The sequence below is a fragment of the Hibiscus syriacus genome, unplaced genomic scaffold (genome assembly GCF_006381635.1).
Source record: "Hibiscus syriacus cultivar Baekdansim isolate YM2019G1 unplaced genomic scaffold, ASM638163v2 tig00110694_pilon, whole genome shotgun sequence".
NCBI classification, from domain to species: domain Eukaryota; kingdom Viridiplantae; phylum Streptophyta; class Magnoliopsida; order Malvales; family Malvaceae; genus Hibiscus; species Hibiscus syriacus.
In genome coordinates this window covers 2,353,531-2,425,619 of record NW_024062828.1, presented here as the reverse complement: position 1 = coordinate 2,425,619, position 72,089 = coordinate 2,353,531, and the positions used below count along the sequence as shown (strand labels likewise).

The 72,089-nt window shown below is 35.3% G+C and overlaps 2 pseudogenes; one reads left to right on the top strand and one right to left on the bottom strand.

Annotated features, from left to right (window-relative positions):
• Nucleotides 1-32,491: 32,491 nt before the first annotated feature.
• On the top strand, nucleotides 32,492-37,997 carry LOC120138493 (annotated as a pseudogene).
• Nucleotides 37,998-46,952: 8,955 nt separating this feature from the next.
• On the bottom strand, nucleotides 46,953-59,939 carry LOC120138494 (annotated as a pseudogene).
• Nucleotides 59,940-72,089: the final 12,150 nt, after the last annotated feature.

The following is a 72,089-nucleotide window of genomic DNA, read 5'->3' as shown; positions in this document are numbered from 1 at the left end:
ATTTGATTTCCCCAATTCCCTGTGGAGACGATACTCTACTTATCATTTTATTACTTGTTCGATTGTGTATACTTGCACACATATCCGCATCATATTTTAGTACTCATAAATAGCGGACAAGTTTTTGGCGCCGTTGCCGGGGATTTACAACTGGAAGTTAAATTGATTTGTCATAGCATTCTTATATTACTTGTGTAAATTTTTCTCTTTTAGTTATCTTTACTTTATATTTTCTTTAATTTTTCAGATTTTTTTTTTCGAGTTTATGACCAGAAGCAACCCTGAAGAGTCATTGAACCTATTGATCCTGAAATTGAAAGTCTCTTTAGACAAAGAAGACGAGCACAACGTGTCAATATGTACCAACTCGGAAATCAGGGCATTGGCCATGAGGGTGATCAACATGCCGAGGCAAATCCAAATGCTGGGAATGCAGCTAGGCTTCGGGCTATTCGTGATCATTTAAATCTAATCTTAGAGGATCTCAACCCTGGAATTGTGGCACCCGATATTCAGGCAGCCCATTTCGAGCTGAAACCTGTCATGTTCAACATGTTAAACTCTATAGGGAAGTTTGGGGGCATGCCAAATGAAGATGCCAGGCAGCATATTCGTAACTTCTTGGAAGTGTGCGATTCTTTTCGCCAACAAGGGGTGCACGAAGATGTTCTGAAATTAAAGCTCTTCCTATATTCCCTACGAGACAGAGCAAGGGCATGGTTGAGTGGAGTTCCAGCGGGTTCTATGGAGTCGTGGACAGATATGTGCAAATATTTTTTGATGCGGTATAATCCTTCGAACATGAACACCCAACTTAGGAACGACATTGCTTCATTCCGTCAAGCTGATGACGAGTCGATGCATGAGTGCTGGGATAGATACAAAGTATTTCTTTGCAAGTGTTCAAACCATGGTTTTCAAGATTGGACACAAGTAGTGATGTTCTATAATGGAGTAAACGCACCCACGAGGATGATGCTTGATGCCTCGGCAAATGGGACGTTACTGGATAAATCACCAGCAGAGGCATTTGACATCTTGGATAGGATTGCTATCAATGATTATCAGTTTCCCTCAACTAAGCATGGGTTTGGGCGTAAGACACATGGAGCTCTCGAGCTAGATTCTAATGATGCCATGTCAGCCCAACTTGCTACCATTACCAACATGCTAAAGAATTTACAAAGGCCAAGTGAGGTAAGGGAAGCAAAGGCAGCCTGTTCAGTTTGTTTATTATGCCAAGGCAATCACAATGAGAGTAATTGCCCAACCAATCAAGAATCCATCAACTTTGTTGGCAATTTTAATCGAGGTAATAACAACCTCTATTCAAACACCTATAATCCTGGATGGCGTCAGCATCCAAATTTTTCTTGGGGAAATCAAGGAAACATCACTGCTCAACAGCCAGCTCGTCAGCAGAATTTTAATGATTCCCAGGGCTATCAGTCGAATATGCCATGGCATAATCAAAACAAGGGAGGGCCATCTTCATCAAATACAAGTTCTTTGGAGGCCACAATGCAAGAATTCATTGTAACAACAAAAACAATGCTGCAAGACCACTCGACCTCTATAAAAAATCAAGGAGCTCTACTCCAGAGCCATAGTTCATCGTTAAGGGCACTAGAGAGTCAAGTAGGTCAGATTGCCGCGGCATTACAAGAACGCAAACCCGGACATTTGCCAAGTGACACTGAAGTCACCAAACCTCATAGAAAAGAACAATGCAATGTGCTAACTCTCCGAAGCGGTACACAAATTAATATAGAAGATAAGTCTGGGGGAAAACCGAAGGAAGATTCACCCCCACAACCAGTCAAGCTGATAAAGAACTATAGGAGGAAGCACCGAAGGAAAAAGATAAATCTGAGGGTTCATCAAGTAACAAAGATGAGGGGGCAAATAGAAATACCACGGCAACTTCTGTTCGTACCCCATCATTACAAGAAGCCAGACCCCCGCCACCTTTTCCGCAAAGACTGAAGAAACATAACGAGGACATTCAATTAAAAAAATTTGTTGACATTCTGGGTCAACTACAGATCAATGTTCCTTTTCTTGAAGCAATGGAACAAATGCCCACATATGCTAAATTTCTAAAAGAAATCGTCACCAAGAAGAGAAAGGTTGAGCAGTACGAAACAATTGCCACGGCAAAAGAATTTTTCTATTCCTTAAGCAAGCTACCACCAAAAAGACGTGATCCGAGCAGCTTTATCATTCCATGTTCGATTAGAAACAAATTTGTTGGAAAAGCACTGTGTGACCTTGGCTCAAGTGTAAACTTGATGCCTAAGTCGATTTTCGTAAAACTAGGGATAGGAAATGCGAGCCCTACTTAAGTCATTTTGTAACTTGCCGATCGTTCACATGTGCGTCCAGAAGGGCGAATTGAAGATGTCATCGTGCGGGTTGACAAGTTCGTTTTCCCTGTCGATTTTCTGATTCTGGACTGTGAGGTCGACGCCACAACGCTCATTATATTGGGGAGACCCTTCCTAGCCACATGTCGTATTCTCATCGATTGCGAAAGGGGTGAGCTAACCATGCGAGTGGCCGATCAACAGATCACTGTTAATGTTTTCCGATCTCTCAAACACATGGATGATTATGAAGAATGTCAGAGCATTTTTGAGGTAGACACGGAAATTACAAAAGAAGCAGATCAATTTTGCCACGACAATTTCATTCAGCTGGATATTGATGAGAGGCTCCTTGAAGAGCCGAATGACTTTTCATCCGAGGAACAGCAGGCTAGCTTCCTTAAAGCTAGCCCAGGTACGCATTTTGAACCTTTGAAATTCGAAGAGTTTGTTCCTCCTAGGCCCTTATTACAGCATGCACCTACCCTTGAACTTAAAAATTTGCCACAACATCTTAAATATGCTTATCTGGTTAGTAATGACACTTTACCTGTGATTATTTCCTCTGCCCTTACTCCTAGCCAAGAATCTAGTTTGCTAAGTGTTTTGTCACAGCATAAGAAAACGTTAGGGTGGACGATGGCAGATCTCAAGGGAATAAGTCCAACAATCTGCATGCACAAAATTTTGCTGGAAGAATGCCACGGCAAGTCCATAGAGCCACAACGAAGATTAAACCCAATCATGAAACAAGTTGTGATGAAAGAGATTCTCAAATGGCTTGATGATGGAGTAATATACCTTATTTCGGATAGTTCGTGGGTAAGTCCTGTTCAATGCGTGCCAAAGAAGGGAGGCATGACTGTGGTGACGAGTGAAGACAACGAGTTGATACCTACTCGCACGGTCACCAGGTGGCGAATCTGCATGGACTACCGCAAGCTTAACAAGGCCACTAAGAAGGATCACTTCCCATTGCCGTTCATCGATCAAATGCTGGATCGACTTGCTGGCAAGGCATATTATTGTTTCTTGGATGGTTACTCGGGGTATAACCAGATTGCCATCGCACCAGAGGACCAAGAGAAGACCATATTCACGTGCCCGTATGGCACATACGCTTTTCGAAGAATGCCTTTTGGACTCTGTAATGCCCCGACAACTTTTCAGCGTTGCATGTAAGCCATCTTTTCTGACATGGTGGAGGATTTTTTGGAAATTTTTATGGACGATTTTTCTGTTTCCGGAGACGATTTTCAAAAATGCCTCGGCAATTTGGCAAAGGTACTTAAGCGATGCGAGGAGGATGATCTCGTACTAATCTTGGAAAAATGCCACTTCATGGTGACTGAAGGCATTATTCTAGGACATAAAATTTCTGCAAAGGGCATTGAGGTCGACAAGGCTAAGATCGAGGTGATCGAGAAGCTTCCCCCACCAAATTCTGTCAAGAGCATTCGGAGTTTCCTTGGCCATACTGGTTTTTACAGACGATTCATCAAGGATTTTTCCACACTATCCAAGCCTTTGTGCACCTTGCTGCAACAGAACCAACCCTTTGTGTTCGATCAGAAATGCCATGGCACATTCAAAGAGCTGAAGCAGAAACTCATCTCTGCACCAATTATAGTTTCCCCAGATTGGACGGCCCCATTTGAATTAATGTGTGATGCAAGTGATTTTTCCGTGGGAGCTGTACTTGGGCAGCGTAAAGGTAAAATCTTTCATGTCATATATTATGCTAGCCGTACCTTAAATGATGCACAATTAAATTACACAACCACTGAGAAAGAATTACTTGCCGTGGCATTTGCATTTGACAAATTTAGGCCATACTTGATAGGCACCAAGGCTATAGTTCACACTGATCATTCAGCTATAAAATATTTAGTGAACAAGAAAGATGCCAAGCCTAGACTGATCAGGTGGATATTACTTTTGCAAGAATTCGACTTAGAGGTAATCGATAGGAAAGGTACTGAAAATCAGGTTGCAGACCACTTATCTAGGCTAGAAAATATTTCAGAATGCCATGACATTTTTGATATTAAAAAAGAATTCCCTGACGAGAAAATTTTATATGCCACGGCAATTCTGTGGTACGCTGACCTGGTTAACTTTCTTGTTAGTGGTGTTTTTCCTTATGAACTCAACAGCCAGGGTAAAAAGAGGTTTCTGCATGATGCCAAGTTCTACTTTTGGGACGAGAAAATTTTATATGCCACGGTAATTCCGTACTTATGAACAAAACGATATCTTGCACCATTGCCACACATCAACTTGTGGAGGACATTTTGGAGGTTCGAGGACTGCTGCAAAGGTCCTCTAGTCAGGTTTTTATTGGCCATCGTTATTTAAAGATGCCCACGCATTTTGCAAGGCATGTGACAGATGCCAGCGCACTGGAAATATTTCCAGGCGACACGAAATTCCGCTGCAAAATATTCTGGAGATTGAGCTCTTCGATGTTTGGGGCATTGATTTCATGGGACCATTTCCATCTTCCTTTGGAGATTTATACATCTTGCTAGCGGTGGCTTATGTTTCAAAGTGGGTTGAAGCAATTGCTACACCGAGAAACGACTCAAAGACTGTGCTCAAGTTCCTTCATAAGAACATCTTCACTCGTTTTGGAGTCCCAAGAGCTATTATCAGCGATGAGGGCACTCACTTTGACAACAGGCTGATTGCCAAGGCATTACAAAAATATGGAGTACGACATAAGATTGCCACGGCATATCACCCGCAGACGAATGGACAGGCTGAAGTATCCAATCGAGAAGTCAAGCAAATCCTTGAGAAGGTGGTTAACCCCCGAAGGAAAGGCTGGTCCCCAAAGCTTGACGAAGCATTATGGGCATATAGGACATCATTCAAAACACCTTTAGAAATGTCGCCCTTTAAGATGGTATATGGAAAAGCCTGCCACCTCCCTGTTGAACTAGAACACAAGGCATACTGGGCAATCAAAAAGCTAAACTTCGATGAGCAACTAGCTGGGGAGAAAAGATTGCTTGATTTAAATGAGATGGAAGAGTTTCGAGTGCAAGCATATGAAAATTCCAAGCTCTACAAGGAAAAAACCAAAAAGTGGCACGACAGAATGCTTTTGCCACGGCATTTTCATGTGGGTCAGAAAGTATTATTGTTCAATTCTAGGCTCAAACTCTTCCCAGGAAAATTAAAGTCACGCTGGTCGGGACCATTCGAAGTCTATCATGTTTACCCTTATGGCGCGGTTGATATTAAGAACATGGACGACGGATCTATCTTTAAAGTCAATGGCCAGCACCTAAAGGTTTATCAAGGAATCCCTCCTACGCGTGACAAGTCGGCGTTGCTCTTGCATGACGTCGACACCGGTTCGACATCTTAAAGATGTCGTGGCAATTTAATTTTGCTTCTGTATATAAAATTTTTATTATTTTGCCTCTATCTTAATATCTATCTTTAACAAATTAATTTTTATTTTCGTGTGATTAGTAATTTTCCACGCACAAAACACGTGAGGAGTATGGAAGATGATTGTGCAAAGTTTGGGCGGCAAACGAAAACGAAAAAGGAGGGAAAATTTTTACCTTTTGACTTTTAACTTAGAAGATAAAATTTTTTCACTTCCCTTTTGTTTCTTTCCCGCCTTGACCCCACCTATTTATAACTTTTCCCACTAAAACTTCTCATTTTGTTTTTATTCTCTTTCCATTTTTCACTTTCACTTTCACTTTAACCTCTTTTCATCTTTTTCTCCCACCACTTTGACAAAACCGCCATTACCACTATAGCTGCAAGCTTCGGCCGTGTTCTTTTATTTTATTATCATAATGGTTCGCTCACGACCAGCCCCACCACCCTCACCACCACGATTTTTCGATGAGGCTGGCAAGGAACGCTATCAAACCATAAAGAACCGGCGAGTCTTTTTCGAGTTCGGCTTTGTCTTCTCCGAGGAGGAGAACACCGATTTGGGCAGCGAAGTGCTGGACGTGGTCACTAAGCATAAGTGGTTGAAGTTTGCCAAACATCATGCCCCTGTCAACACCACATTAGTGAAGGAGTTTTATTCTAACATTATCGAGCCAAATCAGCATGCCGTGATGGTTCGCAGCATTTCTATTCGTTTTACTCCTACCGCTATTAACCGTTATTTTAAACTGCAGGTTGCTGATGACCACCATACGAGCTTTGCCCAAGAGGCCGACCATGAAACTTACCAAGGCATCCTGGAAGACTTGTGTCTTCCCGGTACTCAGTGGAACGGTCAGTAACTGAAAAGAAAGACCGTGGATAGGGATCGACTGCTCCCCCATGTTAAATTGTGGAACCATTTCATGAAGCACAAGCTTATGCCAACCTCCCACAATACAACTGTATCATGCCAGCGAATGCTTTTGCTGCACTCTATCATCACCGGACAAACCATCGATATAGGGAAGATTATCGTGGAACAGGCTCATCTATGCTTAAAGCGACAGGCAAGTGCCTTGGTATTCCCAAATCTCATCACTGTTTTATGCCGAAAAAAGAAAGTTCGAGAAGAAATGTTTGATGAGATTTTACCGGGCATTGCTGGACTCAACAAAGCGAAAATACCTATGTTGCTGGGCTACAAGGAAGCCAAAGGAAAGGAACACGAGGCAACCACATCTGGCGTTGCATCATCACCACATGTCAGGGCATCCTCAAACGCCCTAGAGCAAGCCATCCAGCGCACTCACCAGCATGTTGGGCAGCTGTCCGAAAAACTAATGGTCTATTTTTCTTATGCCAAACGACGTGATGCCTTTCTTACCAGCGCATTGATGGAGTTCCTCACGCACACTAACTTTACCATTCCCCCTTTTCCTGATGAGCTTGTCCCATCGCATGGAGATGCCGAGGCATCTGCAGAAGTACCTCCACCCGCCCCAGCTGCTGCTCAACATTCATCGAGTAAAGACAGTTCCCAGCGAGCTGAAGCAGAGGAGCCAGTGGACCCTGATCCAATCCACGCAGTTTCGCCTGATGTAGACAAAGAAGCCAACCTCCAACTTGCTAATTTCCCGGAACCTGCCCAATTTGTTGAACCAGTTGCAGAAGAACATCCAGCAATGCCACCACCTGCTGTACCGATGGAAACAGATAACCCCAAAGTATCACAACCTACTGAGTCGGCCGAGGAGTCACAATCGGAGATGCCACGGCAAGCTCCTTTGCGTAGGAGCAGACGTCGCCGACGAAAGGCATCTCAACATCAGGAGCCCCTGCTCCCAACTGTTCAAGAAGGCCCTCGCACTTCTCCAGCTGCACCAGCTTCTGACTCCGAGCATTCCAGCCCCGCTAAGCTCCGCAAGCGCACTCGCCGTGCAACTACTGCACCACCACCATGAAGCCAAGGTACCTTGCATTGCATTGCATTCATAGCATGTAGTTTTCATTTTTCATAGATTTAGTAAGCATTGGGGACAATGCTTCTCTCAAGTTTGGGGGAAGTAGGGTTCTCGCATCATTGTATGATAGTATTAGTAAAATGAATATGCCATGACATTAGTAAATATAGAATTAGTGAATGAAACTTATAAATAAGAAAAATAGAAGTTATAAATAAATGCCTTGGCATATCTGTAGAGGAACACTCCGCTATGTCTTGGCATATGAGTGAATGAAAGTAGTCACAGGATGACTCTACCTGACTAGCTCGGGGGTGAAAGGTATGCTCCCTTTCATCTAGAGTGTGGGATGGTAGAGTGATGGGCTGACTCTCCTCGTAGCAGAAGTAATAACAGAAAACAAAGGGGAATAGTAATATGAAAATGTCATGGTAAGTTAAGAAAGTTTGCATAGAAAATTTTTAGGTTTGTTAAGCATGGACTGGATACAAACACGCACACACCCACACAAAGAATCTTGTTCTAGGGGGCATTACTTGAACTCTAAAACCTAGTCTAGCATGTTGAAGTCATATGTGCTGAGGGCTGAAATTTTATCCCATAAAACTATTCTATTTCTGAACTTGCCATGTTATTTTTGTTTTGCTTAATACTATCCATTGCTTGAGAACAAGCAATAGCTTAAGTTTGGGGGTGTGATAACTCTGTAAAAGGTCACATTTTTGTACCTTTTTACTTAAGTTATTGAATGTCTAAAAGACCATTTAGATGCATTTAGGAGCATATAGTTGCATGTGGTGGATTTCAGTTTGCCGTGGTATTTTATTTTTACAGCAGTGCTGCTTTATGGGAAAGGTACTTGTCTGATGATGTACAGGTGTTGAAAGCAAGGAAAAAAGGATTTAAAATGCCGTGGCATAAGGATATTGCTGAGCTAAATTAAAATGCCAAGTTCAAATGGCATTTCAGGAGCGTACAAGGAGAGAGAATATATTTTCTAGCCAGCTGTCCCAGATTTTACGCATGCTCTGCCCGAGATACCCACCGCAGCATGGCGCTTTAACCACCGGTTCTGTTGATGACGTTTCCTAGTCTGACCCTGTAGATCCTGTCAGTCCTAGGGCGCCTGTAGCGGGATTATGCCAGTCTGCTCGACTCCCAAGCAACTCAATCATGGTTTTGGGGTTTTCTAGGATGGTTATCACCAAAACTTAGGATTTCTTTTCCCCTATAAATAGAGGAGGAATCCATATTGATGGAGACTTTAGTTTCAGCCACATTTGATCTTAAAAAGTTAGAGAGAGAAAGTCTCATCTTTCTCCGTCAATCCCACTTGCAGTGGCATTTCTCCTTGACTAGCAGAAGGGAGTGGCGTTCTGAGCATCCGAGAGGAGCTAGTCCGCTGGGAGCAGTCCTTGGTGGTCGAGGAAGTCATTTGGCAGTGCACGTTGAAGGCTTTTTCTCCTCCCCTTAGTACTTGCTTTTATATTTTGTTGTTGGGTTGTAAGGAACGAATGAATCTTACTTTGTGCTTGTTGATTTCAAACCCCACCATGAACTAATCCTATTTGGTGGGAGTTCGCATGGTTATTTAAGTTGTTATTTTAATGAATGGTTGTTGTTTCATGCTCTATTCTGTTTTGTTTATGATGCTTAAAGCCTTGAGGTTGTAGGAGCTATGAGAGTAGCCTTTCCTTTGGAGGGTTCATGAGGTTCGAGAGAATGCCTTGGCAATTTATCTTTAGTCTTCGAGAGAAGCTAGGGAGGAACTACATAAACAACGGGTTCTAGATAATAACTAGGCCTAATCCACCTTAGAGATAAGGATATGATTTCATTCGACTAAAAGGAGTTGTGTATAAATGATAGGTTAGATGTTACTGCTGTCGCAAAAAGGTATTGCCGAGACATATTCTATTAGCTGAGTCAATAGGATCACTGCTTGGGCTTACGCCAATCGGTTTTGCCAGGGCATCTTTAGTCTGTCGAGTCCCTTACTAGAGATAGCATAGGGCACATCAGTAGACTCTGTCGGGCAGGGTAAGCAGAGAAGAAGCACAATTCAGAGAAATAGACTTAAGTTTTCCTTGTGTCTCCCATCACTCATTTCCATTACTGCTTGTCTTGTGAGAAAGCTAAAGTCCTACATATATTAAATCTAGTATTTGCATTTTTATTTTGCCTTGACATTTCCATTTGTTTTCACGTATCACAATTTAATTTGCCACGACATATCCATCTGCTACCACACTATCACCATTCCATTTCCACTACGTTCATTCCATTTTGCCACTGCATTCTCATCTGTATATACCATAACTAACTTTACTTAGGTGACAAAGTAAAGTGCCTTGACAAACCTATTTGATTTCCCCAATTCCCTGTGGAGACGATACTCTACTTATCACTTTATTACTTGTTCGATTGTGTATACTTGCACACATATCCGCATCATATTTTAGTACTCACAAATAGCGGACACTTACAATTCGGACATGAGCGTTGGACACGGATATTTCAACAACTTGATCAAGTTGATGGCCCGGTTGTCCCAACTTAAATCATATTCTCATTTTCTTTCTTGCTATTTTCTGATAATGTTAGACAAGCCTAAAATGTCTTGAACAAATTGTGTAGGGACAGAGTTGCTAGTATTACAGGATATTATTAAACCCTAAAATGGTAGACTTATTGGTTTATTGTAATATTTTTATTTTACACATCTTGTTGGTTTATTGTGTTGTTAATGTTCACTACTTTACGTTATTTAACATTTAAGGGACTATTTTATTGTACCATATTATTTAAAATTTTAATTGTAGTGTGGCATGTAATTACATAAACAAATTGTTAGAAAACAAGCAAATATGAATATTTTAATTTATGTTAATTTTTTGCAAAAAAAATCGGATTTGGATCCGAATATTCGAATATCTGATTTTTTCGGATCGGATACGGATCATTATTTTAGGTATCCGAAATTTTTGGATATCCGAAAATTCGGCTCGAATAATATCCGATATCCTATAATGCACATCCTTACTATGTGCCAGGCATAAATCTCTTTTCATAAAATGTGTTAGAATGCCAACATGTAACACTCCAAAAAAATTTGATACGATTATTAATAGATTTTTATACTAATTTTTAATTTATCTTGATATGTAAATATTATTTTAATTTAAATATCGATCCCATTATTAATTTAGTGAATAATATTAGGTTAAATAAGGGTCAATCTGTTTGTCCTTAGTGAAGAGTTGTCAAATTTAAGATTTGGACTAAATTATAAAGATTTTAAAGTATTAAGAATAAATTAATTTTTTTCCAAAAAGTCAAATGGATCATTGAAATTTTTAATGGAAAAGAAGGAAAAGTAGCGTTAACTAACTAATAACAAATATGGTATACAACGGATTCGAGATGTCTCGTTCCAAAAGTTGAGAGATCGAAGCAAGAGCATCTAAAAAGGTAGAAATCTGGAAGTTTAGAGTTATTATGATCTTAACCGCAGGGTTGAGATAGCACCAGTTTCGAATGTACGCTTTGGATATGTGTTCACTATGAGATTTAATTTTTTTATATTAGTAGTTTCTTTTATTGAATATGTACACCCTGAAATTTTATTTGTATTTATCTATACAAAAAATTCATGTTATTAATATACATGTTCTCACCCTAAAAAATATTACTAGAACCGCCATCCACACCAACCCTTTGATGATTGAAAATTTTGATCATACTTAACTATTATTTATTATTTATGATTATATTTAGTTGTTGTTCCTTCTAATTATAGAGTATTATAGAATTCTATTAGAATTGAATGGTATTATGAGGTGGGAACATGAATATTAATTGTATTTTCCTTGTATACAAAAGATTAAAAGTAAAAAGGTATCATAGCCTCTTGTATTTTTGAAGTAAAAAAATCAATGTGGTATTTGAATTATTTTTAACTCAACATCACCTTCCAACTCATAAAACATATCTAATGTGGTCCTTTGACCAACGTTTTCCGTCGTTAACCGTTACAGTATTGACGTGGTGGTTCACAGTACTAACATTGTGGTCCACAGTGGCTGATGACATGACAGATGACATTGCAGATGGGCTAAATTGATTTTTTTAGTTTGTTTGAGGGTCAAATTGATTTTCTTAAAAAAGTTTAGGGAATGTTGGGATTTGCGGAAGCACAGATTGACAACTGAAAGAATTACAAAGGGGTGAATTGGCAATAATTTTGTTTAGGGAGTAAGGGAAGTAAAAGATAGAGAAATTGACACAAGGATTTATAGTGGTTCGACTTATCAACCGAGTCTACATCCATTACGTAAGCTCCCCACTTAGGATTTTCTAACAAATTCACTAATTTGTTCTTTCTTTTTAAAGAATCAAGAGATAACATTCACACTCCCTAGTTTTTCACTTGGCTAAACTAGAACCAAACCCCTTTTACAAAAGGAAAGAAAGTGTAAACAAGAAAGCCCTTACAAGGTAGGTGTTTACAAATTGAAGCTCACTAAAACACTAATATTTACAAGAGAATAGAAAAATAAGAATTTAAAATTCTTCTATTGTGTTTGAATGCTTGGATAGGTGTTCTAACCCTTCTTCAAGTGTCTTGAACTTGTATTTACATGTTGAAATGTTGTTGTAGCCGTTTTTAGCCGTTGGGGATCAATTTTCGTGCAAAATAAAACTGCCCAAAATAGAGGGTATTGGTACTCCTAAAGGGAGTATTGGTACTACCTTTGTTTATATTTAAATCAACTAGTTGTTACTAGCCGTTGGGGCCTGATGGTATCGATACTATACCTATGGTATCGATACTACTATACAAAGTAGTATCGGTACCATTTTTACATTTTGGAATTTGAGCAATGCTTGTAGTATCGATACTACCTAGTGAGTATCGATACTTCTCTTACCTTGGGTATCAATATCATATGAACAGTTTCAGTAATGCTCATGAGGTATCGATACTGTAAGAATATTATCGATACTGCTTATCTAGAAAATTGTTTTGTGCTCAATTCCAAGTTAAATGGACTTTGAATTATTTTTGAAAACTTTGAAAAACTTTGAATAAATTCAATTTATGTCCAAAAACATTTTGCCTTAATTGTTATATCAAAATATAGTTCAACAATCTCCTCCTTTTTGATATAACAATATATTTGAAAAATTGTTTTTGGCAAAACTCCCCCTTAATAAAATATTTAATGAAAAATATATCAATTGTTGGAAAATGTATGAAAATATTCAGCTCCCCCTTTTTCATTAAGAAATTGAATTTTTCAAACCATGCTTCTCCCCCTTTTTGTTATATAAAAATTCAACTTTAAAGTTCTAAAATAACTTTGGAGAGTAAGTGGTAAATTTGACATAAAAAGCATTTGAAAAATCAAAGCTCCCCTCAAAAAGTGCATTCCAAACAAAAATTTTACTTTTAAAACTTGACACTTAAACAAAATTGAATTTCAACAAGGGGTAACAAGTATGTTAGTAACACATGAAATTCAATATATCCAAGTCTAAAATACTTTATGCAATACCAATCGTTGAAATTAAGTGCATATGCATAAAGCTTTCCAAAAATGTTATGCATTTGAAGAATTTGATATCAATTGTTAGAGATATATCTTTTGTATTTAAAACACATGCATAAACATTTAAAATTTAGGTCAAAAATTAAAATTTATAAAATTAAAGAATTTGAAAAAATTGATATCAATTGTTAGAGATATATCATTTTCACTGAAAACCAATTTTGACCAAACTTCATTATGATAAACTAAAAATTATGAAGAATCTTTAAAAATTTAAAATGTTCATCATAAAGTATATTTCAACATACATGAGATTAAAAACAATGAATAATCATTAAAAATCAAAACTCATGCATGCTTAAAGAAAATGAGCAACTAAATAACCAAACTAAAAGTATTAAGCATAGAGGTTACATATTCCTTTTCATGTGTGACCAGAGCATCTCGATTTCTTCATCTTCATCACCATTGCTCCCACACACCTACAAGAGACATTTATTTGGATTTTGGTATCCAAATTGCTTTGGATCCTTGGACGTTAGTCTTAATGCCCCTTGTTCCCTTAGGAACCTATATTTGTCTAATTTAAAAAGATTTTGTTTTCTTTATGAGACAAACATGTTCCAAATGACCATGAAGATCACAATGTGAGCATTTTGCCATTTTCAAACACAATGAGTTGTTTTTAGAAATTGATTCTTTTTTTTTTGTTAAGCTCTCAAGTTTAACTTTCAAATCAAAATTTTTTTTTTCTAAATCATTGATTTTGACTTTTGAAAGCTCTAAATCATTTTTCAAAATTTCATGTTGATTCTCAAAATCAACTTTTGCTTTCAAAACCAAATCATTTTCAAATTTAAGTTTTGAACTCAATTTCTTATATTTGGAATTCATGGTTTCAAATTCCAAATACAACTCATTATAAGCTTCTTGTAAATAATCAAAAGAATGTGAATTTAAATCATTTGAGTTAGAAGATTTCATTGAATATTCTTCGATGGCCATGAGGCATAGGTTGGCTACTTCATCATCATCGTTGGAGTCATCTTCATCACTCCAAGATGCCACAAATGCCTTTTTCTTGGATGATCCATTCTTCTTTAGGAGTGGACATTCATACTTGACATGCCCCGTTCTTTGATAATTGAAGCACATCGAGGACTCTTCTTCTTGCTCAATTCATGCTTCACTTCCTTGGAAGACATGAATCTCTTGAACTTTTTAAAGATCTTGTCCATCTCTTCTTCATCATCATCATCATCTTCATCCACCTCTTCATTTGAATCTTGATAGCTCTCATTGGTGGACTTGAAGGCAACACTTACCTCATTCTTCTTTTCTTCATTATTCTTGTCATTGTTTTCTTCATCATCTTCCTCTTCTTTCACCATCAACTCATGAGTGAAAAGAGAACCAATTAACTCATCGAGAGTGAGAAACTTTAGGTATTTGGCTTCGATAATCGTCATCTTTTTCAATTACCAAGACTTTGGAAGAGAGTAGATCATTTTCCTCACAAGTTTCTCATTAGGGATTACTTTTCCAAATCTCTTGAGACCGATAACAATCACAGAAAATCTATTCGTCATAGCTTTGATGTCTTCATCAGGTTTCATCTTGAAAATTTTGTAGCTATGGTTGAGAAGACTTATCTTGGTTTCCCTCACTTCATCGGTTCCTTCATGAGTGACTTGGAGCTTAACCCATATCTCCTTGGCATTGAAATAAGATGAGACTCTTCTATATTCATATGAGCTTAGTGCACAAAAGAGGATGTGCATAGCCTTAGCATTGAGTTATAACTTCTTCTTCTCTCCATCACTCCAATCGTCCATCTCACCAGTTGGAATGGTGTTGTAACATCCTCAATACCGAGTTAGTGACTAAATTGTAAAGTCTTATAATTTGGTGATTAAAATAGAATGATTAAATAGTATAAAGATTTATTTGTAAATTATTGTATAGAATTGAATTGAAAGGAAAAAAGAATAGAAGGGCAAAGAGGTCATTTACAAGGAAATAAGAAAGAAAGGGTTAATGAAGGGTTATATATTAATCCATGTGGGTTGAAGAGGGGAGAACACAAAGGCTTCCAGAGATCTTTTCTTCTTCTTTTTTCCTTGTACGAGTAAAGCAAAACAAAGGTGAGTTTTCTGATTATTGAGTTTCTTGTTAAATTTAAGATTGGGTTTTGATTATTAGATGATAACTAAGCTTAAGGAAAGCTTAAGTTATCTTAAAATCAAATGATGATAAAGTTAGAAGAGATTAAAGATTAGAGGTTCTTGAATGAAATCTTGGAATATAGTTCATATCTAGAATTGGAAGTTAAATTTGACTTGTCATCAATCTAGTTAAGACATATTAAGTGTTAGAAGTGGAATTAAATCATGTTGCAAAGTTGGTATAATTCTTGAATTTCATGAGGAGGACATGATTTTGAAGTTTAAGATGAAATAAATGAGTACAGATTGGTTTAAGTATGTGTACTGGAGTTAAGAGTATAAAAGAGAATGAAAGATGAAGGATTTAAGCTAAAATGGATAAGTTTTCAGGTTCAAGAAGTGAATTCTGGGCAGAGTGCATCGATACACATCCATTGTGTACCGATGCATCAAGGATAAAATTCCAGAAATTGTTGAAGGTGCATCGATGCATATGAAGTGTATCGATGCACTCCTTTAAAATAAAAACATCGAATGCCATCAGTGTATCGATGCACCCCTTAATATTCAAACATCGAATGTGATTTGTGTATCGATGCACAGGTAGTGCATCAATGCATACATTCATTAAAAGATGAAAATAACTTCCTTTTTAGCCTAAGGAGTAATAGTTTAGAATATATCAATTAATATTCTGATATGTATCAATGTATTACTATATAGATTTAGAACATAATCTTGTTCCGGAACAATCAAAGGACTAGAATCGAATCAAAACAAGGCTAAGGTGAGTGTATTTTATAGTTAAAGTGTATAGAGATAAGACTTGTGATAAGTCTATCTCTGATAGTTGAGTTCATGATTTTATACTCATGTACATGCATACATATATTATTGTTATAGTGAAATCATGCATAATTTATTATGCTTTAATATGATATTATGTGAACGAACGCCATTACAAGAGAAACAATCCAGGTATATGGAATAATGGAAATGATTATATGTGTTTATATGAAAAGTGATGAAAGAGATATGAAATGAGAAATGTAGTCATATTTAAGCCCATGTTATATGATATGAGAGCTATAGGTATAGTTGGCATGCCAAGAGTCGAGGGTTTATAGTGGTCCTTCAGGACATATCCAGTGGTTTTTCGGGACGTATCCAGTGGTCCTTTGGGACGTAGTGGTCAGTCGGGACATATCTAGTGGTCCTTAGGGACGTAATGGTCATTCGGGACGAATATTCACTGCCCCTAGTGGGAATTTATCAAGCTGTGGTGACAGCGTTAGTGCACAACCTCAATGTACTCACGTACCTTTGTTCTCAATAATGTACACGGGCAATTGAAAGATAAATTAAAGTGAAAGTGATACAAGTGGTAAGTTTCATATGTGCATGACATGATTGTATATGTTATAGTGAAATATATACATGCATATTGAAATGTCATGATCAAATGGTAAGAATGCATATTCATGAATATATTGTTACATGTTCATTTATTGTCTCACTAAGTCTATGACTTAGCGTGTAAGTGATTTACACGTAGGTACCAAGAAACAAGAAGAGTAGTACTAGTAGTGACAAGAACAACATCACTACTAAAAGATCATATCAGAAGTAATTGACAAAGTAGGTATTTTGGGTTATGCATAGAGTGTTGGCATGTAATAAGTTGTTAATTACGAATTCTCTGATCGATTTTGTATTTCGTGATCTTTCTTATATAAATTAACATATTTTGTTTTAATGAAAGTTTAAAATTTCCTTGTTTTTCTTTAAGTGTCAAAGTTTGAAAAGTCAATGTGACACCTCAGACTCATATTTGGGTCAGATACGGTTTAGGGGTGTTACATTTAATGGTATCAGAGCTACGGTTTAGCCGATTCTCGGCATAAACTGAAGTCTAGAGTGTCTTATAATGTATACATGACAACAAAATAGTGAAAACTTCTGATCTGATAGAATAGTAAGTATGTTGTTTTGCTAATAGAATGATATTATTGTGTCTTAATAGATGTACGGACATGATAGTTATAGAAATGAAGTGGGAGATGATAGACCCACTGAAAGTAACAAATCACCTGCCCTGGCCAGGCAGAGTGAAGAACAGACACCCTTTGGAGTGCCTGTGAATGATCAAGATGTATTCTTTAGAACGTTAGACGCGGTATTGACGCGTTTCCAACCTCCTACTACTTCAACTCTGAAAATGAATGTTGTGAAAGAGTTGAAGGGTTTAGGATCTCCCGAGTTTAGAGTGGAAGCTGAGGAAGGTCCTGTTACTGCGGACCTTTGGCTTAATGACGTGAAAGTTATGCTTGAGGGATTTCATTGTTCCGATGCTGAGAAGTTAGATTGAGTAATTTCCTTGTTAAGAGGGCAATCAAGGATTTGGTGGACCAATGTTACATTGAGGATGTCTAGTAATCAAGTAACTTGGTCATTGTTTTTAGAAGAATTCAAGCATAAGTACATCAGAGATCAATTTGTTCAATAGATGAAACAAGAGTTCATGAATTTGAAGCAATGAAATCACACTGTATATGAGTACGAGTGTGAATTCAATAAGTTGAGCCGCTTTGCTGCCGAGCTTGTCCCTACAGAGAAAAATGCTTGTGAGTGGTTCGTAGAAGGATTGCGTCATCGGTTGAAGGAAATACTGATTGTATTGAATCTATCCTCGTTTCAAGAGGTAGTCAATCATGCTAAAGCTTTGGAAAGAGCTCAGAATGAGAGAATTGAATATTCAGTTAGAAACTACTAGCAATGAGGTGATAGTGACGAATCCTTTAGGGCACAGTGCTCGGGTAAATATGATGAGTCGAGAGTGTCCCATACGAATCCAGGGAATTTAATTCCCTGTTAATCTGATGGAATTACCCTTCGACGAATTTGAAGTGATAATGGGAATGGATTGGTTATATCATTATTATACTAATGTCGATTGTAGACTGAAAATAGTAACATTAAGAAGTTCAGAAGGAGTAGAAGTCGTTGTATTTAGTGAAAGATGGAATCCGTTGGCGAATGTGATATCAGTAATGACTACAAAGAAGTTACTGCTGCAAGGATGTCAAGGATTCATTGCTAATGTGCTGGATGTAAGAGCCAAAGACAAAGAGATTGAAAAAATTCCTATAGTGAGAGAGTTCTTCTATGTTTTTCCTACAAAGTTGCCAGGTTTACCTCAGGACAGAGAGGTAGAATTCCAGATTGAGATAATGTCGGGAACAACACCCATTGCAATGGCACCATACAGAATGGCTCCAAAAGAGTTGCAAGAATTAAAGATTCAATTACAATAGCTACTGGACAAAGGGTTTGTTAGACCAAGTGTATCACCTTGGGGAGCTCCAGTTCTATTTGTTAAGAAGAAAGATGGTTCAATGCGTCTCTGCATCGACTACAGACAGCTCAATAAATTGACCATCAAGAACAAGTATCCTCTCCCCCGAATTGTCGATTTATTTGATCAATTAAGGGGAGCTTCAGTTTTCTCGAAGATTGATTTGTGTTCGGGTTACCATCAATTGAAGATTCAAGAGAAAGACATTCCAAAGACGGCGTTTAAAACGAGGTATAGTCACTATAAATTTATCGTGATGCCATTTGGAGTTATGAATACACCAGCAGCTTTCATGGATTTAATGAACAGAATATTCCAATCATATTTGGATCAGTTCGTGGTGGTGTTCATTGATGATATTTTAGTGTATTCAAAGTCAGAAGAAGAGCATAGTTCACACTTAAATATCTTTTTGTAAATTTTATGAGACAAAAGGCTTTATGCTAAATTCTCTAAATGTGAATTTTGGTTGAATGAAGTGGCATTCCTTGGACATATAATTTATGTAGAAGGAATTCGAGTGGATCTTCAAAAGATTAAAGCTATTATGGAGTGGGAAATTCCAAAGAATGTGTCAGAAGTTCGAAGTTTCAAAGAATGTGTCAGAAGTTCCAAAGCTATTATGTAGAAGGTTCATTAAAAACTTTTCGATAATAGCTTTACCTCTAACTAAGTTATTGAGAAAAGAAGTAAAATTTGCTTGGACTCAGGAATGCCAAGAGAGTTTAGAAAAATTAAATAAGATTTTGACAGAAGCTCCAGTGTTAGTCCAACCTGAGTCTAGCAAGAATTTTGTAGTGTACAGTGATGCATCTCATAACGGTTTAGGATGTGTGTTAATGCAAGAGGGCAAAGTAGTGGCCTATGCTTCGAGGTAACTAAAACCACACGAAAAGAATTATCCTACACAATATTTGGAGATGGCGGCCGTAGTGTTTGCTCTTAAAATTTGGCGTCACTATTTGTATGGTGAAAAGTGCTACTTGTATACGGATCATAAGAGTTTAAAGTACTTGATGACTTAGAAAGAGTTGAATTTAAGACAGAGAAGATGGGTGGAATTTCTCAAGGATTATGATGTTGTGATTGATTTCCATCCCGGAAAAGAAAATATAGTAGCAGATGCCTTAAGTAGAAAGACTTTTGCAGCCTTACGAGCTTTGGATGCCAAACTATCATCTGGCGGAGACGGTGTAATTTGTGCGGAATTGACTATCAAGCCATCATGGCTGGATCAAATTAAGGAATTGCAAAGAAAAGATGAAATGTGTTTGAAGAAATTGCAATAATTTAAGAATGAAGAGCTAAATGATTATGAAATCAAGTTGGATGGGAACTTGTATTATCAAGGGAGATTGGTGATTCCAAATGATGATGAGTTAAAGAATGATTTATTAATAGAAGTTCATTGTAGTCCATTACGGTATTTATATCAAAGTGTTTGACTTGTCAACAAGTCAAAGCTGAGCATCAGGTTCCGTCGGGATTGTTACAATCAGTATCAATTCCTCAGTGGAAATGGGAGAATGTAACAATTGATTTTGTGACTGGGTTGCCTTTAACTCCTAACAAAAGAGATTCAATCTGGGTGATTGTAGATAGATTGACTAAATCAACCCATTTTATCCCGGTACGAACTAATTTCTCCATGGATAAGTATGCCGAGCTATATGTTAGAGAAATTATACGCTTGCATGGTATAACTATTTCTATCATTTCTGATCGGGATCCTAGATTCACATCGCGATTTTGGAAATCATTACATGGAGCATTGGGAACTCGGTTGAACTTTAGTACAACATTTCATCCTCAGACCGATGGACAATTCGAGCGAACTATCCAAATTCTGGAGGATATGCTTAGAGCTTGTGTAATTGAATTCAGATGATCGTGGGAAAGGTATTTGCCTCTTGTTGAATTTGCATATAACAATAGTTATCAGTCAAGCATCAAAATGGCTCCCTATGAAGCTTTATACGGGAGAAGATGTCGTACGCCCTTGAATTGGTTTGAGCTTAATGATAGAGAAGTTATTGGTCCCGAGTTGATTCAGGAAATGGAAGAAAAGGTTCAAGTGATTCAGAGTAACATCAAAACAGCAGCTGATAGACAGAAATCGTATCCAGATTTAAAGAGAAAGGAATACAATATCAAGTTGGAGACAAAGTGTTTCTTAAAGTTTCTCATTGGAAGAAGGTTCTAAGGTTTAGAGGTAAAGGAAAATTGAGTCCTCGGTTCATTGAACCCTATGAGATTATTAATAGAGTAGGACCAGTAGCATATCAGTTAGCTTTTCCATATGAAATGGAGAAAATTCACAATGTCTTTCATTTTTCAATGCTTCGGAAGTATCGATCTGATCCTTCCCACATTGTGACTCCTGAAGAGATAGATATTCAACCAGATCTGACTTATGAAGAGGAACTAGTTAAAATCCTAGCTCATGAGGTTAAACAACTAAGGAACAAGACGATTCCATTGGTTAAAGTCTTGTGGAGGAATCACAAAGTAGATGAAGCAACATGGGAGCGTGAAGAGGACGTGAGGATTAAGTACCCCCACCACTTTGCATAATGAAAATTCGAGGACGAATTTTCATAAGGGGAAAGATTTGTAACATCCTCAATATCGGGTTAGTGACTAAATTATGAAGTCTTATAATTTGGTGATTAAAATAGAATGATTGAATAGTATAAAGATTTATTTGTAAATTATTGTATAGAATTGAATTGAAAGGAAGAAGGAATGGAAGGGCAAAGAGGTCATTTACAAGGAAATAAGAAAGGAAGGGTTATATATTAATCCACGTGGGTTGAAGAGGGGAGAACACAAAGGCTTCCAGAGTTCTTTTCTTCTTCTTTCTTCCTTGTACGAGTAAAGCAAAACAAAGGTGAGTTTTCTGATTATTAAGTTTCTTGTTAAATTTAAGATTGGGTTTTGATTATTAGATGATAACTAAGCTTAAGGAAAGCTTAAGTTATTTTAAAATTAAAGGATGATAAAGTTAGAAGAGATTAAAGATTAGAGGTTCTTGAATGAAATCTTGGAATATAGTTCATATCTAGAATTGGAAGTTAAATTTGATTTGTCATCAATCTAGTTAAGACATATTAAGTGTTAGAAGTGGAATTAAATCATGTTACAAAGTTGGAATTGGAAGTTAAATTTGATTTGTCATCAATCTAGTTAAGACATATTAAGTGTTAGAAGTGGAATTAAATCATGTTGCAAAGTTGGTATAATTCTTGAATTTCATGAGGAGGACATGATTTTAAAGTTTATGATGAAATAAATGAGTATAGATTGGTTTAAGTATGTGTACTGGAGTTAAGAACATAAAAGGGAATGAAAGATTAAGGATTTAAGCTAAAATGGATAAGTTTTTAGGTTCAAGAAGTGAATTCTGGGCAGAGTGCATCGATACACATCCATTGTGTACCGATGCATCAAGGATAAAATTCTAGAAATTGTTGAAGGTGCATCGATGCACATGAAGTGTATCGATGCACTCCTTTAAAATAAAAAAAATCAAATGCCATCAGTGTATCGATGCACCCCTTAATATTCAAACATCGAATGGGATTTGTGTACCGATGCACAGGTAGTGCATCGATGCATACATTCATTAAAAGATGAAAATAACTTCATTTTTAGCCTAAGAAGTAATAGTTTAGAATATATCAATTAATATTCTGATATGTATCAATGTATTACTATGTAGATATAGAACATAATCTTGTTCCGAAACAATCAAAGGACTAGAATCGAATCAAAACAATGCTAAAGTAAGTGTATTTTATAGTTAAAGTGTATAGAGACAAGACTTGTGATAAGTCTATCTATGATAGTTGAGTTCATGATTTTATATTCATGTACATGCATACATATATTATTGTTATAGTTATATCATGTATAATTTATTATGCTTTAATATGATATTATGTGAACGAACGCCATTACAAGATAAACAATCCAGGTATATGGAATAATGAAAATGATTATATGTGTTTATATGAAAAGTGATGAAAGAGACATGAAATGAGAAATATATTCATCTTTAAGCCCATGTTATATGATATGAGAGCTATAGGTATAGTTGGCATGCCAAGAGTCGAGAGTTTATAGTGGTCATTCGGGACATATCCAGTGGCCCTTCAGGACGTATCCAATGGTCCTTCGGGACATATCCAGTGGTCCTTCGGGATGTATCCAGTGGTCCTTCGGGACGTAGTGGTTCTTCGGGACATATCCAGTGGTTCTTAGGGACATATCCAGTGTTCCTTAGGGACATATCCAGTGGTCCTTAGGGACGTAATGGTCCTTTGGGACAAATATTCACTATCCCTAGTGGGAATTTATCCAGCTGTGGTGACAGCGTTAGTGCACAACCTCAATGTACTCACATACCTTTGTTCTCAATAATGTACATGGGCAATTGAAAGATAAATTAAAGTGAAAGTGATACAAGAGGTAAGTTTGATATGTGCATGACATGATTGTATATGTTATAGTGAAATATATACATGCATATTGAAATGTCATGATCAAATGGTAAGAATGTATATTCATGAATATATTGTTACATGTTCATTTATTGTCTCACTAAGACTATAACTTAGCGTGTAAGTGATTTACACGTAGGTACCAAGAAACAAGAAAAACAGTACTAGAAGTGACAAGAACAACATCACTACTAAAAGATCATATCAGAAGTAATTGACAAAGTAGGTATTTTGGGTTATGCATAGAGTGTTGGCATGTAATAAGTTGTTAATTACAAATGCTCTGATCGATTTTGTATTTCGTGGTCTCTTTTATGTAAATTAACATATTTTATTTTAATCAAAGTTTAAAATTTCCCTGTTTTTCTTTAAGTGTCAAAGTTTGAAAAGTCAATGTGACACTTCGGACTCATATCCGGGTCGGATATGGGCTAGGGGTGTTACAGATGTATCCTTTAATGATTGAGTTCCAAGCTTCTAGATCGTTGGCTTGAATGAATAGCATCATCCTATTCTTCCAATAGGCATAATTTGCTCAATTGAAGTAGGGTGGCTTCTTAACCGATTGTGAATTTTCAATGAAATAGGCACTGGATAATGAAACCATTTCTTTGTCGATTGCGTTGGAAATTGATAGAGCTTCTTCTAAGAATGTCTCAAGGTGGTTAAACCTTCTAACGAGTTATGCTATGATACCAATTGTTGGGATTTATGGAAGCACGAATTGACAACCGAAAGAATTATAAAGGGGATGAATATGCAATAATTTGTTTAGGGAGTAAGGAAAGTAAAAGATAGATAAATTGGCACAAGGATTTATAGTGGTTCGACTTATCAATTGAGTCTACATCCACTATCTAGGATTAGGATTTTCTAACAAATTTACTAATTTGTTCTTTCTTTTTAAAAGATCAATAGATAACCTTTACACTCCCTAGTTTTTCACTTGACTAAACTAGAACCAAACCCCTTTTTCAAAAGGAAAGAGAGTGTAAACAAGAAAACCCTTACAAGGTAGGTGTTTAAAAATTGAAGCTTACTAAAACACTAATATTTACAAGAGAATCGAAACATAAGAATTGAAAATTCTTATCTTGTGTTTAAATGCTTGAATAGGTGTTTTAACTCTTCTTCAAGTGTCTCGAACTTGTATTTATATGTTGGAATGTTGTTATGGTCGTTGCTAGCCGTTGGAGGTATTTGAAGCTGTTGGGGGATCAATTTTCGTACAAAATAAAATTGCTCAGAATAGAGGGTATCGATACTCCTAAAGGGAGTATCGGTACTACCTTTGTTTATATTTAAATCAACTAGCTGTTACTAGCCGTTGGGGCATGATGGTATCGATACTATACCTATGGTATTGATACTACTATCAAAGTAGTATCGGTACCCCTTTGGGTATCGGTACCATTTTTGCATTATGGAATTTGAGCAATGCTGGTAGTATCAGTACTACCTAGTGAGTATCAATACTTCCCTTACCTTGGGTATCGGTACCATATGAACAATATCAGTAATGTTCATGAGGTATCGATACTGTACGAACAATATCGGTACTGCTTATCTGGAAAAAAAATTTCTGCTCAATTCCAAGTTAAATGGACTTTGAATTATTTTTGAAAACTTTGAATAAATTCAATTTATGTCCAAAAACATTTTTCCTTAATTGTTATATCAAAATATGATAAGAAGAGTGAAACAACAGAGAGATATTCTCAGTAAAGAATTGCTTGCTTTATATCAGGTGGGTACACTGCTTTTATATAGAGATTCATCTAATCATTAACCGCTTAACAAACTAACTAACTTGGCTAACCATCCTAACAACCTAACCACCCTTACATACACGTGATGAATCTACAGCATTCTAACATTCCCCCTACTTTTCCTTTTCTCCTTTCAACAGCTTGACATTCCCTCTACTTTTCTTATCTTAATCAACTTCAAACAGTACACTACACACACACTCTTTCGAAATTCTGCAAAGGCTGATTTTGAGAATTCCTTGGTGAAACCATCTGCAATCTGGTGCTCAGCTGGTATGTAGTTTACTAAAAATTGCCCAGCTGCGACCTTCTCCCAGATAAAATATACATCCATGTCAATGTGCTTAGACTGAGAGTGATAGATGGGATTGGCACTCATCGTAATAGCCCCCGTATTGTCACACCAGATCACTGGTTCCTGTCGTTGCTGTAACCCGAGATCATTAAACAAACCACCAACCCATGTCACCTCAGCAGCAGTGTCTGCTACACACCTATACTCGACTTCCATTGTCGATCTGGACATTTTTTGCTTCTTCGAGCTCTAGGCTACAAGACATTTACCAGCAAAAATGCCATAGCCTGAGATCGAACGTCGATCATCGACATTTGCTCCCCAGTCTGCATCGGCGAATGCTGCAACAGACAGAGAGTCATCTCCCGGTTGGAACATCAACCCATAATGAACCGATCCAGCTAGATATCTTAATATTATTTTGACAGCTACCATATGTGCTTCTCTCGGAGCATGCATGAATTGGGCAACCTTGCCAACACTGTATGCTAGATCTGGACGAGTATGGTACAGATACAGTAGATAGCCAACTATACTACGGTATTCAGTGGCATTAGGAAGCAACTTTCCTTCACTTGCTGAAAGTTTAGAAGATAAAATCATCGGTGTTTCACAGCTGGTTGCTCCTGTCATACCAAATTTTTTCAGTAGTTCGAGGATGAACTTATTTTGTCTCAGTACAATGGACTCCCGTGATCGATGCACCTCAATGCCTAAAAAGTAACTGAGTGGACCTAAGTCCTTGAGCGAGAACCGTTGTCTAAGCGCCTGTACCACCTCTTGTATTCTATCAGTAGACTGCCCGGTGATGACAATGTCATCAACATAAACCAGCACATAAATATCATTTCCATGTTTCCTACTGACAAACAAGGAAGAATCCGCACGAGATGAGCTAAATCCCATTTCCACCAAACTATCTTTAAGTTTGGTGTGCCAATTTTGAGGCACTTGTCGGAGGCCATAGATGGCCTTTTGTAACTTACAAATGAGCTTAGTTTCATCTGCTGCCATCATCTCAAAGCCCGGTGGTTGTTCCATAAAAACGTCTTCACCTAGGTCCCCGTTGAGGAACGCGTTATTGATGTCCACATGCCTGAGCTCCCACCCGTTTGTCACTGCCAGAGTCAACATAACATAGAAGGTGGAGAACTTGATCACGGGGCTGAAGGTGGCAGTGAAGTCATGTCCTGGTACCTGAGAATAGCCTTTCGTAACTAATCTGACTTTATACCGATGAATGGTACCATCTGGATTCCGTTTGAGTTTGAACAACCATTTGTAGCCAATGGGAGTGCGTACTGCAGGTAGTTTTACTAACGCCACGTGTTCTTTCGGCGAAACGCATCTATCTCGGCTTGGACTGCTTCACTCTAGTTCTCAGACTGCAGTGCCTCATGTATAAAAGTAGGTATATTATGCTCAAAATAAACAGTGTATAACTTGGGTTTAAATATCCCGCACTTGCTGCGAGTCAGCATTGGATGACAACATTGTCTCACCGAGTTATAGCACCAGGTTCATTTGAAACATTATCGCATGCATTTGTCTGTGCATTAGAATGCTCATCCGTGTTAACTACATCAGGGTTTGTATCATCATTGGAGTTCGAGATTGCATCTAAGACAGGAGGAACCTCATCAGCGAACTCTAGCAGAGTTATAGTTTCAGGCACACTCTGGATTTTTTGCACTTGACTTGGAAGAACATCTTCTACCAAACCATCCTCAATAGGGTTAAACCCAAGCATCTCGCGCCACCTTTGTGTATCAGCAACAACTGGAATATTTTGTGAGCGAAAGACATTGGCTTTGTATTGCATATTGTCTGCCTCTTTACCTGTAAATGGAAACATCATTTCGTTAAACACCACGTGACGCAAAATATAAACCCTTCCATCATCTACAAGGCATTGGTACCCCTTATGCCTAGGGCTAAACCCTAAATACATGTAAGGTTGCGAGCAAAAGGACAATTTATGAGTTTGAAAGGGTCTTAGGTAGGGAAAACACTGGCACCCGAAGACCTTTAGATCAACATAAGTAGATTCCTTGCTATACAACTTCTCAAATGGTGATAACCCTTCAAGCACCTTGGTTGGTAATCGATTGATGAGGTGAACAGCTGCTGTCATCGCATAGGACCAGTACTGAATAGGTAAGGACGCCTGAGCCAGCAAAACCAGGCCAAGCTCGACTATGTGACGGTGTTTGCGTTCAACAACATCGTTCTGCTCCGATGTATGAGGACAGGACAGACGATGCACAACACCAGCTTGAGCTAGTAGCTTAGAGAAAGGGTGATATTCTCCTCCCTAGTCAAATTAAACTGCCTTAACCGACACACCAAACTGAGTTAGTATAAGCTTATGAACATCTAGAAAGCAGATAAGGCTTGAGCCTTGTCTTTAAGGAAATAGACCCATGTAAACCTGGTATATGCATCAACAAACGATACATAGTATCGAAAGTCGTTAGATAGAACGTGTGGGGGTCTCCATAAGTATGAAAAAATAAGCTCAAATGGATCCTTATACACAGTTTTAGATGATTCAAAAGGAAGTTTGTTACTCTTGCCCATAAGGTAGGCCATGTAGGTTTTATTAATCTCAGAATCAATCTTTACATTGACTTGATTAGCTATTCTATCGAGAGCATATCGAGCTGGATGTCCTAAATGACGGTGCCACAGTTCAGACTGATCTCGAGTTACATCTGTAGCAGCTACATGTGCAGCAGCACCAGATTCTACTCCGAGGGCAAAGGTGTACAGACCATCATTTTCTTCACCTTGTAGCAGGACATTTCTGGTTGATTCATCCCGAACAAGATATTTTTCAGCATGAAACTCAACATAAATTGCATTATCCCTAGCAAGCTTGGAGACAAGAATCAAATTTTTTGTTATACGGGGCACATGCAATAGATCATTCAAAAATAGAGCTCTCGAAGACTCAACAACCGTATTACTAATGTTATGAATGTCAAGTGACACTCCATTCCCCATAGTTAGTTTACCTGGGCCTCTAAAGTCAGCAGAATTTGAGATGTTACTAACGTCGGGGGTAACGTGGTGAGTTGCACCCAAATCCACTACCCAGAGGTCAGCTGGTTTAGAAGCCACATTGGCCTGTGGTGATCGCGCAACTGTTTGGAACCTACCATTGCAGTAATCACACCCTGAATTGGGTGTTTCAACAGTCGAGTGATGAGCACTAGCAGATTGACCTTTGTGAGATCGAGGCTCAGCCGTAACACACATGAAATCCTCATTGAATCGATGCCAACAACGGTCAACTAGATGACCGATCTTGCCACATAATTGACATTGAATTCTGGTTCTTCCTCGACCACGACCAGTAGAATGATTGCTTGAGAAGGGACGAGATGCCTTGGAACCACGGTTGTCATCGGAGTATTTTGCCTCATGTTGAACAATATTTGCACTCATAGGCAACGAATCCAAGGATTCATCAAATCCGGCTAACTGAGCTTCAGTATCTAGAAGCATTGTATGTAATTCTTCGAGTGATAGAGTTTCTTTCATTGTAGTGATAACCGCCATGAATGGCTGGTACTCCCTGGGTAATCCTTTAAGTATGCTGGCTATATGACCAACATGTGGTACCACACTTCAACAGGAGGCGAGTGCATCGCATACCTCCTTAACTCAGGAAAGATAAGTCCTTATAGTGTCATTCCCTTTTCTTAGCGATTGCAGCTTGCAGTGCAGTCCCATAGCAGCAGTGGTTGATCTGCTGGAAAATAATTGTTGCACCGTGCTCCATACTACGGCAGCCGAGTCTGCTCCAACAAACTGCGGTAGAAGGTGCGGGCTGATGGTGGAAAGGAGCCACGACGCTAGTGCACTGTCCTGTACCACGAACTCTTCAAAGGCATCATTGACTGTCATCTCGCCATTGTTATCAAGAACCGTCTCCGGTGGTGGCTTCAAGACACCGGTTAATAGTCGTTCGAGACGATGGCTTCGGACTGTGAGTAACATCTGTTGCTTCCACTACAGAAAGTTCATCTCATCAAGGAGAACACTCACTTTCTTGTGTGCAAAGTTCTTGGACGACTCCATGATTGTTACCAAGAGAGAGCAGCAGCGAAGGCTTACAAGAAATCCCCAGAACGTTCGGCGAAAGATACCATGTTAAGAAGAGTGAAACAACATAGAGATATTCTCAGTAAAGAATTGCTTGCTTCATATCAGGTGGGTACACTGCTTTTATACAGAGATTCAGCTAATCATTAACCGCTTAACAAACTAACTAACTTGGCTAACCATCCTAACAACCTAACCACCCTTACATACACGTGATGAATCTACAACATTCTAACAAAATATAGTTCAACATGGACTTATTTAATTTATTTAAAAAATAAAAATTATTTCAAATTTCAAACTTTAAATATATAAATATTCCAAAAAAATAAATATTAAAATATTAAAAATAAAAAAATTACTAAAAAATTAATATATATTAAAAATACTGCAATACTATTAAAAATTAAATATATATCATAGGCAATAAAATGATAAAATATAAATTTTTAAAAAATAAAAAATATGTTTAAAAACATATATTATACATAATATATACATCTAACATATAGTCGTATCATCAACATTTGTACAAAGTACTCTAACTGGATTAGTCGAGACTTACAAATTTTCTATCTAAATATAACTAGAAAACATCGTAAGTTACTTGCATCAATATATAAATCTAATCATATTTCAGACAAATTTTAAGCGTCAGCTTATATACTAGCTTTTAAGACGATATGCAAGGATTTACGAATAATCCTTAAAATTATTCCAAGTATGAATAAATGTGTGTATTGATACAAAAAATTATTATTTTTCGTAATTAAATTTAAATTCAAAATTTGTAAGTCTCAACTAATCCAACAACACTTTGTATAAGTGTTGATGATATGACTATATGTTATATATATTATGGAATATATATATATATTTTTTAAAAAATAATTTTTTATTAATTTATTAGTTATGATTTTATAGTTTGTGATGCATATTTAATTATTTTAATCTTTAATAATTTTATAGTATTTTAAATTATATATTTAATTTTTAGTAATTTAATTTTTATTTTTAGTATTTTTATATTTAATATATTGAACATTTGAATATTTTTTATATTTAAAATTTTAAATTTGAAATAATTTTTATTTTTTAAAAATTAAATAAACCCTACTCTTTTTAAAAAAAAAAAATCAATTTAGCCCTCGAACAAAAATTTTTTTTTTTTGGCTAATCTAACTCGTCATCAACCACCGTGGACCACCACACCAACACTGTGAACCGCCATATCAACACCGTAACGGTCAGCGACCACAAACGTTGGTTAAAGGACCACATTAGATATGTTTTGTGAGTTGGAGGGCCATATTCGGTGAAAATAATAATTCAACGACCATATTTATTGTTTTTAAAAGTACAAGAACCTCTTATACAGTTTTGCCAAGATTAAAATATTGGATAATTATTCATTTATGCAAGACATGAAAGCTAGGAAAATGATATTATCTTTTCTTCCGGGATACTAAGATGAAGGGAAAAATATCAGTTCATTTTCTTCCTTAGTTGGTGTCGGAACGATCCTTAAGCTTTTTAGGGCTATGGCGGGATCAATCCAACTTAATCTTAGAAAAGATTGGATTTTAAAATAAATAGATAAATAAACAAATTTGGAGTCACCATCAACCTTTGGGTTAGGTAGGTCGAATACCTAAAAATTATCTTTTAAAATAATTTGAAGAAAAAATAATTTTAAAAGATAAAAAGTTATATGTGTTTAACCAAAAACTCGTTTTGAAAAGGGTTCGAGAGTCGATTACGCATGGGGAATGATTAGCACCCCACAACGCCCAAAATTAATACCTAAGCGATTTTACGTCATTTGAATATTGAAATTGACAATTTTGAATATACATTTAAATTATGACCCTATTAAACAAAATTTCAAAAAGAGAATTATTTCATACAGACAATCCTAAAAAACACACTTCTTGTTAATTAAGGTGTGTTTTTTTATGGATTCTCCATTCTAAAGATCATTACCATGTTTTTATCAAATGATATATATTTAATATATAAAAAAAAGTAAATAAAATAAAATAAAGAAATCACTTAAGTACGTAAAAAAGGGTGTTATGCGAAACGACATATTCATGCAAGGATTGTATATGCTTATTATGTAATATGATTTATAATTTATATTTACATTGTAACATAGAATATATAGAAACAGTATATGGTATAATAATTAGAACATGTTTAATACCAATATATTCATGATATTTACAAACTGTCGTGTAGTATGAAAAATGATGAACATAAATTATACATTGCACTGACATATATCATAATGTACCCACATGGTAAAGAAAATTCTTAATATATAATATGGAAACACATGTGCATAAGTTTAATAAAAATAGTAACCTGATATACTTAAAGCAACTACGTTTAAATATAAAATAAAAAGTGTATATATGTACTAAAAATATTTAATACATGCGAAGAGAATATGCGTGTAAACCCTACATAACAAACGAACCATGTTTAGTAATATCTACACACATATGGTAAAGTCATACAGTGTACATAATATTTAGCAAATGTGAATGATAATATTATATAGATATACAGGGGACCACTGATCGGAAAGGGAGGATACGACAAATTGACGGGGACCTAGGAAGAGATTAGTCCAAAATTTAATATAAATCCTAAAACTGAGTTATTTCTAACCTAAACTCAACTAAACAAAATAATACCTGCAATATATTCTCTCCAACTCTATGCGAGCAATAATAAAAACGGGTACGGGCGAAAACGGGTGTCCACAGTTGGAAAAGGAAAGAAATAAAGGAACTTGATGATCAAGCTGTAAATTAAATGCAGAGGCAGATAAAGCAGAGGCAAATTAAATGTGAGTAGGTTTGTCGATCAAAAATCTTAAATCGTCATAAAGAAAGGACCAGAGAAACGTGCCAGTCTGTCAGTGTGCGAATGTTTCACTACAACTGCTATATATGTTATAACATCTCCTTCCCAACCTACTTGCACACAAGCAGAAAGTAACCATGGCTTCAAAACCAGGAATTCTTACTGACTGGCCATGGAAGCCCCTTGGAAGCTTTAAGGTCTTGTTACTTATTCTCCTCAGTTACATAGAATCCGCTCATCTTTGCTATCCTTTCTAATTGTATTTTTGTTTTTGTGGTTTAACTGGTATGGTTTTTACAGTACATGATCCTAGCTCCCATGATTACCGAGACAATATACTCGTTTGTAGTCAACGATGAAAAGGAGAGAGACGTGTCGTTACTTGCCTTATTCCCCTTCATGCTATGGAGAATGCTTCACAACCAGGCGTGAATCAGCCTGTCTCGTCATCGAACTGCCAAAGGCAGCAACAGGATCGTGGACAAGGGCATTGAATTCGATCAAGTGGACCGGGAAAGGAACTGGTGAGTGAATGATCGTTCATTACCTGATGTAATAATGATGACAATTCAGTGATTTAATGCATGCAGGGATGATCAAATAATGTTCAACTCGATCCTGTTTTACTTTGGGTACAAATACGTCCCGGGAGGTTCACACTTACCCTTTTGGAGACTTGATGGGGTGATTATAACCATGTTGGTCCATGCAGGTCCTGTGGAGTTTCTTTACTACTGGCTTCATAGGGCACTGCATCACCATTACCTTTACTCTCGCTACCATTCTCACCATCATTCCTCCATTGTCACTGAACCTATTACTTGTACGCAAACTGATCACCTCTCATCATTTCCATGTATTAAAAGAAGAATGATTGGTACTGAGTGACTGACGTGTGGGTGTGGGCAGCTGTGATTCATCCATTTGCAGAGCACATAGCGTACTTCATCCTGTTTGCCATACCCATATTGACGACAGTGCTGAGTGGTACAGTCTCCGTCTTTTCCCTAGCGGCCTACATAACATACCTGGACTTTATGAACAATATGGGACACTGCAATTTCGAGCTTATTCCCAACTGGCTCTTCACCTTCTTCCCTCCTCTCAAGTACATCATGTACACTCCATCGTAAGTCCTTCTTCCCAGTGGTTTGTTCTTCCATTTATTTCTCCCCAATCAATTGGCTTTACATCATTTCTTTGTGTTGTCGTCATTTCCCTGGATTCGGATGGATGTTTGAAATCCGATTATTCCACGTATCATGAACCTCGTCTGATTCTAACATTCGATCTGTTTTTTACTTTTTAATAATTTAAATCAAATATCTAAATAATAATAATAATAATCAGATTAGATACGGATGGACTAAATTTCTATTTTGGATTATCCGAAAAAATTAAGCCTTTAGTTTTTAGCCCAATAAATGAGTAACCACTAAACCATTAAAACTTTAGTCAATAAAAAAATAAGATATTCAATTGCTTATTCTGTGTGAATAATTAAATACATATATATATATATATATATATATATAATATAAATATAGTATATGTATAAAAATATTCCATAAATTCACAAAATCTAAAATTTAAATCTAGTTTTTTTAAAATAAATTTTATGATAAGATTAGGATATCCGATTAGAAAAATAGGACAATCAATTTTTTTGAATCGGATACAGAAAATTATTTTAGTAATCTAAATTTTTAAAAATATTCAAAATTTTAGATCGAATAATAGTTGATATCCGAAAATGCATACCATGATATCACCTACGGGTAAAACGATTAATCACTTTTACAATTTTATAGTTTAATATATGTATATATATATATATTAGATTATATTACATCTATAATATGATTGAAATATATATATATTTTATGTCAAAAATATATTTTTAAATCTCATTTAATATTAACTATAAATAGAATGATAATATATATAAGTTAATTAAATATGAATTCAGCTTCAATAAGAGTGATTTTTAATTATTTTATTTATAAATTATAAAAAGTATGATTGAATTTATATTTAATTAATTTAAGATATAAACTCAATTATATGTTTAATAATAATGAATATAGACAATATTATTTATTATTTATAACAAATAACATTTTAATATTTTTTAACTGAATTAATATTTAATTAGCAGTGACATCATAACCCAATAATAGTATGATAATTTATTTATAAATCCAAAATTAATTGCGAATAACTTGAGGAAATAAGCGTTTAAAGTTTGATTAATGATTATACAAAAATATAATTTTAAAAAACTATTTTTTTTTATTTTTGACTTTTAACCAAAGTATTTTTCTAGTAAAATTATTCATTTATATCATCAAAATTTTAATATTTTAAAAAATAATATATAAAATATACTTTTATCTATTCATTTTTTTGAACACTATAAATTTTAAACCAAACCATTCAAAAAAACTATTTTTCAAAAGTACACTAATCCTAAATTTAATACTAATTGTCGTTAAATGGAATTGATATAATGATAGTGAATATATAATATTAGTTTTAGAATAAAATGTATATATAAAATACCTCTAACATTTCAATTTCACCTTGTAAAATAATTTAGGATAAATTATATGTTTAGTATCTAAATTATCAGTTTTAATCTATTTTAGTACCTAAACTTTTAATTTTTTTTAAAATCATACCTAAAATTTAGTTTTTATTTCATTTTAATATACGTCAAAAACTTAATGCTAAGTTTTCAAAAGGCTTGAAAGTTTAAGTATTAAAATAGACCAAAATTAATAGTTTATGTACTAAATTTAGTTCCACCTATAATTTAAACCGGAGTTTATATATTGGATACTGTGCAGCTTTCACTCATTGCACCATTTAAATTTTAGAACCAACTAGTCGCTGTTCATGCCATTCTATGACTACATCTATGACACGACGGACAAAACCAGTGATACCTTGTACGAAAGCTCACTGAAAAGGAAGGAGGAAACAGCCGATGTGGTGCATCTGACGCACCTCACCACGCCGGAATCCATTTATCATCTCCGGCATGGGTTTGCCTCCTTCGCCTCCAAACCCTACACATCATCAGCTCTGTACTCATGCCTGCTATGGCCTCTCACACTGTGTTCCATCATACTAACCTGGACTTATGGTTCCACTTTTGTTGTCGAAAGAAACCGGTTTCATAAAACCAGACTGCAGACATGGGCCATACACAAGTATAATATACAGGTTGGTGTTTGTTAAATGTTTGGATAAATTACAATAAATTTTTTTGTTTTGTTTCTTTGTGTCATCAATAATCATAACATTGCTGCATGTTGTGTTGATTTGCAGTACCGGTTGAACTGGCAAAAAGAAGCCATTAATAGCTTGATTGAGGAAGCAATATCGGAGGCTGAGGAGAAAGGTGCTAGAGTGTTGAGTCTGGGACTCAATAACCAGGCAAGTTTTTTTGGGTAAACTATGCATTTAGTACCTAAACTATCAGTTTTGATCCTTTTTAATACCTAAACTTTCAATTTTTCAAAATCATACCTAAAGTTTAATTTTTATTTCATTTTTAGTACCAAAACTTAAGTGTTGAAAAAGTTAAAAGTTTAGCTACCAAAACGCATTTAGTACCCAAACTATCAATTTTGATCCTTTTTAGTACCTAAACTTTCAATTTTTTCAAAATCATTCCTAAAGTTTAATTTTTATTTCATTTTTAGTACCAAAACTTAAGTGTTGAAAAAGTTAAAAGTTTAGCTACCAAAACACATTTAGTACCTAAATCATACTTCATTTTTAAAAAAAATGAAAGTTTAGGTACTAAAACGGATAGTTTAGATACTAAATGTGTTAAGTTTTTAACGACGGGATACTAAATTGAAACAAAAACTAAATGTTATGTATGATTTTGAAAAAATTAAAAGTTTAGATATTAAAACGGACTAAAACTGATAGTTTATGTACTAAACGTGTAATTAACCTATTTTCTTTTTGTCTATAGTTCCCATTTTTTTTAATATACAAGACAATAGAAGAAAGGTGATGAAATTGATGAGCAGGGTGAAGAGCTGAATGGGTATGGTGGGGTGTATGTGCAAAAACATCCCAAGCTTAAAGTGAAGTTGGTAGATGGGAGTAGCTTGACAGTGGCAGTGGTGCTAAATAGCATACTAAAGGGAACAACCCAAGTAGTCCTTAGAGGCAACCTAACTAAAGTTGCTTATGCCCTTGCCTTTGTACTATGCCAGAAAGGCATCCAGGTGAGTACATACATACATTATTCATTAGGTAGCTCCAATTCACAATTTTCATTTTACTGTGTGTAGGTATTTGTATTCCATGAGGATGAATGTGAGAAGGTTGATAAATCATTAGGCAGCAAGTGTGAGGGTAAATTGGTTCTCTCAACAAGTTACTCTTGTAAGGTAATTAAGTTGGTTCTCAATTATCTTTTATGTAACTCCTTAGGTCACTCCTCGGTTGTTATTTATCGGCCTATCGAAATCTAAAACTTCCGAAATTTCACATCCGTCAGAAAACTATAGTCCCTTGACCTAATCGTTGCTAATTCCATCACCGGTTAAATCTATTATTAGACAATTAAGTATATTCACTAGTCAGAATTGTTTGTCCAACTCAGTTGGTAGAGCGCAAGGCTCTTAATCTTGTGGTCGTGGGATCAAGTCTCCCACGGTAGGCAATTCATAATTATGACTGTCGGAGGTCTTCCACGGAAGTTGTTCTCAACTTGGAGTTGGGCAGTCTACTATCCTACCTCTCCCTCACCTCACTACATATGGGAATAAGGTCATCTAATTTTTTTTAAGTATATTCACTAGTCAATCTACAAATAGTTATCATTATCGTAGGTCTGACACTAACACTAAGGTTTTATATATAAACCATCATGCAAGGCAGGAGAAAGGTCTCTCCCTCTCCTTTTTTTCTCTCATGCTCCGACTATTATTCATCATTTTCTATAACTCGTCCATCCCTTTCTCCCTTCCACCAATCACCGTACACTGTTTTTCACCTAAATCGTACCGTCATAAATTACCACAATCCTTTTTCTCCTACCAACAAATACCAAAGTCGCTCATAATATTCCTGATTAAAACTGATGAAAATAAATATGTTGCAGACATGGTTAGTTGGAGAAGGATTGAGTGAAGCAGAACAAAGGAAGGCCACGAAAGGGACGCTATTTATTCCGTTTTCACAATTCCCACCGAAGAAACTGCGCAAGGACTGCTTCTACAACACCACACCAGCAATGCACACTCCAACGACACTTGAGAACGTGGATCCTGTGAGGTTTGACCATCGACATTAACTCACATTCTTCATTTCCCACATTAACTAATTACTCGTACTGACGCTCATCAGTTGTACATTGGTGATACATAAAATGGTACCAGAACTGGCTGCCGAGGAGGGCGATGAGCACATGCAGAGCAGCTGGGATAGTGCATGCACTTGAAGGATGGGAGCAACATGAATGTGGTTACTCCATGTCAAATATCGACAAAGTTTGGGAAGCAAGTCTCAAGCATGGATTTGAGCCTCTAAGTGTCCCAACTCAATCAAAATCCTAGACATTTTATTTGTCAAACGAGTTATTAGACTAAGTCCGTACGTATTCTAGTTCTCTAATAAGTAAAATAAAGGAGAAGACATTAGATTCCTGTTAAAAGTTTCAAAGTTTGGCAACCAACTTTGGAAAATGTTTTTTCAAAGTTTGGTAAATGTTTCTTTGAAAAATGTTTTTCAAAGTTTGGTAAAATTTTGGTAGATGTTTGTTGAAAATAGGAATGGGTAAATTCACTTTAGTCATTGCACTTTAGGGTATTTTCAAAGATTAGTCTCTAAGTTTCTACTATAAATACCCTTACCCATTTAGCTTCAAAATCATCCCAAAACATTTCTTTCTTCCTATACTAGAGAGCTTTCTTGTGAGTAGTGAGTGTTTTGTAAACACCTGTAAATTTTCTCTCTTAGTAAAAGATCTGCAGCAGCCCGGAGACGTAAGCACAATTGGCTGAACTCCGTTATCAATTTTCGGGTATTATTTTTCCGCTTTTATTTCGCATTCTCACTAATCTGGTTATAGGGAAATTACTTGTACTCGGTTTATTTTCCTAACAACTGGTAATCAGAGCTTTTGGTTGTGAATTTTGTCAAATTTTCTGCGAGGTTACTATTCATTACTATTCACATGAATAGTGAATTTCGTGAATAGTGAAATTCGGTCGGCGATACGAGTTTGTCGACGGTGGTGTTCTAATACACGGTGATTCGCAAGAATTGTCAGAAACGATCCAAACGAAGCCAGATTCGAGTGGGAGCGATGGCTGCAGACGAAGGGAAGGTGAAAATTGAAAAGTTCGATGGTGCGGACTTTGGCTTTTGGAAGATGCAGATTGAAGATTTTTTGTACCAGAAAAATCTATATCAACCTCTCTCAGGAAAGCAACCAGAGGGCATTAAGGATGAAGATTGGGCTCTTCTCGACAGACAAGCCCTCGGAGTTATCCGACTGACGTTATCCTGCAATGTTGCTTTTAACATAGCAAAGGAAAAGACCACGGCGGGTCTTATGGCGGCTCTCTCCAGTATGTACGAGAAGCCATCGGCCTCAAACAAAGTTCATTTGATGAGGCGATTAATCAATTTGCGGATGGCGGAAGGGGCATCGGTGGCACAACACCTAAATGAACTCAATACAATCACAACCCAGTTGAGTTCAGTGGAAATTGAGTTCGATGATGAAGTTCGAGCTTTAATTCTCTTATCATCTCTACCAGACAGTTGGAATGCTACTGTTACAGCAGTCAGCAGTTCGTCGGGAAACAGCAAATTAAAATTCGACGATGTTCGGGATCTGGTATTGAGTGAAGAAATTCGACGAAGAGAATCGGGTGAAGCATCAACCTCCTCAGCCTTACACACGGAGTCTAGAGGGAGAACTTCAGAAAGAAATTCAAATCGTGGCAGATCAAAATCTAGAAGGGGCAAATCAAGAACAGGAAATAAAGATTTTACCTGTTATAATTGCGGCAAAAAGGGTCACTTCAAAAGAGATTGCCGAGCACCGAAGAAAAATACCGGCGCACAGGAATCTGCCAACATGACGGAGGAGACAGGTGATGCCATGATTTTAAGCGTCAACAGTCCGATTGAATCATGGATCTTGGATTCAGGGGCATCTTTCCACTCCACCCCATGCCGAGAAATCATGGAGAACTATGTCAGTGGTGATTTTGGGAAGGTTCATCTAGCTGATGATGAAACCTTGAAGATCGTCGGAAAAGGAGACATCCGACTAAAGCTGCCAAACCAGACCACCTGGAAGCTGACAGAAGTGAGACATATTCCTGGCCTCAAAAGAAATCTGATTTCTGTTGGGCAGCTTGATGGAGAAGGATATAGTACAACTTTTTCAGGCTGTGAATGGAAGATTACCAAAGGAGCACTCGTCATTGCTCGTGGTAAGAAGACCGGTACTCTCTATGTAACCTCAAATTTAGAGAATATTATTGCAGTAGCAGATGCTGATGGAAAATCAAACCTATGGCACCAAAGGCTCGGCCATATGAGCGAGAAAGGAATGAAGATACTTTTGTCAAAAGGGAAGCTGCCGGATCTAAAGAATGTAGATGTCGGACTATGCGAGGATTGCATCTTTGGAAAACAAAAGAAAGTCAGTTTTACAAAGATTGGCAAGACTCCCAAGGCAGAAAGGTTAGAATTGGTTCATACTGATGTATGGGGACTATCCCCTGTTTCATCTCTTGCAGGCTCACTATATTATGTCACCTTCATCGATGATTCAACAAGGAAGGTGTGGGTTTATTTTCTGAAGAAGAAATCAGAAGTCTTTTATACCTTCAGAAAATGGAAGGCCATGGTGGAAAATGAGACTGGTTTGAAAGTCAAGCGGTTGAGGTCTGACAATGGAGGAGAGTACAGAGACAGTAGTTTCAGAGATTTCTGCGCAAACAATGGGATCAAGATGGAGACAACAGTTCCCATAACACCGCAGCAGAATGGCGTAGCAGAGCGCATGAACAGAACTCTGAATGAACGTGCCAGAAGCATGAGGATACATGCCGGATTGCCCAAATTTCTATGGGCTGAAGCTATCAACACTGCAGCTTACCTGATCAACCGTGGGCCCTCAGTTCCTTTGGATGGCGGAATACCAGAGGAAGCTTGGAGCAAGAAAGAAATAAACCTTTCACACTTAAGAGTGTTTGGTTGTATTTCTTATGTACACATAAACTTTGCTGAAAGAAGTAAACTTGATGCCAAGTCCAACAAATGCGTCTTTGTTGGTTACGGTGGTGATGAGTTCGGTTACCGATTTTGGGACTACGAAAATCGAAAGATCATCAGAAGCAAAGACGTCATTTTCAATGAAAATGTGATGTACAAAGATAGGTCAACCGCAGAATCAAGTAATACCGAAGCTGAAACAAAGGAATTTGCTGAGTTCGAGGATATTTCTGGAAATGATGTTCAGATCAATCCTGAAGCAGTTCAAGAAGAACCACACACACCAGAACTGAGACGCTCCTCCAGAATTCCTAAACCAACCCAACGGTATTCGCCTTCTTTGCACTATTTGTTGCTGACTGACAATGGTGAACCAGAGTGCTATGATGAAGCAATGCAGGTGGAGGATTCAGTCAAGTGGGAGTCTTCTATGAAAGATGAGATGGACTCGCTTATGTCAAATCAGACGTGGGAATTAGCTGAATTACCACCAGGCAAGAAAGCGCTCCATAACAAGTGGATTTACAGGATCAAAGAAGAACATGATGGGAGAAAACGCTACAAAGCAAGATTGGTTGTCAAAGGTTTTCAGCAAAAAGAAGGTATTGACTACAATGAAATTTTCTCTCCAGTCGTAAAACTGTCTACAATCAGACTGGTGTTGAAAATTGTAGCTGCGGAGAATTTACATCTCGAGCAGTTAGATGTAAAGACAGCTTTCCTTCATTGTGATTTGGAGGAAGAGATCTATATGAGGCAGCCAGAAGGCTTCATAGAGGCAGACAAGAAAAACCTGGTATGCAGGTTGAAGAAGAGCTTGTATGGTTTAAAACAAGCTCCTAGACAGTGGTACAAGAAGTTCGATAGTTTCATGAGTAGCAGTGGTTTTACCAGATGCCAAGCAGATCATTGTTGCTACATCAAGAGGTTCGACAATAGTTTCATTATTTTATTGTTGTACGTTGATGACATGCTCATTGCAGGCTCAAACATGCAAGAGATCATAAACTTGAAGCAAAAATTGTCGAAGCAGTTTGCTATGAAGGATCTGGGCGCTGCAAAGCAGATTCTTGGGATGAGGATCAAGAGAGACACAAAGTCAGGGACTTTGATGTTATCGCAGGCTGAGTACATCAACAAAGTACTCTCCAGGTTCAACATGCAAGATGCTAAACCAGTAAGTACACCTTTAGGTGTTCATTTCAGACTCTCCAAAGACCAATCACCAAAGACAGAGGAAGAACGTGCACACATGGTGAAGGTGCCGTATGCCTAGCAATTGGAAGTCTGATGTATGCCATGGTTTGTACCAGACCAGATATTGCTCATGCAGTGGGAGCTGTTAGCAGGTACATGAATAATCCGGGCAAGGTACACTGGGAAGCAGTCAAATGGATCCTCAGATATCTTCGGGGTACCACAAACAAAGCACTTTGTTTCAAAGGTGGAGATATGATACTGACAGGCTATGTAGATGCTGACTTAGCCGGAAATGTCGACATCAGAAGGAGCACTACAGGGTATGTCTATACTCTAGGAGGAACTGCAGTGAGTTGGGTTTCTCAACTACAGAAGATAGTTGCTCTCTCCACAACTGAAGCAGAATATGTCGCTGTTACGGAAGCCAGCAAGGAGATGGTTTGGCTCCAAAGTTTCTTGGAAGAGTTAGGCAAGAAACAAGAAAACAATATCTTGTATTGCGACAGTCAAAGTGCTATCCATCTAGCAAAGAATCCGTCTTTTCATTCCAGGACAAAGCACATACAATTGAGATATCATTTTATCCGGTCTCTTCTGGAAGATGGGATTTTGAAACTTGAAAAGATTAGTGGAGCTCAAAATCCGGCAGACATGTTGACAAAGACGGTGACTACGGACAAACTGAAGTTGTGTTCAGCTTCAGTTGGCATGCTAGAATAACAAGACCAGACATGCTGCTGCATTGATCGAGGTGTGAAGACATATTAAAATCAGTCTTCAAGTGGGAGATTGTTAAAAGTTTCAAAGTTTGGCAACCAACTTTGGAAAATGTTTTTTCAAAGTTTGGTAAATGTTTCTTTGAAAAATGTTTTTCAAAGTTTGGTAAAATTTTGGTAGATGTTTGTTGAAAATAGGAATGGGTAAATTCACTTTAGTCATTGCACTTTAGGGTATTTTCAAAGATTAGTCCCTAAGTTTCTACTATAAAATACCCTTACCCATTTAGCTTCAAAATCATCCAAAAACATTTCTTTCTTCCTATACTAGAGAGCTTTCTTGTGAGTAGTGAGTGTTTTGTAAACACCTGTAAATTTTCTCTCTTAGTAAAAGATCTGCAGCAGCCCGGAGACGTAAGCACAATTGGCTGAACTCCGTTATCAATTTTCGGGTATTATTTTTCCGCTTTTATTTCGCATTCTCACTAATCTGGTTATAGGGAAATTACTTGTACTCGGTTTATTTTCCTAACAATTCCCTGTAACTTTCAGGCGGTGATTGCTTTATGGTTGGTTGTTATAATCTCCGGTACTGTTGGTCTGTCAAAATCGTTCCTAGTAGTTTGAAATATAATGAATATGAATATAAGAAAGCATCCTATAAACACCAATTAAGCCAGCAAATTAACACTTGAGATGTGCATAATTTAAGGGGTGAGGGCACCACTAATTGTGTGGATCCAATGCATAATTCAAATGTGGGGGTGGGTGAGGTTGAAGCAGTGTATGACAATTCAACCAAAAGAACAGTTGTTGGTTGCCTACCGCAGCATTAACTCTGGCTTAATTGATTATATATTACCGATCGAAGACAAATATGCATATTCAGGAAGCAACCATGTGTTAGTGGTTAACAGTCGTGCTCAATGTGTAGATTCTCTTTGAAATTGTGGCTCTAGTTGCCTCCACTTCCCACTCAAACCATAGTGGGTTGGTTGGAATATACCCTGTAGAATCACACATTAAAACTACGTGCACTAAGCAATGCCTCTTTTACTTTCTTAAACCCCACCCTTCCATTGAATTTGTTTAGGACGGACACGTAATTTTATGTTAGAAAAGTGAATAATAAAATTTTATTGGAAAAAAATAAATTATCAATAGAAAATAAATAGAAAATACAAGAATTTAGAATCTCCAATCCATCCTGATTACCATTTGTCTATCAAATCTCAGTTACTGTTTGACTCCTCATAAATATGGCTATTTTTTTCATCAAGATAAATCTCTTATACCTTTTTTTTTTTGTTACCCTTTCGATTCCTCATGATTTTGTCTTGATTAATCTCAATCAATCTGTATTGCATACATGACTTTAGTGGATGAATCTCCCGGAAAAGATTTTTATTAATTCACTCATTTGATAAATATTAATAAAATAAATGGATGTCCCTTGTTCCCATATGTAAGGGGTAAGGGGAGGTAAGATAATAGACTGTCCCCAACACCATGTTGAGAACAACTTCCGTAAAAGATCTCCGAATTATGAAATACCCTCCGTGAAACTCGATCCCACGACCTCAAGGTTAAGAACCTTGTACTCTACCAACTGAGTTGGATAGTCATCTCTTGATTAATATTAATAGTTAAGTGTAATTAATATTTTTGTAAATCATTTGGCGTTACATGTTATATCACGTATAGTCAGGGGTCATTTCCAAGAATATATTAATTTCAATTAAAAATTTTAATTTTTTATAATTGTTTTAAAATCTTAATAATATTTTGAAATTTTCTTTAAAAGAAATTGTAAATTCCACGCTGTAGACATATCTTAGAAAAACTGTTAAGAATTAACAATGAAAATAGATCAAATGACTTAATTAATTTAATTTTTTAGTTGAAAGATTTAGTTAATTTAATTTATCTATTGGAGAACCAAATTGGATAAATAAAGTGAAAGTATAATTGATTTTGTTTTTTAAAAAAAAGATAAAGTTGAATGCTTCATGCACCCCTATTTTTTTTTTTTGGGTATAATCATCTATATTTGGTCTATTGATTGATTAATCTCGATCGGGATGCTTATCACCTAGAGTTGGGGGCGCGAGTATTGCAGAGGCGAGGGTGACCTTCCCAGCCCAATTTACTCAATTCACAAACGTTAAGATTTAAACCTGACCTTTGTTAAGGGATCTAGTGTCTCATCCTATTAGATCAACTGATTGCTGGTACCCTTTGTTTTATGATAAAACTTTCTACGGCAAAGAATTCAAAGATGTATACTCTGTTCTATTTGTATTGCATAGAAAATGTTCCACACTGCAATTTCCAGCAACATATGATCAGCAGAAAGAAAAATGAATACTAAACTGATCATTTTATTAAAGATAAATGAATGTACCACTGAAGAATCGTGTGTTAGGACTTGGGAGACATTGAGAAAATTAAATTAAACCAAGCTGGAAGAGGCTTCTCAAAATAAATAAAGAAGAGATGAGGTCCTAGTGATGAATTTTCCTAAAAAGATTGAGCAAAAAGGCAAGGAGTTGATTGTGTGGACGGTGCAGGCCAATGTAGACCTCATTTCTGCAAAGAGGGCAAGTGGATCGATACTGAAACCACACATCGATGCAATCGACATGGAAGCAATGGTTGCACCTGGGAAGCCGCCGGAGCATCTCGCCTTCTTCGGCTTCGTATAGACATACACAACAATAGGGCACATTTTCACCTGCACCTTCACCTGCAACCTTTGCTGTTGTGGGATAGTATCTGTAAGGGAAGGTGAAGAACGCATTGAAGTTGGAGTTGAGCAATACAATTATAAGCTTCATGCAACGAAGAACGGCGAAGAAGAAGACCAAGGTGGTGGTGAGAACAAGGGTATTCTTGCAGCAGCTACTCGTACAAGCCAACCAATTGCCTATCTCGCTACTCAGTTCCAACTCAGTTGTCATGCCTATTGCCTGCCTTGGTGGAAAATCTGATCAATGCTTAATCCCCTCTCTCTGTTTCTATCTCCCTATTTGAATATTTCTCATGTTGGACTCATCCACCCACAACATTATTAAACTACACTAATTATACTTTTTTTGCAAGATTTGCATACTTATAGGTGGCGTTCAAGCATAACACACACACACACACATTATTAAACTACACTAATTATACTTTTTTTTTGCAAGATTTGCATACTTATAGGTGGCGTTCAAGCCACACACACACACACATTATTAAACTACACTAATTATACTTTTTTTTTGCAAGATTTGCATACTTTTTTTGCACGCACGCACGCCTTCGCTTGTTTCTTTCTGGGAATATAATTAATTAGCAATCTAAAGTATGGAATGAATACATTGAATAGGTTTAGGGTTTGGTTTGGATTGGTTTGGTTTATTTTACAGAAGTGGTTAATTAAATCTTGCCTTGTTGATTTAACATGAAGGTGGATTGAAGCAACCAATGTTTTAGCAGAGAGTGGAAACCACGCAGCCCAAATAATGAACCTCATTTCTTGGGGTAGAAAACAGGTGTACCAACTGCAACACTGCTTTGGCTTTGGATTACCAAATTTCAACTTACACGTTATACTTATCATTTTTAAGGGCTGGGATGAAAGAGATGCTACATACATACATACATACATACATACAAATACGATTAATTTCATTTGTTTGAGATGATTACAAGATAATATATATCAAATCTGAAACTTCAAAGAAAAACAACACTCACTTTTATTACTAAGATGACTTAATGGGTTAATTAAATGGCATAATGCCAAAAGTAGCCAATAATATTAACTAAAATAGTCATTTTAGCCCTATCCTTTCTTTTGGAACAATTTAACCTCCTAACATTTCACTTTGAGGCAAAAAACTCCCCCTATAGATGAAAGCTATTAGTTAACACACGATTAACGCTACAAAATAGGAGCATTTTTTAACCTAAAATGAAACGTTAAGGGCTAAAATGCCCTAAAAAAGAGAATAAGAGACAAATGATTATTCCGTCAAATGTTAAGGGTCTTTTTGCCTTAAAATGAAATGTTAGGGGCCAAAATGTTAAAACAAAAAATAGAGGGGCAAAATAATCATTTTGATAAATATTGGGGTTAATTTTTACATTATGCTTAATTAATTTCATTTGTTAAATCAATAGAAATGCAATAGTGATCGCAAAATGGGGAGGAGAACAATTGTTTTGTTTGTTACAGTTTATGTTTTGTTGGGAGTAAGAATTGACGTTATCTACATTTTTGGATAACATTTTCAACCTTATCAAGACATGACAAAACAAAGTAGTCAGTTTCAGTTGATCATGGATTGAACCTAATCATAAGTAGTTTATCTAAGAAAGGAAAATATGAGATTATTTATTGTTTGGTCCTTCCAATGTTACATTCCACATATATAATAAATAAAGGCAAAGCATATTATTAACCCAATTTCCTTCCAGAAATTCAACAATTGTGCAATTATGCCCCTGATATCTGATGTCTTGTCTGGGACCAAAGACAAAGAAAGATCAAAATCCACTGTTTCTTTCCATTTGGGGTTTTGATTTCAAATAAAATTATATATCGTAACCACCACGTACCTAATCCTTCTTGTAAACTAGAGTTGGATATTCTGGGCTCCACATGTTGTTCTGCACATATTCTAGAACATCCTCCTGCACCGTTACATTACATGCATCTCATTCTTACAATTCATGCGTTTGAAACACAACACCACCAACTTTTATAGGTCAAAAAGTCATTTTACCTGGTCCTCGCATATCTTTTTGAGCTCTCTAGCATCGATGTCACGATATCCTTCGGCCAGATCCTCTTCCACAGCTTCCTGCACCACAGCCGCTGCTACCTCCTTTGTTATGTCTCTTATCCTACAAACAAACAAATAAACAATTTCAAAAGACTTGGTTCAACTTCATTTTCCAGGTAAAAGAAACAATATATAGAGAGAGTGAGATATGATTATATTACACAATATAAAATTATTTTAGTTATACACAGATTTAAGACCTTTGAATGAGTGAAAATAGATGGTTGAGATCAACAGTAGAAAATAAGAATATATTCACTGAAAAAAAATAAGGAGTCAATCTCAATCATCTATTTTCACTCGTCTAATGATCCTAAATCTATGTAAAACTAAAGAGTTTTACATTGTGTAAGAGATCTAGCCCATATATATTAAGGCATAACTTACTTCGATATTGGAGGGAATATCGTGCCCTTGAGAACTTCTTCTTCCGTCATGTAGGCAGCTAGACTGCAATTGTCAATTTAAGATAACGTGAGTCGGTATCCAACTCGGTACCTTTATCATCATTATTATTATCAAACAGCTTCTAGCATCCCACTTGGAACAACTGACAACATTTTAGTAAGTTAATAATATATTACACTTATTAAGACTTAATTAATCCACAAGTTACTCACAAAATGCCTCTAGAAAGGTACAGCAAACAGATCCTCCTAATCCCTAATTTTCTAGAAGAATAAACTGAAGTGGCTCACAGAGTGAATGGAGATGCGGTCACTGTCACCGACTTTATCCCTTTGCATACTCGTAATCTACCTAAATTTCATATATACTAGTAATGGGTAAAAATTCTTCCAGAGATCTTCAACATAAGCTCCTAACAGTCTTGACAGGTGAAAAATTATGAAGCATTCCTAAAAATATTGATGAAAAACAAAACAGAAAATGAACCACACCGTTCTGCTGCAGCCTGTAGCATGCCATCCGAAATGAGCCTAGCACCAGATAGAAGAGTTCCGAGGCCAATACTACAGAAAAGACAGGTAAAGAACTATAAATGATGAATTAGAGAATCACAAAGTAAAAAAGAAACCATTGTGAATTGAATAAAAAAACTGACCCTGGAAAGAGATACATGTTGTTTCCTTGGTTGCAATGCCCAATACGACCATTTCCTAAATTGTTCATGACTTACAATAAGTAAACTTTTCACTCTCAAATGAGAAAAATGGGGAACGCTTTTTCTGTTTGGAACTTTTATAAAAGATGCTACAGAATATCAGGCAATAAATGAGGACCTTGTATAATAAGATGCTATAAATCATACAAATTTAAGCATTTTTTACACACAGAGCCCCCACATGGCAAATTGGCAGAGGACAACAAAAATTTAAAGAATTGTTATGTGGACAATGTTTAACAAGATAGGCTCGGCACATACCAAGATCAACATCTCTAAATGGACTTCCACTTGCAAATATAATGTTGTCGCCTACAATTTTGAAAGCTTCCTCCGGGGTGCACTCAGCTGTTAACAAGGGCAAAAAAGTCCATGACAAATCTCAGTACAAATATTAATGGACCTAAATTTTATGTCCCCAAATATTTTAGAAAAACGAACCATTTTTTGTAGGGTTTGACATTGCAAAGATAGCTGGTTTAGTTGAGGTTGAACCTTTAAGAGCCTCTAAAACCTAAAACATAAAATGCACTTTAAATACTTTGCAAAAATACAGGCAAAAGGATTTAGCTCGAACGTAATGAAATGCATAGATTCTAGGAAACAAATTTGTCTAAAAATTTTCACTGGACTTCAGGACAACGTTGTCATGGGTGCCAGGCGCACTCTAGGTGCTTAAACCCTTACATTGCCTCAGGCACTAGGAACAAAAAAAGCACTAGCCTAAGTAAAGCGCAATATGTATACTGAAAGTTTTTGTGTGTGTATATATATATATATATATATATAAAGCCTAAGAATATAATAACTTCTAAAGTGGACTCTAGAATATATATCAAATGAAAGAAAAAAGTGAAACATTAAATAGAAATTCTATCAGGTGGGTTTTTTTATGCCTGTCACCTTGCGAAAAGGCGTGCCTAGGCGCACTAGGCATGCGCCTGAGCAAATGGACAAAGCCTGAAAGAGAGTCTGAGACGCTTTTGTTGTAAAATGCAAAGATGCAAAGCGCAGGTACTCCTAGGCGCATGCCTTGACAAGACTGCTTCGGGATATGAAGCAGTGTTAAATTGTAAACAAATAAAGACTTAGATTTGGTAATTTGGAAATTAATAAATGATGTCTAAACAGTAAACATATATATCGTAATTGTCACACTAGCAAAAACAAATCTTCTGCTTGTCACCTAATATGTAAAATTCAATTTTACCTCTTTGGAGAACAATCCTCCAACTCCAGACAACCCAAGAAGCACATCTGGCTGTACTTGCCGCACCTGTTTAGCCAGATTAAAGGAAGGTTTTAATTGTGAAAGAAATACAGAGACTTGACAATGTATCAGATAACATATCTCAGAAGTAATAACAGAGGGAAATGGGACCATAATGAAGTACAAGTCATTCCAACAGGACTACTTTATTCAATGTGTAATCTATATAAAGAGCTGAAAAAATGTTTCTGTGCTAGCATTTTACAAACCACTTCTGCAAGACCTGCACCCTCTCTTAATCCTTGACGGCCAGCCTCGTTGATTCTCCTTGCAAATGGCAGGGCATCTGGATCAATATTTTCTCGTTCTTCAGTGATAAGACCCTGGATTAAACAAAACATTGTGTTAGAATGTATATCTAATGCAAATTGGTGTCACTAGTGGAAGATAAATATGCAAAGGTAGCATTAAACCATCATATTCTAACAAGAATGAAACCAGAGCCGCACAAATGTAAAAATGACATCAATTAGTTTTGTAATGCATAGATATAAATGAAACTGATGGGACCAAAAGGTGATTTTAGCATTTGGCACCACATGAAACGTTGTGACATTGATTACAAGAAATAAATCAAAATAGTTACTTGAGCAATCTTTTAGTCTACTTATGATAGCCCCAATTTCTAGAAAAATTCTTTGATGAAAAACTATATGTAATGTTGAAAGCAACAAATAGTCCTAGTAAGCGCACCTCGCTGGCTGAAATCCAGAGTTTCTAAGACCAGAATTGTCTCTTTGCACTATCAAAAGCTGTCTCGCTATTTCCTAACATCCTGGCCATTGTTTTCCTCGCAGCATTGACAACCCCAATCCCTGCACTGCAGTAGTATAAAGGTTATGCAAACAAGTTCAGATGTTTCCCATTAGCATGCAGGGCCTTCCAATTATTTTTCACAGAAAATGCTAAAAAGACAAGCAGAAATAGCAAACATATCAATCAGAAGTTTCAACAAGTTTATGAAATATCAGATAGAATGAGAGGATGTCCAACTACAGGAAAACAAATGATAGACTAGCTGAGTATTAACAGCATAGAACATCCACATAAAGTAAGAAAAATAATAAACCCAATAAAAAACTAGTATCTCATTTCCACTTGTGGAATCACTTCTTTATTTTTCTTCACAGACGTGGGGAGTTCTATATCCAATCACAGTTCATAAGAGATGAATTTCACTTTTCAAATCGGAAAAATAATTATTAGAGAATAACCATCAAGTCCATAATACTTCAGGTTCCCAAAGAAAAAAGTTTAAGCACCACAAAGGACCACCCACATTAAGGAATAATATAGTTATTATAGATCATTTAATTTCTTTTGTAATATCAATATTATGATAATCCACAACTATACCTTACAGGATAGGCTAGAAAACTAACCTTCCAGCACCAGCAACAACAATCTTTTGCTTAGGAAAGTCAATCATTGGCCTTCCCTGTGCTCTTACAGCTCCAAGAAGACCAGCAATTGCAACCCCAGCTGTTCCCTGCAAAGGAAATTCATAGAAAATAAAGATAAAAATGTGAAGGCAAAAAAATATATGTAAGTAAAACCAAATAGAAGTTTGAAAGACATGGTTGGTTAAAAAATATGATTTGCAAATAAATAAATAAAGGTTCAGCAACAATAAAAGAATTCAATGTATACATAACTTAAAATATGAGATCCAAAGAAACAAATGGAATGTTTTGCACTAACAAAACAAGCAAAGGCTCAAGGGTTGGACTGTCTAAAAATATCAATTACCTGAACATCATCATTGAACATCCTGTGTGTATTTCTGTAACGCTGCAACAACTTGAAGGCCCACTTGCTCTGGAAATCTTCAAACTGCAGAAACCCAATTTAATTCAAAAGAAGATTTTGTTATCAAGATAGACATATCCATCTACCAGTGCTGTCATATCTCTTACGTAAAGATACTGCCATTCTATTCTAGACTGTAGGAATTATAAAGATGATTTGTTACAATTCCTATAGAGATATGATTTGTAAATAGATTTCTACAATCCCTTATTTTAAGGGATTATATCATAGGATTATTATTTTTTCTTTCTTAGAGTTTCCTACTTTAGAGAGATATTTTGTATATAAAAATGTAATCTGTCATATTGAAAAGAATAAGAAATTACAGAGAATTACTCTGATTTCTACATGGTATCAGAGCTTAGGTTACGGTTTCTTTCCAACCTAGATGATGTCCACAACTTCTCCTACTCCGAAGATCACTTCAAATCCAGAAAATTTTTTTGGTTCTGCTGCTCAATCAGAAGGTAATCTGGTCATGAAAGAACCAGAAGGTAAACCTCATGCTACAGTTTTTTTCTCCTCTCAGTCGTCCCCTAATTGGATCCTCAATTCTAGTGCTACGGATCATATGACTGGTAATAAGGATTTGTTTTGCAATTTTTTTCTAAACTTTGGTAAAGCTGTCAAAACGGTTGATGATTCTTTGTGCAAAATAGGACATGCCATTGTTATTTCCAATGACCAGATTGTACTTAAAAATGTCCTCTTCGTGTTAAATCTAGCTTGCAATCTCGTTTCCGTTAGTAAACTTTCCACCGACTTGCACTGCTCTGTAATTTTTAATGATATTGATTGTACTTTGTAGGCACTGAACTCGAAGAAGATGATTGGTAAGGCCAGCTTGCAGAATGGTCTCTACATTCTTCCTGCCTCTACTAAAGCCGAAATAAATCTTTCACCGCTTTAGAAAAATTTGATAATGTTATGTTATGGTACTATCGTTTAGGTCATCCTAGTTTTCACTATCTTGCAAAAGTTTTTCCTGCTCTATTCATTCATAAAAGGCCAAATTCTTTTTCTTGCAAAGTTTGTCCTCTTGCCAAACATACTAAATCAACTTATTCTCCTTCTATATATAAGCCTTCTCACCCTTTTGCTTTGATCCACAGTGATATTTGGGGTCCTTCTCGGGTGAAGAATGCTGATAATTATAAGTGGTTTATCACTTTCATTGATGATCACAGTAGAATAACTTGGACTTATTTGCTAAAAGATAAATCTGAAACTACAGGTGTTTTACCCAATTTTATAACATGGTTCTACTCAATTTGGGTCTAAAATTCAGCTCTTTAAATCTGATAATGGCAGTGAATTTTTTGCTAAGTCTTTGGGTGCGTTTTTCAGGGAAAAGAGCATAGTTCAGATTAGTTCTTGTGTTGACACCCCACAACAAAACAGTATTACCGAAAGAAAAAATAGACATCTCCTTGAAGTTACTCGTTCTCTTCTATTTACCACTAATGTTCCAAAATATTTGTGGGGGGAAGCCTTATTAATGCCACATATTTAATCAATCGAATGCCTAGTAAGGTTTTACAATTTCAAACACCTCTTTCTATATTTTTGCAATACTTTCCCTATTTTAAACCTATCTCCTCCATTCTTCCACTTAAAATATTTGGTTGTACTGTTTTTATCCAAAACATTGCTCCTAATAAGTCCAAGTTAGATCCTAAATCATTAAAGTATGTACTGGTTGGGTATTTTTCACTTAAGAAGGGTTATAAATGTTATCATCCTCCTTCAAAACGATTTTTTACCACTATGGATATAACATTTTATGAGCAAGATCCCTATTTCACTCAGGCTGAAATTCAGGGGAAGACATGGAAGGATTTTCAGCCGCATCAGGTATCTCCTCCTACTCTTCATTATCAACCTTCAGAATTGCCACCAATTTTGTCCTTACCTACAGATTTGTCACCTGTAACTACTCCCATTGATCTACCGGTAGTACCTATCACTACTTCACCCATACCCACTTTAAATACCCTTATTGAAAATACAACTACTCCCATTCAAAATATTCCACAAACAACACCAATCAAACAACTCCGTTTCCATACAAGGAAAAGAAAACATATTCCTGAGGCTGTTTTGCAATCTGATGCTTGCCGAGAATTGGATTTGGGTCCAGCTGTCGAAATAGAAGAATAAATCAGTAAGTCCACTTTCCCTACTCTAGATGACTTCCCTATTGCTATTAGAAAAGGGGTTAGACAGTGCACCAAGCATCCTATTGAAAAATTTGTTGGTTGTAATTCATTGATGCCGTCTTTTCAAGCATTTACAGCAAACTTGGATAAAGAACATGTTCTCACAAGCATAGCTGAAGCTCTAAAGGATTCAAAATGGAGAAGGGCTGTTGAAGAGGAAATTTGTGCACTGGAGAAAAATGCTACTTGGACTGTTACGGACCTTCCTCAAGGAAAAAAGACTGTTGGCTGTAAATGGATCTTTACTGTAAAGTATAACTCAAATGGTAGCATCCAACGATACAAAACGAGACTAGTGGCCAGAGGCTTTACATAAACATATGGGATAGATTTCACAGAAACTTTTGCACCTGTGGCGAAGCTGAATACTGTTCGAGTACTCCTAAGTTTGGCTGTAAATTGCGATTGGAAATTACACCAACTTGATGTAAAAAACGCTTTTCTTAATAGCAAGCTAGAAGAAGAAGTCTATATGAAGTTGCCACCTGGCTTAAAGTCTGTTGAAGGAAGTAACAAGGTGTGCAAACTCAACAAGTCTCTATACGGGTTAAAACAATCACCCAGAGCTTGGTTCGAGAGGTTCACTAAAGTCATCCTAAAAAACGGCTATAAGCAATCCCTCGCCGATCGCACTCTTTTCATCAAGGTAACTTCTACAAATAAGAAAGCTATCCTTATTGTGTAAGTGGATGACATAAATCTTACCGGAGACGATGAAGAAGAGATTTGCAATTTGAAGAAGTTGTTAAATAAGGAATTCGAAACCAAGGACTTGGGAAAGCTAAGGTATTTCCTAGGAATGGAGGTGGCAAGGTCAAAAGAAAGACTTGTGATCAACCAAAGAAAATATGTACTTGATTTACTCAAAGAAACTGGTTTTCTTGGTTGTAAGCCGATTGATACACCAATGGAAGCAAGCTTGAAATTTAACAAAGAAGATGAGTCCTTGGTAGACAAAGAAATTTCAAAGATTAGTTGGGAAACTAATTTATTTATCCTTGACAAGGCCAGATATAGCATTTCCTGTAAATGTGATAAGTCAACACATGACTAATCCTACTGAAGAGCATATGGCAGTAGCAAATAAAATTCTCAAGTACTTGAAGAAAACTCCAGGACACAGTTTAATGTTTAAGAAGACACAAGACAGAATTGTTAAGATCTTTACAGATTCTAGTTGGGCCGGAGACCTTACTGAAAAGAGATTCACTAGTGGCTACTGCACCTTTGTTTGGGGAAACCTTATAACTTGGAGAAGTAAGAAACAATATGTCGTTTCAAGAAATAGTGTTGAAGCTGAATTTAGAGCACTAGCATTGGGAATATGCGAAGGAATTTGGCTACTTAAACTACTGAAAGAACTTGTCACTAATCAAGAGTATCACTTTGAAGTTTTGTGTGATAATCAATCTACAATTCAAATTGCCAAGAACCCAGTTCAACATGATCGGACAAAGCATGTTGAGATTGATAGGCATTTTATTGCTGATCAAGTTAACAAAAAGACAGCCACACTTTCATACATTCCTTCAGAAGAACAAGTTGCAGACATTCTTACTAAGGCTTTGCCAAAGCCTGTTTTCAATAAATTCCTTTTCAAGCTGGGATTATACAATGTATATTCTCCAGCTTGAGGGGGAGTGTAGGAATTATAGAGATGATTTATTACCATTCCTATAGAGATATGATTTGTTACCATTCCTATAGAAATATGATTTTGTAAATAGATTTCTACAATCCCTTATTTTAAGGGATCATATCCTAGGATTATTATTTTTCTTTTCTTAGAGTTTCCTACTTTAGAGAGATATTTTGTATATAAATACGTAATCTGTCATATTGAAAAGAATAAGAAATTACAGAGAATTACTCTGATTTCTACACAGACAAAATTACTTTAACAAAATAGACATACCACTTACCTGCACAATCACATGTGGCCAACGAGTAAAAACAGCCTCCATGAATTCATCAATCACAGCAATATACTCATCACCATCAAGGCGGTGTTGTTGAAGCCCCAAGTCTATGGAAAAAAATTGTCATCACCATCCTTTTTAAGACCATAAAATTAACTCAAAGCATGCATGTAAAAGACAACAATCTAACAAAATTGGGCTAGTGCTAGTAAGGCCAGATACTATAAGCATAATGAGAAGAAGTCAAAGCTTCATAATTTCTCTAAAGATCATGTTTGATAGATCAAAAGGTTAGCTCAGGAGTTCTAACTAATCTTATATGCATCATTGCATCCATAAGCCTGTATTTTACATGTACGATCCCCATATGATATCCAAAATACCACACAAGCACATAAAGCTAACACCAGCAAGGGACCAATGATGGTTGAGTGCAAATGTCATACCTACACTAACATGCATGTTCTACCAGACATAGATAAGAAATTTCCTTTCTTGATATAGCACCGTTTTAACAAAATTTACAATGTAACACTACCAACCACTTAAAAAAAAGGTTATTCCTGATGAAAAGCTTACATAAGGGATCTTTGATCAACTTCTCATTGTTAGTCCCAACATCAATCATGACAGGAAGTACCTAATGCAAGAGAGAAATAAAGGAAAGATTGTAACACTCCCAATAATTATTCAAGCTGAGAAAGACCAGAAACATTAGCATTACCCTTTTATAAGGTTAGTGGTTGAAAATAGGAAGAAAAAAAAATAAGCAATTGAGATTTGCTGGGAGTCCACAAACGATAAAAATCAAGTAATAAGTTCTCACTCTATAATATTCATTTCTAGAAAGCAAAGGTAATTGTTACATAATTATAGGCTAAAAATATTAGGGTTGGTATCTATTGTATTTAATGTATGATATTACATGGTTAATGGAGGAGATTACTTTTACATAGTATAGGACCTTTATACTTGTATATACACCCATAATGTTGATTTGGATATATTGTTCATGCTTTGTTTTAAGTTATTACGGCTGATACAAGACCTGGTGTTACTTCTGATCTGGTTCCTATGGTTTCAAAAATCATTGACCATAAATTATAATGTTTTAAGTATTCTCTTCCTACTATTTCTACAGTAATCTTAAGTCAATAAAAAGCAAACAAAATGATTCACCACTAAAAAGATAAAAAGAAAATGGATATAGATCATGAACGTGAACATTTATCAATGTTATCCCACAAATCCTTATTCTAATGTTTCAACATTAGAATGCAAACGAGCAAGCACATTTGGCCGATTGGCCAAGCTGCTCATATTTTTTTCCCTCATATTCCTTTAGGTCATGGGTTCTAGACCCACTAGGAGCACTCCCCTTCCTTCCTCTAAAGTTCCCCCTTCTCCTCCCCTCTAGGTATGATTAGGATTAGATTTAGGATTTATCAACAAAAAAAATGAAGAAGAATTCAGACATTAAGATAGATAATCATTTTTTTCTTTAATTATTAAGTAAAATTTACTTAGATAATTGTAAATTGCTTATGCAAAGAGTTACACTTTGAATTTATAAACACAAATAATAAAATATCTAGCATACTTTTAATACAAGATAAGAATAATATACCCTCTGAGGATTGATACCAGCAGCAGCAACATACAAATCCAGCTTCCCTATAGCAATGCCAATTCCCTGAACTCCAAGGTCTCCAAGACCCAATATTCTGCTTCCATCCGTGACAACAATCATATCAACCTGTACTCAATAAAATCTAAATAAATAAAGTGAAAATTTGTCCAATGTTGACAAAATATGACAGATTTTTTGACCCAGATTTTTAAGAAGACGTACCCCTAAAAATTTGGCAATGGATTAAAGAAAATTTCCTAAAATTACAAAGTCAATGCAACTTGTAAATACTGAAATCAATTCTGATTTCTTTATGATTTAGAATTTCCTAGTTTATGCCAATATTAAAAAATATTTTAACACTCTCGTAGGCTATAAAAGCCTGTTTTTTATTGTCAATGAAATACAAGTAAAAATTAAAATTCTTCTATTTCCATTGTTATTTAATTTTAACATCAAGCTGTAAAGGTAACACATTTTCAAGCACATTAATCATAGACAAAACCAAACTATTTCTGAAATTCTGATATCAAAATTTATAAAAGTTACAAACTAAACAGATCTGAAATGAGAGAAGAACCCGACACTATCTTGTTACTCTACAAAGGCAAATAACCATGTTGCTGGAAACTGAAGTAGGTAATTGAATGAGGCAACCACCGAGTCAAAAACTAATTTATGCAAAGAACAAGCCCAAAGTCCAAAATCTAAGAGCGGGTTAAAACATTTAAATTCTTGAGAAATCACCCACTAAAGTCATCTGGCAGTCCAACTTACAAAGAAACAAAGGCTATATAGGAAAAGGCAAAAAGATCATTAGTAGTGTGCAAAAGGAGAAAAAGAAGAGAAAATAATAAGCCAAAATAGTATTGAAGCATAGGACAAAAGTTTGCAAGTCATAGAAAATTATCTCATGTTAACAGCAGGTAGGGCTGCACTGCTATCAAGGACATAGGTCCACAATTGGGATCAATTCAACTAAGAAAGACGTTCCAATATTCACAGCATTATTATGGGTAATTCATACCTGATCAGCAGGCCAGTTGTAAACCATAGACATCATTTCTCCGCGATCTTCTGCACTAAAGTACATTCCTCGAGGCCTTCTAAACAGACCACTATAGTTCTGGCAAACAAGACCAACAGTTGGTGTATAAACAATAGGAGCATATTCCTCAATGTTGGCAATTAAAACCTGCCAAAGTCAAAATAAAATACATTTCAGCAATATCATCAAGGCAGAATACATATATAAGATGTGTCCAGGAAATTATATACACATGCAAATTCGCTAACAGTGTGTTATGGTAATACTTTCTCTTGATACATATTTAAGCTAATTTCATGTAAGACTGTTGGAAAGATGGATGTTATCATATGGAACATGGTATATAGTGCAACAGAAAGTGAAATAATTAACGGGACAAGATAAAGGAGTCATTCCATTTTTTTTAAAAAAAGGGAGCAACATGAGGTCAGAGAAAAACAGAACAGAGAAGCTAAGAAAATAATTATTTTGATAGATATTTGACTGAATTCTCCCCGAGGATGTTGCATAGCCAAGTAGTTCATTACAGTCTTGTTAATCAAATTTGTTTGAGATAAGAAAATGTGTTACGGCAGCATCAAGTAGATGAAAATGACGTTCTGGTGGTAACTGGTAACTGGTAAGCAGTTGTCATTAGAAAAGGAGTTTACTACATACCCTAAGCTCAAACCACGACATATTGTTGTATGCAAATAGGTGCTACGATCAACTATTACAAGGACGATATCATTAATGGAAGGGGAAACTTAAAAAGTAGCTTGAAAAACATTACAGAGATCCAAATAAAGCAGATGGAATGAACTGTACCTTATAGTACATAGTCTCATTTCTATCATGCAAGCGATTAAGAATCCGCCACTTGGCAAGAGCATTTGGGTCAGATGGTCCATCTCTAGCTTGAACTTCAAGCCTCTTTAAATCAACCACTGGTAGTTAATCAATTAAAAGGCAAAAGAAATGAAAACCATGAAGATTCAAATATCTATCTACCATAGATGAATAGATTTGTCAGATCAATTAAAAAAACTTACTGAAGCGCTCGATTTGCTGCTCGGAAGACATTACATTAGGAGGAAGCAGCCCACGAAGATCCAGGCGATCTCGCTCCGTCATGGAAAATGCGGTTCCCTAACATTAAATATTCAGAATGAAACATTGAAGCTAAACGAAGAAGAGAAGGTGGAATGATAGATATTGAGGAAAAGTCCAAAATCAGGGAGGTAGTATTTGAAGTGGGAAAAGAAGTAATACCTTGTTGAACCAAGGATCGTGAAGGATGTCAAGGCTTCGCTTGTGGACAAGGGTGGGGCGGTGGCCCTCGGTGGTGGTGAAACATCTAGGGCGAGCGAGAGCAGTTGGATTGATGAGGCTTCGTTTGAGGCGTCTCATCAGAGACGAAGCTGCTCTCGTCTGATTGTAAAAGTTGGGCATCCTTTTTTCTTCTGTTTTTGTCCACCCTAAAACAAACTCTGAAACTATAACAGCGACGAATACGGAAGAAGAAGAAGAAGAAGCGATCTGGTGGGAGTGGAAAGTAAAGGAACAACTGAGCTGTCTCAATTTTCCATTAATTTGAACTTTTTATTATTATTATAACAAACAAACATAGAAATAGAAAATCAGAGATTGTTATAATTTTCCACCAATAAGCTGAGGCTTTCCAATTGGCTTTATTTTCAAATTCTGGCTCATTTACAGCCACGTGTCGCTCTTGAGTGTTGTCCAAAAGTAAAAGGTCATTAATAATGATAACAAGTTCTCAAAACACCTCATTTTATTTGTTAACTTTATGGGTAAATTATGTATTTAATATTTAAACTTTTAGTTTTGATCCGTTTTAATATCTAAACTGTTAATTTTTTAAAAATCATACCTAAAGTTTAGTTTTTGTTTCATTTTTAATATTTAAATTTAAGTGTTGAAAAAATTTGAAAGTTTAAGTACTAAAATACGTTTAGCACCTAAATCATACTTAAATTTTGAAAAAAAAATGAGAGTTTAGGTATTAAAAGAATAAAAACTGATAGTTTAGGTATAAAAAATATTAATTTTTAACAATTAGTATTAAATAAAACAAAAACTAAATATTAAGTTTTTGAAAAAATTAAAAATTAAAAATTAAAACAGATCAAAATTGATATTTTAAGTATTAAACGCATAATTTACTCTAATTTTTTTAACGGGTTATCGGTCCCCGTCCAATTTGTCGTGTCGGTCCAATTTCAGCATCCATGAGCTAACTAACTTTGCTTTTAAAAGTTGTCGGGAAAAAATATTCTCAAAAAGTTATGTGAAAAATATGATTTAACGTGTTTAATTGGGTTGTAAATTGTGTTATAAAAAGGATTAATATAAAAATGTGTCCAAACTATATTTATTTTTTATTTAGGTATCTAAATTATTTTTTAATTAATTTATATGTTTAACGTTACAAACGTTATCATTTTAAGTATTTCAACCGTAACGAATGCTAAAAATTTATGTTAAGTGACACATGTCACACTTATACATTTTTTAAAAAATTGTTTAGAAAATCTTTAAAATAATATTATATATAAAAACTCTATTTTCTCTAAAATTAAAAAAAAGAAAAGAAAATCAACTCATCCCTAAATTTTTAACCCTAACTCTGATTTCTCCCTTTTCGACTATGATCACCGACCCTGTCTCTAGGGGTGTTCAAAATTCGGTTTTAACTGAATTAACCGACCGAACCGAATTAATTCGGTCAGCCACCGAATTAGTTCGGTCGGGGAACGGTTAATGTTTTATTGGATATTCGGTTAACGGTTAATTCGGTTCGAAATCGGTTAATTAACCGAATTAACCGAAATAAAATTTTAAATTTTAAATATATTATATATAACATATGGGCTCAGCCCAAACCATTTAAAATCCAATTAATAATTTAAGATCCAATAACTTTTAAACCTAAATCAATATTAATTAATTAAAAAATTTATATAAATTTTTTATTTTATAATTATATATTATTTAAATTAATTGTAAACTATTTTTTTGAATTAAAAAATATTAAATATATTATATATAACATATGGACTCAGCCCAAACCATTTAAAACCCAATTAATAATTTAAGATTCAATAACTTTTAAACCTAAATCAATATTAATTAATTAAAAATTTATATAAAATTTTTATTTTATAATTATATATTATTTAAATTAATTATAAACTGTTTTTTTTAATTATAAAATATTTAATTTTTATATAAATTAGAAAATTTTAAAAAATTTCGGTTAATTCGAAAATTAACCGAATTAACCGAAATTTATTCGGTTCGGTTAATATTTTCGAAAAAAAGTTCGGTTCGGTTAACGGTTAAAAACAAAAAAGTTCGATTAATTCGAAAATGGTAGTTCGGTCGGTTCGGCCACCGAATTAACCGAATGAACACCCCTACCTGTCTCTGTCTTTGCCATCTCCAAACGGCCACAGCATGAGAAGCTTGCGCCATCGTCGTTTGATACAAATGCAAAAATACCCAGATGCATTATGATACTATTTCCGTCCCAAAATGCACCAATGATAAACGCAAGTTGTTTAGTGGGCTTAAATCAACACACCAATGACAATCCCTGCCCCAAATGCACCAATGTTAAACCCAAATGCACCAATGATAAACGAACAGCGATGACGTGGATTAAAATTAAGATTAGGAATTAGGAGATTATTGTTCTCATGTTAAAATCATCAATTGAAGGTTCTTCGAGTCACTATGTCATTGGGTGGCTATGTTGTCAAGTGGTTGTCTCATCGGTGGAGATTCTATCACCGACGACAGAAACAAAGGGCAGTAACGATCGGCGTGAGTATAAGGATTAGAATTAAAATTTACAAAATTTTCAAGTTTTTTAAGATTTCAAATTCTTTTGGGTTTTTTAGAAAAAAAATTATAATTGTATGTTTTTTTATTTTAATTTTTTTTTAATTTATATAAATGCGACATATGTCACTTAACAGAATTTTTTAAAAAATCTATAACTTTAAAAGATTGAAAGAGCATTTAATACTTTTGATATTTAATGAACTCGGGTTTTGTGATTTACTTCAATTGTGGGTTTAAAACAAGAGACACCATTTTATTTTTACAAAATTTCTTCATCGAACTTTTCACATTTTGAAAAAATGAAAAATGAAAAAATTATTTTCAAATAAGATGGTCTGTCTCAGAAATATTTCTTGAAAATTGGCAAAGGTTTTTCAAACATGGAAGCTCGAAATCAAAAACTGGGGAAAAATAATCGAATCTCGGGGGCAAGAGTTTCTTGGGACATGAAAACCCAATTTTTGTGAGCCAAGAATTACCTGATATGCTCGAGTGAGAAAATAATGAGAAAGATTGAAGCATTAGAGAAGGAAGACTTCCCAAGTATTTTTGCATCATTATCATTTATGGAAGCATGCACTTGCATCATCACACATTTTACTTACACATGCATCTTTGCATTAAACATTCATCGTTACATGCATTTTTATGAAAAGTTTTGATTCTGCTCTTTTTTTTTTCTTTAACCTAATCCCATTTGCACGCCATTACACATCATATCAAAAGAAAATTTCTAAGACATATCACATATGACACATTTGAAATCATGTGAGTTTCTTAGTAGAATTTTGAAGATTCATCTCACTATTGAAGATAGATTGTCCATCAACTACAACTTAGCATTCTTTAAAGGAATGAGCATATCACCATCGACTATGACTTAGCGTCATCCAGAGAAATGAGTAAGATTGTTCCCCGATTTGGCGTCATTCAAAGAAGTGAGCATATCAACCATCTATCCCGACTTGGCGTCCTTGAAAGAAATGAGCAAGATCGTTTCCCAATTTGGTGTCCTTCAGAGAAATGAGTAGAACAACCATCGATCCTGGCTTGGCGTCCTTTGGAGAAATGATCAAGATCGTTTCCCAATTTGACATCCTTCAAAGAAAGGAGCAGATCAACCATCAATCTCAACTTAGCGTCCTTCAGAGAAAGGATCAAGATCATTTTCCAGTTTGACGTCATTCAGAGAAAGGAGCAAATCAACCATTGACGATGACTTGACGTATCCGTTTTAATGGAGCAAGATCATTTTCAAACTTAATGATTACGGACGAAAAAATGAACATGTCTTGACATCAAGGAAATAAGATTGTATTCGAAGTCCATCTCTAAAGAGAAGACTACATTGATCTTAGAAATTTGAATTTAATATCAAACAAAAATTTGTGCATTTTTAGTCTTTGTCTGTCCTATTTTTGTTACACTATAATGGACAAAAGAGGCAGCTGTAGACACCTATTTTCGTATGATCAATTTAATTCAATTGGTAAGAAAATAATAGATTTAATACTAATTAGAATATTCTCTTTTGATTTTTTCTATATCTCATGTAATGTCCTATCTATGGAATGTATTGATATAATTGATTTAATTTCCTTAAATAGAGAAATTGGGTAGATATGCTTTTAATTTAGACTGTCGATGTAAATAATCTAGACCAATAGATGTAAGAAGACTCAACTGTAAATAAAGGATTTCTTAATCTCATTGGGGAAGGAGAAAGACACAATGAAATTCATTCTTTATTTTGAGCAATAAAAGAAAACATTTTTCTTGTTCTTTTCTTTGCCTTCGGTTCCTCTTTTAACGTGGATTGTAGAATCTCTAATTCGAATTTTGAAATTAATCAGTAAAAAAAAAAAAGCGGACTATCCAAGTAAATATTTTCCGAACCAAATTATCATTGGTTCAAGAAAAGGTGTGATCTGGATTCGAGCGAAGATTCACGCTTACATGACAATTTTGGAAAAATCACACTGGTTTCTTCTAATCAAGATTTTTAGTTTTATTTATTTTAATTTATTTACTCTTCTTTATTATTTATTTTATTTGATTTAATATCTTCAATTAATGGTTTTTTATTAATTTTTTTGTTTATTTTTAGGCATGCTCTAATTAAGGTATGTATCCTTTGTTTATTCTAATTTATTATTAATTCATTTTCTTTTACTTTGCTTAATTTTAACCATTAACTATTTTAAATATTTTCCAAATTTACTCTCATTCACGTTGTTTGTCTCCATCCATTTCATTTATTTTTTAAATTTAGTTTTCTTTTGAAATGTATTTCATTCGTGCTTTTGTTTTTACCTATTTTGTTTCTTGTTTCCGTAGTTGGCTCTTATTTCGTGTATTCATTTCCTTTTCATTTTTTCCTTTTGAATTTTTATCATGTATTTCCTTAAATGTTGTATTATTAATTTATTCAGTTTATTTTCAATCTATGATTTTTATTTTTTTAAATTTAGCCTCAAACTTAGGTTTTTTTTACTTATATTAAACTTTTAGGTTTTACTTTTTTTATTAAATCTAGTCCCTACTTTTTCTCAGGTTCTATTTAATTATTTGGATAATAATTAAAATTTTAAAATTTAATTTAGAATTAATAATATAGCATTGTGTGAGCACCATTTTTAACCACCTAAAACCCAACAAAAAAAAACCCAAACCCTTTACATTTTATTCTACACCCAAAGCCCAAACAATTAAAACCCAACCAAACCCCTTACAAAATATAACCCAAACTCAAACCTTTTAAACCTAATCGAGCTCAACAAACCCAAAACTCGACCCGGGGCCCCGACCCGGGTCTAACTAACCCCAAAATCCTCCAATCGACGTGTGTCTTTCTCTGTCCCAACCCGAAAGGACCACCATGCCTCTGCACCAATTGCCGACAAAGCCATCAAGCACCAGCAACAAACACTCCAAGCCCCTGCAAAACAAGAAACAAGGAAACAAAATAACAATGATAGTTTTCAGAGGTAAATGGGTATTTAACCCAAGAAATTAATCTGTAAAAAGGATTCGAAAATCCTCCAAAAATATACTGTAATATTTTGTTCAAGTAATAACAACAACTACAAAGATTATTCATCCTTGTTTATTTTTTATTTTCATTATATTCGAATAGCTATCATACGCATACGCATACGCATATGCATACGCATACGCATACGCATACGCATACGCATACGCATACGCATACGCATACGCATACGCATACGCATACGCATACTCATTTTGGTTTTTTTGGTTAAGATCTAAGTAAAGCAATCTTTTTTTTTCTGAACAATATTAACATACATAGAATATTTTTATATTATTTTTATTTCGAACATAATCGACCAAACTTGCTAAACAACCTTTTTTTTACAGTAAAGAAAATACTAAAAATGAAAAGAAAGTAGATCGGGGCTTATCGGAGTCGAGGGTCGGAGTTTGGGGTAGTCTAAGCATTTTGAGTCAGTTTTGGTTAGTTTTAGGGGGTTTTCGGTATTTTTAGCTCTAAACTAGGCTTTAGGGGCTAGATCTAGGTTTGTGGTACTTTTGGGGTTATTTTAGGTTTTCCAGGCGCCGTGTGCGGCGGCTAGACGACGGTCGGATGGGCTCAAGGTAGTTGGGGGAATGAGAGAGGATTTGAAGATTTTTTTCTTTTTTTTTCTAAGTTTGGTTGAGAATGAGAAAAAAGAAACATTGTTGGTATTTATAGGTTAACTTTAGGGTATATTCACGTTTAGGCCCCTAAACATTTGCCGTGTTTTTGCAGTTTGGTCTATTCAGGGACCAAAACTACTATTTTACCTTTCTGTTATGCATGAGTTATTTTTTTGGTTATTCATGTTTTAGTCCCCCTTGTTTAGCCTTTTTTATATTCTGGTCCATTAGGGTTTAAATATGTAATTTTCTCTTTTACTTGCCTATTTTTATTTATTTTGGTGAAATTACTTTTTAGTCCCTGTAAGTTAACCGTGTTTTTGCATTTTAGTCATGTGTAGTTACTATTTATTTTTTTAAAAATATATGTGGATCGATTCTGTAATTTTCCCTTTTTATTTAACATATTACTTTTTAGGCTTAAATAAAATGAAAATTGCTCTTAGGCCCTTGTAGATTATGCGTGTTTTGTGTATTAATCACTAAATTTTTTAGTTTTATTTTGTTTCGAATTAGACTTTAAATTTTAATTTGTTATAATTTAGCTCATTTTTTATGTTTAATTTATCCCCTTTTAGTTTAGTAATTTAATATTTATGCAATTAGGTCCTTATATCTAGGTTTATTTTATTTTTATTTTATGTTGTTTTTTTCTTTTTTTTTCTTTTTTTAATTCAGTTTATTAAGTGTTTCATTATTTCATAGTTTAAATTCTTAGATTTAATTTTAAATTAGATTGACACTAGAATCGAACTTAGAATTTAGGATGACACTCTAGTTTAATTAGGGAGCAATTCGAGCCGAGTTTTCGCATAAGATGCTGGATTACTCGAATCGATTGCTCAACTCTTAAAATTTATTAATAATTAATATTTTCTAAAAAGCTTTAGGTTTAATAATTTAGATAAAAATTAGGTTTTAAATTAGTCCTCAACTTTAGAATGTAATACCCCAAATATCAGATCAGGGACTTTAGTGAAAAGTTTTAAAATTTGAGGATTTATTTAAGTAAATGATAAAAGATGATAAATGTTTTGGATTAGTGGTTTAGACTAAATTGTAGCAATGGAAGATTAAAAGGACATTTTGGTCATTTGGAATAAAATGAATTTAAAATTCATTGTTATTAAGGTATTAAAGTAAGAAAATAAGGGGAAAATGTAAGTTAGCTAAAAACCATCTCTTTTCTTCTTCTTTCCCGTGGACATCTTTCCTTCGTAGCCAAAGATTAAAATCAAGCTCCCGAGTCAAATAAAACAAAAGGCAAAGGCAAAGTACCTTAGTAGTTAACTTTGCGTTTTGGATACAATAGCGAGGCAAGCCAGGTGAGTGCATTTATTATGTACTTATATGTTACGGTAGTCATAGATGTATGATTGATTGATATATGTATGGTGATTACCAAATGGCATTGAGTGTGCAAAAAGTTAAGAAATTCATAATAAGTTTATGAATTTCCGTATGGGCACTTTGTGTGCAAAAAGTTAAGAAATTCATAATAAGTTTATGAATTTCCGCATGGGCACTTTGTGTGCAAAAAGTTAAGAAATTCATAATAAGTTTATGAATTTCCGTATGTGCACTTTGTGTGCAAAAACTAAGAAATCCATAATAAGTTTATAAATTTTCGTATGGGCACTTTGTGTGCAAAAAGTTAAGAAATTCATAATAAGTTTATGAATTTCCATATGGGCACTTTGTGTGCAAAAAGTTAAGAAATTCATAATAAGTTTATGAATTTCCGTATGTGCACTTTGTGTGCAAAAACTAAGAAATCCATAATAAGTTTATGAATTTTCGTATGGGCACTTTGTGTGCAAAAAGTTAAGAAATTCATAATAAGTTTATGAATTTCCATATGGGCACAAGTTTATGAATTTCCGTATGGGCACTTTGTGTGCAAAAGAAAAGAAAAGAAATTCATAATAAGTTTATGAATTTCCGTATGGACACTTTGTGTGCAAAAAGTTAAGAAATTCATAATAAGTATATGAATTTCTGTATTGGTAGCGGGTGTTCAAACCATGTAAATTAGAGAAATGTCAGGAAAAGACTATATTGGTACTACAGGTGTAAACTATAGAGAGTTTAATGAATTGAAAGAGTTAATTGATATTATGAATAATTATTAGAGTAGAAACTATTGTAAAATAAAAGACTAAATGCCTAACTGTGCATTTGGTAGAAATGTACCAAAAATGCAAGTTAGAAGAAATATTAAATGCCTTTAGGATAAAAGATTAAATGTATAACAATGCATTTTGGCAGAAAGGTGCCATTAATACAAGTTAGATGAAGATTAGTGCATAACTGGCATGAAAGGATGCCATAAATGAAATGTATAGCATTGCATAATTGACATGAAAGGATGCCATAAATGAAAATGTATAACAGTGTATAATCTACATGAAAGGATACCACAATTGAAAATGCATAGTGGTATATTAACGATTTATAAGGTGTCGCTCATGAAATTATATAAGATAAAGGACCATTTGGCACTTTGGTGCAATACATGTACATTACTTTCTCACTTAACGTACATAGGAAAATAAAGAATAATTGGGAAAATATACAGAAGGATAGGTATGCTGGGACTACTAAGAATAATTTTGATGATTGTATAAAAGAAAAATCTGGTTTAACTGAGAAGGATTTATCTGATCCTTATGGAATATGCGATTTAGTTCATCATTAAATAGTCATGAGATACTTATGTATAAATTGCATATTGTTTACAATATTATGTCTCACTAAGTATATACTTAACGTTTGTTGATTTCACACGTAGGTAATAACAAAGACTAGTTGGGCATTGGGAGCAGGAGCATCTATCATCAATCTAAGGTTGACTCTCATCAGTAACAATATGAAAATCATGTTATTTTGAAAAATTACTAGCATGTAATCAAAATTAAGAAAAACTGCTCTAGAATGTACTTAAAGTGTTAACTTTGGTAATAGTGTTCAACGACTTTTTTATTGTTGTATTAAAACGTTTTTGGTTTTAAATTTCAAAACAAAATTTTATGGGTTTTCATATGTGAAACTGTTTTAAAAGTGATGTGACATCTGTATCTCGTGTACGAAACTATATACGGGATATGGGTGCTACATTTACTAGTATCAGAGCTAAAGGTTTTGCCGATTCTCGATCGAAACCAAGTTTAATTGAATTGAGAAAAATGATTACATGCCATTAAGATTGTCAAAGTTACTGATATGGTGTCAATTAGAGTGTGATTGATGTCATTCCTTATTAACTTGAGTGTTATTATTATGTATGTTCTAATATATGTCGGAAACTAAGGACAAAAGTAAGAAAGTAGATGATTTTGAAAATAATGTCGGGATAAAAATCGACCCAAGAGAAGTTGAATCAGATGAGGATCTAGAAGAGATTTCTGAATCTAGAGATGATTCCGAGGTTTCTTCATGTAAGCTTAAATAATTGAGGAATATTTAAGTGAAGCAATAAATTGTTTAAATTATTTTTAATTGTAGTAAGAGAAAATAAGTAAGTAGTAAATGCATTGATTGCTAAAAGCTTATAGAAAGAGGAGTTATTAGGGGATCAATTGATTATAAGTTTGCTAAGAATAAATGTTAAGTTTTATGGACCTAATAGAGTTATTTGTAGAAGGTAATTTGTGAAAAATGTTTTTCTACCTATTTCATACTTTAATGAATTATTATTTAAAATTGAGATTAATTCTCGAGAACTTAGAAAATTGTCAAGTTCGTAATGATAGGAAAAAGAGTAAATTTCTTTACTAGTTTAATTTTAGCATTAATTGCTATGAAGTTATTGCTACAAAGTTGTCACGTTTTCTTATTAAATGATTTGGATAATTAGACTTTTATAGTTGAGAGAGAAAATGTTTCAATTGCTCGAGAATATTTTAAATGGATATGAAAAAGTTACACGGATTTCCTCAAGAATGAAATGAAAGATTTTAAAATAAAAAATATTATATTCAACTTAATCTCGAGTGAGATGATAAGGTAAACCCTAGCGGGTCATGTACAAGTGTGAGTTGGACAGTTAGTAAACATTTAATAAAGATCCACGGGGCTATGTTCCCGATGGATCTGATGGAATTGTGTTGAGTTAATCGATCTACGGAATCGGCCAAGAGGGGGGTGAATTGGCAATTAAAAATTTCGTGGAAGCTTTTGTAGAAAATTTAAAGTAATTGCACAGCGATTTACAGTGGTTCGACTTTCTCAAACAAAGTCTACGTCCACTACCTTAGCTATCCACACTAAGGATTTTCCAACAAATTCACTAATTTGTTCTTTCTTTTGAGGCCAAAGAGATAACCTTACAAAATCCCTCAAGAGTATACCCCAACTCTTGAGAACACTCTTTTTCCCAAAGAGAAGATTACAAATTTGCAAACTTACAAGAAAACCTCACAAGGTAAGATGTTTGCACAATTCTAGAACAAAGAAAAGAACACTCAAGGATAAATACAATTGAGTACAAAAGTGTTCTTGAAAGCAAATGAATATTGGATGAAAAATAGGCTTGAAATACTCAAACTTGAGGTTTGATGCTTTCTCTTTGATTCTCTCTTGATTCTAGTTGATTGATGTTTCTTGTTGTTGATCAATGACTTCTAAGCTTGCTTAAATACACCTTGGATCACTTCTGAACGTTGGGGATGATTAGAGAAGATATTATAGCCGTTTTAGTGTGAAAACATTTAATAAAACAGCTTGGAGCATGGGGGGAATCAGTTCCCCCTTGAAGGGAATCGGTTCCTAAGTGTAAAATTCAAATATTTCGATCGTTGTACAAGGGGGGAATCGGTACCCCCTTGGGGGGGATCGGTTCCCTCCGAGCATACTGGAATTCTCAGAGCAAAACTGTTTAGGGGGGAATCGGTTCCTCCTATGGGGGGAATCGGTTCCCTCCGAGCATTTTGGAAATCTCGGGGCCAAAACCATTTAGGGAGGAATCGGTTCCTCCTATGGGGGGGAATCGGTTCCCTCTGAGCAATCTGTAATTTTTGGCTTTGAATTGGTTCGAAATACTTTGTAAAATTATTTTGAAATTGTTTTATGATTAAAACTTAATTTTACACTTAAGTAAGGATTAAAAATGATTTTTGAAATATTTGGAGTAATGTTTTGATATTCGAATAGTTATATCGAATATACTTAGAAAATCATTTGGAAAATCTTAAAATCCATTTAACTTAATTTGTTATATCGAAATATCAAAATGTTTCAACAATCTCCCCCTTTTTGATATAACAAAACATTTTAGTAATTATAAGATTTTTGAAATCAAGTTTTGAAATTACTCCCCCCTTACTTTAACACTTCTTCAATTTATTATGTAAAACATTTAACACCTATTCTTCTCCCCCTTTTTGTTAAATCAAAAAGACATTGTAAAACAAGGTTTTGAAATCATTTAGCCAATTGATTTATTAATTATAAGCTTAAGCTGCTAAGATCACAATCAAAAGAGAGGTTAGCCATTAGTTTCATAAATCAATATTCATAAATAATGTGATATGGCAAAATTGGTCATATTGCTAATGATGATGCAAAAATGAATAAAACATATAAGTTCACACTATTCATAAATCCAAAATCCAACAATCCACAAAATCAAACAATCTAAAATATCCAAAATGTTGAAACAATATTTTTTTTTGTTCAAAGTCTTAAAACTAAACACATAATCAAACATCCGGATCTGTAGGAGGAAAACAGGCTCGCATAGCGGCCATCTCATGTGTGAGTTCATTGATACGAGCGTTGGTTGATTCATTGTTTGCACGCATCTCCCGAAGAATCTCTAATTGTTGAGCTCCCATTGTGGATAAATGAGACTCTATAGAGGTAAAACGCGAGTCCATAGTTGCATATCGAAAATCAAATGTCTCCATAAAGGATTGAAAATATGGAGGCATTTTAGTCGACTGTTGTGCGTGCTCCTCGGGTTGTTCAGGCTCATCTTCAGCTTCATCGATATCCCTCATTAATTGTTCAAACTCGGGATCTTCGTCAGCTTCGGGTGGAGCTTGTGAAGAACTAGCTCCCGGAGTATTTGCAGAAGATCGAACCCATGCACCGGTTTCCTTATTTTTGACCCATCCCGCTCTTGTTAAAGAAAGAAGATTGATTTGTTTCTTAAGAGGAAATGAGGCATCTAGATCAACTTGGAGTTCGGCTTTA